The sequence below is a fragment of the Lethenteron reissneri genome, chromosome 57, assembly GCF_015708825.2.
Source record: "Lethenteron reissneri isolate LAM-NWPU_2019-01 chromosome 57, ASM1570882v1, whole genome shotgun sequence".
Classification (NCBI taxonomy): domain Eukaryota; kingdom Metazoa; phylum Chordata; class Hyperoartia; order Petromyzontiformes; family Petromyzontidae; genus Lethenteron; species Lethenteron reissneri.
In genome coordinates this window covers 4,774,560-4,846,648 of record NC_083835.1, presented here as the reverse complement: position 1 = coordinate 4,846,648, position 72,089 = coordinate 4,774,560, and the positions used below count along the sequence as shown (strand labels likewise).

The following is a 72,089-nucleotide window of genomic DNA, read 5'->3' as shown; positions in this document are numbered from 1 at the left end:
CACATACACACACACCACCACACACACTATACATACACACCACACACACACCACACATGCACACACTCCAACCACACATTCCAACACGCAAACACAACGCACACCACACACATAACGCACACCACACACACACACCAACCACACAAAACATGCAAGCACACAACGCACGCCACACCACATATGCACGCAGCCCCCACACAATCCCCAACGCACCTTGCTTGCACAGAGGCATTGTTTGACAGCAGGGGATATAAACACCGCGAACCCAAAAAAACTAGTACGATTTATGAACCAATATATTCGCTTTTTTAAATACCACCTAACGTTAGTGGTCGTAGCGCAGCCTGTGCAATGCAGCCTCCCATACAAACACTAAGAAATAATTGACACGAAATTGCAACGTTATATTATCGATCTATATCTATGCCGTGCTATGAGACATGCAATGCTATACGCAAACGCGGTTGCATTGTCTAATCCGTTGCCCTGTGCATGCATTGCGATGCGGATTCAATAGAAGCCCCACAACACGTGGAGCGAGAAACGACCACGTGTCTTCTCAATCGCTCCGCCCCCCACTACCCCCCCACCACTACCCCCCACCAGCCCCCACTACCGATCCCACCAGCCCAAACACCACCCCCTATACCACCCCCCCCCACCACCAGCCCTCCCCACCACCCCCCACCACCACCCCCCACCACCAGCCCTCCCCACCACCCCCCCACCACCCCCCCACCAACCCACCACCCCCCTACCCCAACCACCACCCCCCACCACCCCCACCATCACCACCCCCCCACCACCCCCACCACCCCCCCACCAACCCACCACCCCCCTACCCCAACCACCACCCTCCCACCACCCCAACCACCACCACCCCCCCACTACCCCAACCACCACCACCCCCCCACTACTCCAACCACCACCACCCCCACCACCCCAACCACCCCCACCACCACCACCCCCCACCACCCCTCCACCAATCCCACTACCCCAACCACCACCACCACCCCCCACCACCCCCCCACCAATCCCACTACCCCAACCACCACCACCACCCCCCCACCACCCCCACCACCCTTACCACCACCACCCCCCCCACCCCCCCCCCACCACCACCCCACCACCACCCCCACCCCCCCCCACCACCACCCCCCCACCACCACCCCCCACCACCCCAACCACCACCCCCCCACCAACCCCACCACCCCAACCACCCCCCCACCACCACCACCCCCCCCCACCACCACCACCCCCCCACCACCACCCCCCACCACCCCCACCACCACCCCACCACCAACCCCACCACCCCAACCATCACCCCCCCACCACCCCCACCACCCCAACCACCACCCCCCCACCACCCCCACCACCACCACCCCACCCCCCACCACCCCCCTCACCACCCCCCTCACCACCACCCCCCCCCACCACCACCCCCCACCACCACCCCCACCACCACCCCCCACCACCCCCACCACCACCCCACCACCACCCCCCCACCACCCCCACCACCACCACCCCCACCACCACCACCACCCCCCTCACCATCACCCCCACCCCCACAACCTCCACCCCCCTCCTACCAACTCCACCCCCCACCACCCCCCCACCACCACCACCCCCCAACCACCAATACCACCCCCACCACCACCCCCCCCAATCACTCCCACCTACACTACCCCCCCCACTCCCCCACCACTCCCACCACCCGCCCGCCCCTGACGTGACGTCACCCGCAACGTCAGCCAATCGGTGCAGCCGCGCTCGACGGGTGACGTCACCGACAAGATGGCTGCGCCCAGGGGGTAAAAACAAACACGCGCACACTCACACACACGTGCGTGTGTTCTTGCTGTGTTCTTGCTGTTACCCAAACAGCTTCTATTTGGCAAGAATAGAGAGAGAGGAGTAAGGGGGGGGGGGGGCTAAACGGAGATGTGGACCAGCGTGGTCAAGATCGGCCTCTGTTGAGGAGGAGGAGACTCGTGAAGGACGCTGCCTAGAGCTGTTGGAGGCAGTTGCCCTCCAAGCAACAGCGGAGGGCGGAGGAGCGACGCTCACAGTAACGAGCGGATGAAGTTCAAGTTCATAACAATCGGATAAAGTTCAAGTCCATAGTGTAGATGCTTGCCCCGAGCTCTCATACTCTAATGGTGCATTGTCTTTGAGTTGTGCGCCTTTTGGCGTCATCTGGTCCAACACCATGTGAGACTAGGCTCTAAGGAAAGCTGTCTCGGGTGTGGACCAATCAACTTCAAGGACAGTGCATACATTGTCAGAGTTGTGTTTTTGTTTGTATTATGACTGCAGGTATTGTGGTCTATGCAAACATGACTCCTTGTAAAAAGGTGTCAGTTTTGTTGCCAGATAGAAGGGTAAAAAAACAATTATCATTTCATTTATTAGGTATAGCCGTGTGAGCCATTCGGCTCTTGAATCGGGTGCACCTGCAACAAACAAAAAAACTTGATCAAGAAAACATCTTAACATGAACAAGAAAACATCTTAATATGCAACCTGTTGGCACAGTAGAGGGCACAGCTGGGTGCATCTGCCGGTCATCTGAGTAGGTCAACGCACGGAAACCACCCGGGTCTGTCCCCTGATCTCCTTGGCAGCAAGCGAGAGCCTTCGACATTCTAGATTTGAAGTTTTCGTGACTGCAAAAATCCATACTCTTTGGCGGTTTTATTCGGTAAAGTCACGTAGGTAAAAAATAATAAAATAAATGGAGCCTCAAAGTGCACCTAGCCTGGCACAGGCACCGTTGTGACGTCGCCACCACTTAGTGACGAATTTCGGATTTTTTTTTTGTCGTCTTCGTATTTTGGCTGCGCAGATTTAGTGCCATGTGGTGAATTTATAAAAGCATTGACGCCAAGTGTATTTTATTTAATTTGTAATGTAATCTAGATAATTATAGCGTTGTAGTCGGCCGTTGTAAACGCGGTTACCCAGTTAACATGGTTACCGAAGCACACGCCAAGGTTGTTGGCATGTTGGCTGGGTAAAGTGAGAAGGTTAAACGGAAGTGGGACGAATGATTTACAATGTAGGCTGCGCGTAACGCTGTACAGAGGAATTGAGTTTTCAGCTCCATACGGCGTTACAGCCGTTTCAATACGGGCAAACAAAAATATATTGTGTCTATTTCTTTGTGTTTCTCCCTCGTGATGGGACTTGGTAGGATGAAGGTTGACATAAGGTCCGAATTTGTAGTAATATAATAAGGTTGGCACTGATAAGGGGTTGACAGGTATGGCACAAGTCTTCGGTTAATAGCCACTTTGAAGCAAAGGCCACTTTGCTTTAAGTGAGGCATCTGGAAACGGCCAACAAAAGAAAGCAGAATAATAGGGCTTTTCCCCTTTTTTATGGCAACAAAACTCAAACCTTTTTACAAGGAATTATGTGTGTATTAACCACAATACTTGTGGCCAAAATGCAAACAAAAAACACCAATAACACTGGTCAACAAAAAAAAATTCTGGCCTGGACTTTTGCAACTGTTTTAGACTAATTTCAGGGTGCTGATTCCAAATCTGATCTCAGATTTGCTCTATCACATCATTTTTATGCTATCGGCATACCCCATTTTCATTGATTTTACCCGAAATTAACTCTGTCGCTTATGATTGCAAGTTGTTGCGAGTCAGTGACTGCTTTAGTGATAAAATATGGTGCTGTATTTTTATGATAGTGTGTTTATAATATCATTTTATGGAGATATCCACATTTATTTAATATTTTTCTTCTGCAGTTTTCATTGAAAATGCAATATTTGATATCTCAAAAACCTGATGTGATGCCAGATTTGGAATCAGCACCCCAAAATTACCTTAAAACCGTTGGAATACCTTATGCCAGAAAAAGTGTGTTGACCAGTGTAATATATGCATTGTCCTTGAAACTGATTGGTCCACACCAGAGACATCTTTCTTTTGAGCCTCGTCTCAATTGGTGCTAGACCAGAGGACGCCAAAAGGTGTACAGCTCAAAGACAAGGCCACTATCAAAGTAATGAGGGCTCGGGGTCAGCATCTACATCATTAGACCTCCTTTGTCAGTGTAGTAGGTTCAAAGAGACTTGGACGACGTAGTCGGAGGCACACTTATTTATTAACCGTTCCACTCTATACAGGCCAAGGTATACAACACTCGAAGGGGTATCGGCCCCTTCACCTGTCTAACAGGGAGATCTCACAATCTCTATTCCGGCTAGTCTACTCCCAGGTCCTCCACTACAGAGCTAGGGGAGGCGAGCTGACCCAGCTCTGGCCAAGCTGGGATCACAGCACCCTTAGTCACCAGACCGGCTCTTACAAGAGCATCGGCTCTGGGCTCTCGGGGCCACGCCACTGGCTTGCCCTGGTCGGTCCTGAGAAGGACAGCGATCCAGGGGAGTCCCAGGGCCTATCTAGCCGGTCTTCCTTCTTCACTGGTTAAAGCTAAACACTGAACCCCGAGCCCACCGGCTCACCGCCTTATATAGCAACTCCCCCCTCGAGGGGTGGGGCCGTGGGGGATCACAGCGCCGTCACAGCCCCCCAGGCTAAACGATGCGGACGTGGATGTAAGCATCCTTCCGCGTGCGGGCATAACCACCCCCCTTGTGTGTTTGTTCGCCCTCCCGTAACACCTCTACACCAATACCAGGGCGTGACTTATCGAAGATAAACGCAACTGTGCTGTGCCTCTTAACTAATTGCACGTGCGTATGTGTACAGGCTCTCGTGACAATCCACTGCTGGATGAAAGGCCCTTGGCAACACCGTGTGGATCGTGGGGATTCTTTGACCGTACTTCTCCACGCCGGTCAGTGCGCGTTGGTGTAGCGCATCGCGGAACACACACGTGGGGACCCATTCAGTCCATTACTGTTCAACAAATATTCTGTATCCTGATTTGAAGCTTTCGTGACTGCAGGAATCCATACACAAGCATCCCACCTGATGACGGACGCTTGTGTTGCGCCCGAAACGTCGTGATTTATTTTATTTTATACCTACGTGACTTTACCGAAAGAACCAAATGGTATAAATATTCTGTATCTCGGTGAATTGTGGTTTTGTCTTGTTGTTTACAGGCACTGCCGTTTGTTCTTAGAGTTTTCTCGTTTTAGCATTATTTTATGTTAATACCCAAGACAGTAAACACATAAATTGGGTCGTGCGGGATTTAACGATTCCATTTGTTATTTGCTGCACCAGACGCTATTCCCACTGTGGTGATGAGGCACAACCATGCTGTGATCATTCTTGCAGTGTGCAATTAGTAGCCGCCATTAATTTTGCATGATTTCGTTTTTTTACAACCCGCCCCTCTCTTTTCAGTCTTCCGCTGTTAAGAAGTCTTCCCCGTGGGAGTTGTTTGACCATACTTCCCCTCGCTGGTAAGTGCGATTTCGTGAAGGGTGGGGGCGGGGGAGGTAGATGGGACCAGGACCGAATCGTAGCAAGCACTCGCCACTGATGTTAGCCGTTGCCCGGCGTGCTAAACACTGCACCACCACTCCACCAGCTGGAAATTTGAACGGGAAACAATATTATATCTTCTTGGTTCTGTCGGTAAAGTCACGTAGAAGGGAAATAATAAAATAATAAAAATAAAACATAATAAAATAATTCTCACGATGTTTCGGCCACAACGCAAGCAGCTGTCCTCAGGTGAAACCAGGTCTGTCGAGGCGACAGCGTCTGAATGAAAAAAGTATTATACTAATATTATACTCATTGGTTCTGTCGGTAAAGTCATGTATGTCGAAATAAAATAACATTTAAATGAATCACAAATCAAATACAATTTTAATAGATCACGAAGTTTCTAACGCAACACAAGCGCTCATAATCAGGTGGAAATGGGGCAAACCACACAGCGAGGGAACACACAGAGAGACATCACACACAGAGCACTCGGAGAACGTCAAACTGCACGGAGGCAAACAACAACAAGAAGATGGGAGACGAGAACTCAACAAACCTTAGAAACATCACGTGATGCAAACCAGTCCGCCAACAACACAGACACTAACCTGGTTGACCACGTACACCATTTTAGTCACGTAGAAGGGAAGTAATAAAATAATAATAAGAAAACATAATAAAATAATTATTATTTAAGACTTTAATTAATTACTAATTGCTTTATTTTATTACTTCCCTTCTACGTGACTTTACCGAAAGAACCAAGAAGATGAATCCCTGCAGTCACGAAAGCTTGAAATCGAAATTTCACGTACAACATTGTTTATGAGTTCGGCTCGGTGCTATGATGCGCACCTTTAATATGACAACTTTGTGGTAGGGTTGCTGGATCAAGTAGAGATGGAGCGTGCGTAAGACACTCACCTGCATCTGTGGATATTATTACCAGTCATGCGTGAATTTTCTCTCGACCACCCCTACACCAGGGGCGGTTTCTTCATTAGGACGATTGGGCGACGCACCACCAATGTCATTCAACCACAGAGTCACGCTAGCCGTCACTGTGCCTCTGGATATAGTCCAATCAGCGTCATGTCACGTTCTGTGGAGTACCGCCTCTTTTTGGGCGATTTCACTCCGGCTGAGAATCGCCCAGAGTGGTCCCATAGACTTACATTCAAAGATGTTTTTTTTTCGAACGGGGGGCGCTGCAATGCATTCTCTATGGCTTCCGGGAGGGCTTGCACTAACGTGCTTACGTCATCATACGTAAGCACGTTGCATCCAACAATATTATTTGTCGCCACCTAGTGGAATCTTTAATAAAAGAAACTTGAATGGATTGTATTAATAGTGAGTATAGAAACAAACAAGATGTATTGTAAGAGTCACTTTATTTTTCATTAATATTAAAGAAGTGAAGTTGCCTTTACATGCTTAAGCTGTTAATTTATCCTTTGCATGGGTGGACCTTATCCTTATCAATCATCCAGACATTTGCCCCCCCTGAGAGATTTTGCAGGAGCCGCCACTGCCCTACACCATGCGGGTGTTGGAGGTTATTGAGCCTCACTTCACCACGCTGGTCTGTGCGGTTTGACACAGAAGTTGATTTTGTTTGCACTGCCCTCTACTGCCCACCACGTAGCCTCAAAGCCCACCTATGACAACCTGTTGTGCGTGATGGACGTCCACCCATGCACTGTACAGGCTCGAACCTGCTGAGCTTCTTTGATTTGACAAGATTGAGCACGCTCCGGGTGATTTTTGTTCTTTCGCAAGAATATTCCTCCGTGGTCGCTTAACCGAATAACCTCCCGGTAAATAGTTGTGACTCAACAAAACAACAACAAAAAGGCTCAGTCCCTTTTACACGCACCTTTACATCATCCGCACCTAGTTAACACAACAAAGGCTCATTCCTAACAGCGTGCTCCAGCCGCGCCGAACCTCACAAAAATAATATTCAGGGCCTACCTTAGCTCCTACCACCCTCAACCAGTATACATACAAATACTGTTTTCTTGGAATTTCTCTCACTTGATACAGCTATCGTGCTGTGACGGTTCCACCTGAAGACGGAAGCTTGTGTTGCCTCCGAAACGTCGTGATTTTTATTTTATTATTATTTTATTAATTTTTATTTTTTACCTACGTGACTTTACCGAAAAAAAACCTAAGAATATGAATACTTGCAGTCACGAAAGCTTCAAATCTAGAATCAAGAGACGCTGTCCAGGATAAACTCATCATCATATTCACAAGCATGTAGCCTTTCCAAGGACGGGTTTATTGCAGTAAATCTGAAATATTCAAGCGAAAAGCAGAAAGTTAAGTCATATTCAGTGCATCCATTAGTGTGCAATTTGTAAGGCCGGTAACATTTAATTTCACGGTTATTATATCCCTTCACCATTGGAACCTCATTTGCCAGTAAAAAATATGATAATTGTTTTTTTACCCTTCTATCTGGCAACAAAACTGACACCTTTTTTTACAAGGAGTCATGTTTGCGTAGACCACAATACCTGCAGTCGTAATGCAAACAAATAACATAACTCTGATAATATATGCACAAAAGGCGTCATCTGGTCCAACACCATGTGAGACTAGGCTCTAAGGAAAGCTGTCTCGGGTGTGGACCAATCAACTTCAAGGACAGTGAATATATTATCAGAGTTATGTTTTTTGTTTGCATTATGGCTACAGGTATTGTGGTCTATGCAAACATGACTCCTTGTAAAAAAAGGTGTCAGTTTTGTTGCCAGATAGAAGGGTAAAAAAACAATTATATTATATCCCTTGTTCATCATGACGTTCTTTTTCCTTCTATGGCTTTTTAATGAGGGTTATAAGTTCTCGATGAGGATGGAGGAGGGGCCTCCCACCCCCCACCCCCCCGCGGAGTGACGTCACCCGCTCGTGATTATTAACGATAGCGTTACGGAGTTAGTGTGACATCAGGGTTCTGGATTTTATATCTATTAAGATGACGATTATTGTGATCAGTACCATGGTTATTCTTTGGTTCTTTCGGTAAAGTCACGTATAAAGATAAAATAATCAATTAAATTAAATACTAGCATACGACGTTTCGATTGCAACGCAAGCAATCATCATCAGGTATAAATGAAAAAGAAACACAAATCTAGTATACTTAGAAATGTAATGTAATACAACAGAGAGTCGGATAACATAACAGTCAACACCCTGCCTGGTTGATTACGTTCTTCCTGAGAATGCTACATTTGAGAGAGAGATAAAACACAGAACCAGAGACATATAGACAGACATATAAGCAGACAGATATCTGTGATGTCTGTCTATATGTCTCTGGTTCTGTGTTTAATCTCTCTCTCAAATGTAGCATTCTCAGGAAGAACGTAATCAACCAGGTAGGGTGTTGACTGTTATGTTATCCGACTCTCTGTTGTATTACATTACATTTCTAAGTATACTAGATTTGTGTTTCTATTTAATTTATACCTGATGATGATTGCTTGTGTTGCAATCGAAACGTCGTATGCTAGTATTTAATTTAATTTATTATTTTATCTTTATACGTCACTTTACCGAAAGAACCAAAGAATAATTCCTGCAGTCACGAAAGCTCCAAATTAAGTTAGTACCATGGTTGACAAGCCCCCTCCCCCCTGGTGCACGAAATGCCATTTGGGAGCCCTTCCTCTGTTCACCTTCCGTACCCCCCTATTTGTATCCCTTGAGCCTGGGCCCTCCCTCCAGTCCGTGGACGCTGGTGCAGTTGCACCGCCTGCACAAATCCGTTGGCTGTGCCGCTGGGTCTCACGTGGGTGTCCGTTGCCGTGCCGTACAGATCGGAGCAAATGGATCGTGCCAGGGCCTTCCATCCAGATGGATCGGACGCTCAGGATTCTGTGTGGCTCATGTTTTACGGCGAGCGTGAACGAAGGAAAATAAACAAGCTGCCCGCTGACGAGAGGTACGATTTCACATTTTCTGGCATGAAATTAAAAGCCGGCCGTGCGCAGAAATAAATGCAGTAATCTATGTTAAAACATGACCAATAAAAGAGCAGATTTGTCAAACTCACTTCCTTGTCTTTAGCCACAACACGACATCACGTGACATCTGTGTGTGTTAACAAAGTGAAGTCAAATTCTTTCTCGTCATCCAGGCTTTGAGCTCGTACAACTTCCAATTGTGATTCGAGTCCTCTTGTCATTGTGGCACCTGGCCAGGCACAGCGAGGCAAATCGGCGTTACTTTACAATTGTGTGTCACATTTTTTAGATGTTACAGTCTGCATTACATCTGACTTGAGAATAAAATAAAACCAATGTTTAGTTTAACCTCCAAAGGTATTCGGGTGATCCGGCAGCGCCCCCGAGCCTCCTTCCTTTCACCTTCACGTCAAACCTGTCCAAGTGCTTCGGCAGAGCCGTAACGGTCACCGATATCTTGTCACAGGGGCCAATTTCTGCTCGGACCGCCGGCCATGGGCTTCAACGCCGCCTTCATGGGCCTCATCGCCAACAGCTACTGGCGGCGGCTGCTGCGCGTCAAGCGAGCGGCGTTTGCGAGCAGTTTCCCCCTGTCCTTCCTGCCCTTCCTGACGACCACCGTCGCGTACACCAGCCTGGTGTCAGCGCCCATCCTCCGAGGTGTCGTTTCGTGCGCACACTCGCGGCACGTGCCTCACCGGATTCCTCCAGGATGAGATGTTACGATTCCGATGTAATCGATGCTTAGATTCGACCGTTAAAGGTCACTTCTTACGCTCGCGACGCGCGCGTAGAATTGTGCTCGTGAAAATAAATTTACACTACACATATTTGGACCATCTTATTTGACAGGCACTATTCTTTAGTTACCGTACAGTTTACTGATAGACAGCCAGTTTTGTTTTATCATGTTTAGCTTCTTTTTTAAATCCTTTATATTTTAAGTTCGCTTGCTTGCTTGCGTGCTTGCGTGCTTGCGTGCTTGCGTGCTTGCTTGCTTGCTTACGATCGTGCAAATCTTTCGGTCGTTTTTTAACCCACTTCCCGTGATCCAATCGAGCTGACATTTTCCACACAGACTCGTTGTGCGTGACAATTAATTTTCGTGAAAATTTTTTTCCAAAATTTTACACTGTTTAATGCTGGCAGATAATCATCTGACCCATAGGTGGCAGCCATCTCAAGCCAGAGGATTTAGAGTGAAAAACTTTGTTTTTACGGGTTAATTTTTTCACACACTGGTTTCCTGCTTTAAGTTTGACCCACCCAGCAACATAGCAGGAGGATGTTTCTTCCTGACCTGCTTTTTTGCTTTTACCATCTACATAACAAAGGCTCAGTCCCATTAGCAGCAGCCGCACCTTAACAACTCTGGCACCTCCCAGCTCAACCAGTCTACACAACAAAGGCTCATTCCTAACAGCAGCCTCAGCCGCACCAACCTCACCATAATAATAAAAAAACTTCGATCCAGGGGCCTACCTTGGCTCCTCCCACCTCAACCAGTATATATACAAGGTCGGGTCTCTTGGAATTTCTCTTTACTTGATACAGCTATCGTGCTGTGACGGTTCCACCTGAAGACGGAAGCTTGTGTTGCCTCCGAAACGTCGTGATTTTTATTTTTTTATTTTACTCTTATTAATTTTAATTTTTACCTACGTGACTTTACCGAAAAAAACCTAAGAGTATGAATCCTTGCAGTCACGAAAGCTTCAAATCTAAAATAAATGAGCTTTAAACGTAAGAATGGCACGAGTTCCAGGTGTACCGATTACGACGACTTTGACCGTTTGCTCGTTCGCGCCGTGGATCTTGCGTGGATGGTGCCGTGCAGCCATACGTAGAACTTATTTCGCACCGCACGCAGCCAACCGTGTTAACCCGGCGGTGCCGTGCCATGCCGTGCCGTCAGGTGAGACTTCCTCCACGAGCGCGGCGGTGGCGAGGGGCGCCCTCGTTGGCTTCGTGGTGTCCTGGAGTCTTCCCCGTGCTGCTGACCATCCCTCCCAACTACCGGCTCGCAGTGCAGTAAGTGAAGCCAAAAGGCACCAAAGGGGACACACGCAGCTTTGTCCACGTGCAGCAGAGGTCGCAATCGGGTACCCGATACCCGTACCCTACCCGATACCTGGCTACCCGTACCCGGCCGGGTATGGGTACCAGTTTGCGACCCTGGTGCGGCCGGGTATGGGTAGGCCGTGAGTCACTGGTGAGTCACCGTTTGTCACTCATTTCCCAACGTCTTGTCTATTCTCACAATTCAAGCTCCTAGAATCAACCCATCCGCGCCTGCAACATGGCTTCATCTCAGAGGTCGCAATCGGGTACCCGTACCCTACCCGATACCCGGCCGGGTACGGGTAGCCGGGTATCGGGTAGGGTACAGGTACGGGTACCCGTTTGCGACCCTGGTGCGGCCGGGTACGGGTCAGGAATCAAAACCCGTTTGCGACCTCTGACGTGCAGCCCTTTTTGGTCAGGCCGCGAAGTTTGTAACAGTGATGTCACGCAAGACAATGATGTCATGCTGTAATGCAATGACGTAATACCTACGTCATTTGACTTCCCGTAACACCGTGCTTACCCGTGCAAACTCACATTTCTCGGCCACGGTTCGTAAAATGGTATACAAATAACAAACCACACACACACACTTGCGTAAAGAAAATTTTACGTATCACAGGGAAACTACCCACTTTTATTCAGCGCATCAAATTTGATTACTTCTGGGGTCAAAATAATTTATTTTCCACTTTTGATTGCAAAGAAAAGTGTGTGCATTGAAAAACTAAATTTTTTTTTTTTACCAAATTTACTCGCGTTGTTTTGTTGTCAACTTGTTCACCTCGCCACTGCCGGACACCTGTGAAAAATGTACCCGTAAAAACTAAGTTTTTCACTGTAAATCCTTTATATGCGTGCCATCGGTTTGATTTTATTATTCATTTCTGTTTTTCTTGAGTAAGAGTTTCATTTTTATCACATTGGTATTTTAAATTAAATATGAAAAAAAAAATTCCTAAAAGGTGGAAAATTTTGGAAACATTTTTTCACGAAAATAAATTGTCACGCACAACGAGTCTGTGTGCAAAATGTCAGCTCGATTGGATCACGGGAAGTGGGTTAAAAAACGACCAAAAGATTTGCACGGCCGTAAGCGCGCAAGCAAGCAAGCAAGTGAACTTAATATAAAGGATTTAAAAAATTAACCCGTAAAAACAAAGTTTTTCACTGTAAATCCTTTATATGCGTGGCTTCGGTTTTATTTTATTATTCATTTCTGTTTTTCTTGAGTAAGAGTTTCATTTTTATCACATTGGTATTTTAAATTAAATATGAAAAAAAAATTCCTAAAAAGTGAAAAATGTTGGAAAAAATGTTTCACGAAAATAAATTGTCACGCACAACGAGTCTGTGTGCAAAATGTCAGCTCGATTGGATTACGGGAAGTGGGTTAAAAAACGACCGGAAGATTTGCACGGTCGTAAGCGCGCAAGCAAGCAAGCAAGTGAACTTAATATAAAGGATTTAAAAAGAGCCTCGCGGCTCGTCGGATTTTACCCAGGATAAATACAAAAAAAACCCTTCCAATCCCGATTCGTTCTCGCCCTCCCGGCGGCGGCAGGCACCGAACAATCGAGCTTCCGCCTCAAGGCCGGCAGCTGTCGTTCCTGTGGCGGGTCTCCAAGGCCGTGCGCGGGCCCCACCTCTCCTTCGCACTCTTCCAAGCGGCGTGCTGCAGCTTCATGGCGTACACGCAGGCCCGCACCGCACGCCTGCACGTGCCGGACGACTTCCCGTGACGTCACGTGGCGTGGCCCCATCTCCCAAACGTACATGTTCGGTTCGTTGTTGTTGTTGTGAAAGCACCGAAGCCTGGAAGGGGATCTTTCGGCACTTGGCCGTGTATAGGTGGGGCTGGGTGGAGAGGGGGCGGGTAGGGAGGGGCTGGGTGGGGAGGGTGGGGCTGGGTGGGGAGGGTGGGGAGGGGCTGGTCACCCCGTGGTGCCCTTATAAAACTCAATGTTTAACCTACTCACGTCGGCTTGTGCCCGCCCTCACAGTCGGCCATATTTGCGGAATACACCACGCCGCCGTTGACCCTGGTCATTGACCGAGCAACCCAACGTTCCTACCAGCTCCCTCCCGCAGGGATGTGTTTCACCGCAGAGAACTGTAGCGACACTACCGCACTCGAGAATTGCTGGGCGCCAAACTGTGCCATGCGCCCTCCCAGCATGGCCGTGTGGAAGGCTCGGGACGTCTTCCGACCTGAAAACGTACCGATAAAGTTTTTTTTACATCGGAACGGCAAAGGGTTAACCTTTCTTAGCACTCGGTTTGAAGGTTTTAATTTACGTTACCTCTCCGATCCTTGTCACAGCAAATAACGCTGTGGTGAACTAGCCAAATCTGCTGTTGACGTCAAACTTGTAACAGCAACAAATGATCTCCAGCCTGCTTCCAGTGGCAAGTGTCACCTATGTTATGAACTTCTTTCACACCGTAGGTAGCCAACGGTGCTAATGAGAGGTCATGCATTACACCATTGCTTTACAAGGATGCCAGATCGCCAGTGGGATATCGTTGTACATGCCCAACACACTGGCGACAGCTTGCAAAACTCCGTGTCGTTGACCCGAAAAATTACGAGCCGTGAAATCAACAAAATCTGAAAGGTATCTCAATTTTTATTTTATTTTTTACACCAAGTCACCTTTTGTGTTTAGCACTGTCGGTACTCGCCACGTCCCTCTGTGGTTTCACAAACGCGTTTGCACTTTAGTCGTTTGGGCTGCAGCATTCACAGGTTGCAAGGCGGGACGCAACGATGACAGACAAAGCTACGGCGTGCCGCACCGTTAAGGGGTTAATTCGGCCCAACATCTGAATGTAACTTCACGCTCCCTGCTCTCCGACGTACAACGTAACAGTGAAAGAAAATAAAGCGTGCAACGGAATATAATATTAAACCAATACGTAAAGAAGTTGGGAGTGGGGGGGGGGGATTTGAGCGAGACCTGTGAAAATAAGTTCGAAATAAAAATGTGCATGGAGCGGAGAATTCCAGTTTTTTTTTCTTCTCTTAGTCGCTTGACGTCAAAATTATTTTTCAAGTGAGCATATTAAACAGGTAAGATTCGCAGGGGGTTTGTTTAGCATTTCAAGTCAAGCGGTAGGTAACTCTGTTCATTGCTGAACACATGCTCACGGCACCGATAACAACACAAGGTTCTAAATAAAAAAAACGAAGTGCCCTTAATCCACATTTTGGCCCTTTAACGGATCCTTACAAAAATTCAAACCACCTTCATTTTGCTTCGACAGCCATCTGGCCCGTGTCTTTCACACGTTAGTGGCTTAATTCGGAATAGTCTGGCGCACCCGGCTGGGATTGTGCGACGGAGCTCAAATAATGTGCACGCTCTTCTGCCGTACGGCAGAGAAGTTACGAGCCTCACCGCGGAGCAATACTTCTTTATCGTATAATTGTGGATGGAAACGGGGAAATAACCAACGGGGACGTTAAATTTCGATTTCAAGCTTTCGTGACTGCAGGGATTCATCTTCTTGGTTCTTTCGGTAAAGTCACGTAGAAGGGAAATAATAAAATACAAATAAGAGAATACATATTTTATTTTTATTATTTTATTATTTCCCTTCTACGTGACTTTACCGAAAGAACCAAGAAAACGGGGACGTTTTCACAAAGATGAGAACAACACTCGCCATTGTCAACTAAACCATTTCGCAGTTTCATGGCGATTCAATTAAGTGGATTGCCGCCAATAATGTGGCCCAAACATCAACCGACCTTCGAATTTTGCCGAGCTTCCTCGACTATTCTCAGGAGTCTTAAGTGCAAATTTTGTTTCACGGGGGGGGGGGGGGTCTATTACCTTGTCATCCTCCGCTTTTGAGTGTAACGCCGCGTAAAAAGCTTCGCCAGCGCGGAGCGGGCAAAATAACAAACGGTAACGTTGCAACCCAGAGATGATGGCTTCTTCGCGAGCCTCCCTTTTAAAACCGCGATCCCTTTTTTCAAGTTAACGTCCACGGCCGTTTCGCTTGCGCATGCAACGACCGGCGCATACATCGGAAGTGGCGAACACCGAGTCCCGGCAACGACTGCAAACGCATTTTTTTTTACAAAACGCCCAATTACTTGTGAGCAGTCAGAACTCCCGATGCGGTTTCGGGTTGCGCCGCGTTTGCCGTTCGGCACGACGTCCCCAACGCCTCGCTCCGCATGCCACGAGAAAGTCTCTGGGAAGCAGAGGTCACAAACGGGTTTTGATTCCTTACCCGTACCCGGCCGCACCAGGGTCGCAAACGGGTACCCGTACCCGGCTGGGTACGGGTAGCCGGGTATCGGGTAGGGTACGGGTACCCGGTTGCGACCTCTGCTGGGAAGGGAACCGGCTGCGAGGGCTGTAAAGCACAACGGCCAATAGCTGCGCTGTCGATCCAACGCCCAGGTTATTTACACTGCGCAACACTCCCCTCCCCCCCCTCCTCCCTCGTATCTTAACCCGGGCTGTTCCTCTTATCAGGTCATGACCTCAAAGACATTCAGAAAGGACGGATGCAGAAAACTCCTACAGCGGGGGAAGACCTTTCAAGGCAGACGAGAACACATACGTGCAATTGTTTCGTGCCTTTTGCTTTGGTGCCATTTGTTTAATTTTTATTTTGCTCAGTAGTAGGGGTTTTCATTTGCTTGATAGTGGCTGTGTTTAGGACTTGGTCGTTATATATAATTAATGTACAGCGTTATGGGCTGCAATTAACGTGGACTACGCCAAACTAAATTCAGGTATTATCTCGGCATATGGGATGTAAACACTGCTATAGGGGTTACAGCGACACCACAGAGGGCGAAGTTGGGGGAAAACACGAAGTTATCGTCATCACCATGGCTGTGAACGACACGAGGGTGCCGAGTGGCGGTGCGAGACGGGTTGGAGGCCAATGGGTGGTACCGTTCTGCAGATCACACACGGCCTACGGGCATTCTGCAGATCGTACGATGCCACGGCCTACGGGTGTTCTGCAGATCGTACGATGCCACGGCCTATGGGCGTTCTGCAGATCGTACGATACTGCAGTCTACAGGCAGATCACTGACATGAGGGCATAAATCTGGAAGTTATAAATACAAGTATAAAATATAACAAGTGCTGGAGACTTTTTAACGAGTGGATGTACCAGGTACTGTCCAGGTAACGTTTCTAAGAGTGGGCAGATATGAGTATATATATATATATTTACGTAACGGGCGTCTGCGGCATAAAAATAATGACAACCTCAGGCAGAGTTGCACCTTTGTTAAGTTTCATCTTGGGCAATGGAATGCGGCGGGTGAGAATGAGAGAGGCGCGTACGGATAGCAACAGAAGCTAGTCATTGAAAAATCCCTTTGACTCCCGGGTGGCAAAGCACTGCACTCCCTACTGCGTGGATCTCGGAGGTAATTCCATGATATCCGCTTGCACGGACCACAAATCAAGAGTGGCACTGCTCTGCGAAGGTTTTCTCATCGTGAGACAACACCGATATCACACAATCAGGACGGAACTGGGTGGGTGTGGGTTGAGGGGGAAAGACAACAAACTTTGAAAATACACTTCCGCTATCCCAGCGCGTCCTGGCGTTCAGCCGGAGGACGCCCTCTTGGGCCGAGTGGGAACCCCAAGCGACGGGGGCACGGGTCAAGAGGGAAGCTACTTCTTCGAGAAGTAAATGCGGTCGGAGATGCCGGCGGGCAGGTGTGTGATGGCCTGCACGCGGGTCCACCAGTAGGCGTCCATCGGGGTGTAGCGCGTGAGCGGGAAGTACGATGTGAGCGCATCCTGGATGTCGTCGATGACGGGAGACACGTCCGTCGATCCGCCGCCGGTGTACGACAGCATGATGGTGACCTGCGGCGGTGGCGACATAGCCGACACGGTGACATAGCCGACACGGTGACATAGCCGACACGGTGACATAGCCGGCACGGTGACATAGCCGACACGGTGACATAGCCGACACGGTGACATAGCCGGCACGGTGACATAGCCGGCACGGTGACATAGCCGGCACGGTGACATAGCCGACACGGTGACATAGCCGACACGGTGACATAGCCGACACGGTGATATAGCCGACACGGTGACATAGCCGGCACGGTGACATAGCCGACACGGTGACATAGCCGGCACTGTGACATAGCCGACACGGTGACATAGCCGACACGGTGACATAGCCGGCACGGTGACATAGCCGATACGACGACATAGCCGACACGGTGACATAGCCGACACGACATAGCCGACACGACGACACTGCCAACAGACGGTGACATCCGAGCGCAAGTATCGACGAGGCTCGATTATTATTGCGACTCCCCGCTCTACGGGGCGTCTGGCAAAAACAATGCACGAGCTACCGCGTGTACAGAATTCTCTGGCACGTGTCGCGGTCGGGCGCTTGCAAGATGCGACCGCGTCTGTCCAGTGCTTGCCGAGCCTCATTGGCTTGCGGTTGCCGAACGAATACATTTGTCAGAATCAGAATATTTATTTATACTTGAAGCCTTCTCACGAGCTAAAAATCTATTTTTCAAAGATGTCCAGTAGGGGTAGGTAAAAACGTTACAAACACTCATTACACACGCATTGTTTGCCACAAATGAGCTGCAATACCTTGCGGAGCTCGTCAAGTAACACGCGAACCCCTGTCATTCTCGCAGCTGCAGCGGCGGCGGCTTTTGGCGAGCCATCTAACAAAGATGGTCACCGCATCGCGCGCTTTCAGATGCGCTTCCTGCGGACGTCTGGAACGCCCTTCCGATATTAGGAAGCCACTGGAGCTATGCACTTTTCAATCTTCGAGATTGAAAATCCATTGCTTTAGAACTGCTTTTTGTGTTTAGTTGGTTGTCCTTTCCTCGCACCTCAGATTTGCACAGTTGGCTATGTACGGTGCAAAAGAAGTTCATACAGCGCAACAGCGGAAACCACGCAGTGACGGAAGTTGGCAATAATAAAGGCCTTAACCCATTCCGATGACGTAGCGCCGTTTTTTGTACTCACGATAGAGATAGCTGGTGCCAAACTGCCGCATAGCCTTGTGGGAGCCTCGGTACCGATAAAGTTACTTTATTTTAGTTCTTACTTCAGGTTCCGTTCCGATGACGTACCGAACACAGCGTTTTTTTTAAAAACAGCGGCGCTACGCCTCTCCAAATAAAATCAACGCCGAGTCGCTCGCGCGTTCCGAGATTCAGCGGTTTAACGGAACAACCCCGCCCACCCCCTGCAACTTGCAGGACGTCTCAGAAGGGCAACGGGTTTAATTACGATCGCACCTCGCCCGCAAAGAAGGCAACACGACGCACAAGCGCGACGGCGACCGAAACATCGGCGGCGATCAAACGTCGTCGCGACTCACCTGGCGGTCAAAGTACTCGCGCGTGTAATCGCTCTGCACTTGCGGCGGCATCTTGGCCCACATGCCGTCGGCGATCTCCTTGACACGGTCCTCGCCGTACAGCGCCGTCGCCGCGATGAAGTTGCCCGGCTCCACGACGGACACCTTGACGCCCCAGCGCATCATCTCGTAGCGCAGGCAGTCGGAGAACGCCTCGATGCCGAACTTGGTGATGCAGTACGGGGAGCGCGCCGTGTTGCCCATGCGGCCCATCATGCTGGAGATGTTCACCACCCGCCCTGCGCGCGACCCAAAGCGACGGGCGTTAAGCCGGGGTCTCCACCGGAGGGAGAGCTCCCTATAGAGGGAATTTTCATAATCAACGTTTTTGGGTTTAGATCGCGTTATTTATAAATGTGTCGTAACCCTCCACCACCCGACACGGCCAATCAGTAAAAAAGTGTCACGTTGACAAAAGACAAATAGTTCACTGCTTTAGCCCACCGGTGTATTGAAGCGTGAAACCACAACATTTACAATTTGAGTACGACGTTTCGCTGGTAATTGCATCCAGCATCATCGGGCAATTCGCCAGAATGGTGAGGCTCTCCTCTGTCTCCCGTTCTTATATAGATCAGCAGCAGCAGGGTGACGTCATCATTAACTCGCTTCAACACACCGGTGGGCTAAAGCAGTGAACTATTTGTCTTTTGTCAACGTGACACTTTTTTACTGATTGGCCGTGTCGGGTGGTGGAGGGTTACGACACATTTATAAATAACGCGATCTAAACCCAAAAACATTGATTATGAATAATATTGGTCGCGAAAGCCTACGTGTTAAAGAGGGCATTTTGTCTGTATGTTGAACTTCTTTCGCACCTTACGTACGCCAAGCGTGGTAATCGGAGGTGCGGGGGAAGGACAACATTTTGACCTACTCTTCCGTGCTGACCAGGTGTGGGATTACTACTCTTTGACACACTTAATAGTCAGAACCCAGGATCTCAGCGGTATTAGCTCAGCGGTCTGACCCCTGAGTGACCTGGGCTCTTTGACATCCTTGTCGTCAGAGGTGGCTGCTTGGATCCGAACCCAGGATTTCAGCAGTGTCAGCTCAGCACTCTGACCCCCAAGACACCTGGTGACATGCTTGTAGCTTTAGTATGTTCATAATGTGTTTTGCTCGTCAATAAAGATAAAGATCCCCCATATAGCCTTAACAGACTGTAGGGACAAGTGCTGTTAGCGAGCACCTATGAGGGCCGCAACGGTACACGAGGGGGTGGGTGGCCAGAACCACGCCCGACCGCCTTTGTCTCCCTAGTGGTGATGTTTACACACCGCACCAGGTACTCATTTGAGGCTGAGTCTACCTAGGGGAGGCCCAGGACCGGTTCAGATAATCGTCACTGGTGTTGGCCGTGAGCGGGAATCGAACGCGGGTGGCCGGGTTTATAGCGCAGCGTAGCGCTAACCGCTACACTATCGCTCCCCATTGCTCGTCAATGACCACACACACACACACACTTGTCTACCGTACAAAAGTACTGGAAGTACAATATTCCCTCATTATTCGCGAGGGATATGTTCCGGAGATGCTTGTGAATAGCAGATTTTACGGATAAAGATATTGGCCTAAGAAAACCTTTTTTACGACTCTTTTGAATGAATTACCTTAAATACATAAATAAGTTATTAAATATGTGGAAACTATCCTAATAACACATCTCTCTATCTCATCGCTTCACCTCATTGCTTCACCTCATCGCTTCACCTCTCTCTTGATGCAGTCGTGTAGAGTTGCGGGCGCGATTCACGGACAGCCAAAATCGCGGACAGCGAGTCCGTGAATAACGAGGGAATACCGTGTGCACAAGTAACAACAAGTGTAACCCGTAAAAACAAAGTTTTTCACTATAAATCCTCTATATGCGTGTTCAATGGGCCACAACCCAGCCCACATTGGTCTTTGAAACGGGCGGCTAGAGTCCTCTCGTCCTCTGGCTTGGGATGGCTGCCACCTATGGGTCAGATGATTGTCTGGCAGCATTAAACAATTGGTAATTAAATATATATAAAAATTTCCCTAAACAGTGTAAAATTTTGGGAAAATTTTTTCACAAAAATGCATTGTCACGCACAACGAGTCTGTGTGCAAAATGTCAGCTCGATTGGATCACGGGAAGTGGGTTAAAAAAACGACCGAAAGATTTGCACGGTCCTAAGCAAGCAAGCAAACTTAATATAAAGGATTTTTAAAAAATAGACACTTTCCGGTTTAAGGAGCGACCGAATAAAATTGTGGCGCCGGACCATGGGAGAATTACCGCGAGCTCGCCGGATGAGCGGCAGGCACGCCTTGGTGGTGCGCACGATGCCCCACAGGTTCACCTCCGCCACGTTCTTGTAGGTCTCCATGGGCGTCCACTCGATCTCTCCAAACGTCGAGATCCCCGCGTTGTTCACCACGCCCCACAGGCCTAGGCGGAAAACGAGACGGGGGCAGGGGAGGGTTGAGACTTGTTGTTGCCAGTTGACTTTGTATCACAGTCAGTTGACTTTGCATCACAGTCAGTTGACTAGGCATCAGTCAGTTGACTTGGCCACACAGTCAGTTGACTTTGCCACAGAGTTCATACTCACAGCAGAGGCTTTTGGCCAAGCCATTTCAGATGAGCTTCTGCGGCCGTCTGGAACGCTCTTCCCTTCCCATACTGGAAGCCACTGAAGCTATGCACTTTGAAATCTATATTGAAAATTAATTTCTTTAGAACTGCGTTTTGTGTTTAGTTTGTTGTCCTTCCCCCGCCCCTCAGATTAAACACGGTTGGCTACGTACGGTGCGAAGGAAGTTCAACATGCACACATACAGTCAAGTGTATGAGTGTGCGGATAGACTGGAGTTTTGGGGTGGCATGCGACCAGGTATCGTGGATGTGTTGTTCCACATGCAGAAATATTTTAGGGGTCGCTGACCTACACAGAACCAGCTAAAATTAAGCCTCAAGCATAAGCCAACTGGTTGAAAGACTCAGACAGCGCGAGGCTTGGGCTTGAGCCAGTTCAAATGATCACGATTTGGGGCGAGGGGGGAGAAGTTAATTGTAAAAATTTAATTCAACACTCTTTATCAGTGAAATAGTTTTTTCCGCCCTTGTGGTGCACATAATAATAAGTAGCGCGGACATCGTAACGACGCATCGACTTGCAAGCCGGGTCGCTGGCCCGCGCGGCCTATCGGTGAGATGTTCACTCCCTCGCCTGGTATACAGGAGGTCGCGAGTTCGATCCGGACCCTGACGCCAGTATATTTGGAGTTTGCACGCTCTCCCCGTGGTCGCGTGGATTTTTTTTCCGGGTCCTCCGGCTTTTTCCCTCCACATTTAGAATCAACGTCACGCATTTGAGAGTAATTCGGCTGCCGTAAATGTCCACGTGCTGAGCCACTTCGTTGAGCTTTCATTTCTGATGGCCAGGTCCGCTTCTTGAAAAAGAGCTGCATAGCTCAGCGGGCCTTAACTGAATTTAGATTTAAAGCTTTCGTGACTGCAGGGATTCATATTCTTGGTTCTTTTGGTAAAGTCACGTAGAAGAGAAATAATAAAATAATATACATATAAAAAAAAATGTATCACGACGTTTCCACTGCAACACAAGCAATCATCATCAGGTGTGAAATCCACAGCAAGAAAATGTTCTTTACCAGTTAAGGCCCGTAGAAGGGAAATAAAATAATATTATTTTATTGCTGTGGATTTCACACCTGATGACGATTGCTTGTGTTGCAGTCAAAACGCCGTGAGAATTTTTATTGTTTTATATTTATATTATTTTATTATTTCCCTTCTACGGGCCTTAACTGGTAAAATAAATCAAACTCTCCGTGCCACTCTCTCACCGTCTTCAGGGTCGGGTAGGCTGCTCCTGATGAATTCGACGGCCTTCGCGACCTCGTCGTCACTCGCCACATTCATCTGCACGACCTTTAGCCTCTCCGACTTCATCGCCTCCAGCTGCTTGGCGCCATCGCCTCCCTTGTCCTGGTGGAGAACGGTAACGGTTTCAAACGGGATCGGGGCAATGCAACAATTCGCCGATTAAAGTATCGAAATTGATTACACTGGTCAACACACTTTTTCTGGCGTAAGGTATTCCAACTGGTTTAAGGTAATTTTGAGGTGCTGATTCCAAATCTGGCATCAGTTTTTGTCCATCACAGGTTTTTGAGATATCAAATATTACATTTTCAATAAAAACTTCAGAAGAAAAATATTAAATAAATGTGGATATCTACATAAAATGATATTATAAACACACTATCCTAAAAATACAGCACCATATTTTAACACTAAAGCAGTCACTGACTCGCAACAACTTGCAATCATAAGTGACAGAGTTAATTTCGGGTAAAATCAATGAAAACTGGGGTATGCCGATAGTATAAAAATGAGATGTGATAGAGCAAATCTGAGATCAGATTTGGAATCCGCACCCTGAAACAGCTGCAAAGGTCCAGGCCAGAAATAAATGTTATTTTTTTGTTGACCAGTGTTATTATTCTTTATGGATTCGTACGTGCTGTGTGGAGTGGGTTTCCGTGACCCCTGCAGCCACTGGAGGTGGTGTATACTTCACAATAATGATTCCTAAACTAAACAAAAAACATTTATTTACCAGGTCCACTGACCTGTACAGATCTTTTTCAGAAGTAACCTGGCCACAAATGATAGCCCAATGAAGTAGCTTATCGCGTGGAAATTTATAGCAGCCAAATACTCTAAACGCACGTTGATTTTAATGTGGAAAGCCGGAGGGCCTGGAAAAAAATCAACACGACCACGGGGAAAACACGCAAACTCCAAATATACAGCTGTCAGGGTCGGGATTGAACCCACGACTTCCTGTATACCAGGCGAGGTAGTTAACATCTCCTAGCCACCATGATGATGATGAGAGAGACACGACAACTCCAAATATACAGCAGCAGGCGTCAGGGTCGGGATTGAACCCACGACTTCCTGTATACCAGGCGAGGTAGTTAACATCTCCTAGCCACCATGATGATGATGATGAGAGAGAGAGACACGCAAACTCCAAATATACAGCAGCAGGCGTCAGGGTTGGGATTGAACCCACGACTTCCTGTATACCAGGCGAGGTAGTTAACATCTCCTAGCCACCATGATGATGATGAGAGAGAGAGACACGCAAACTCAAAATATACAGCAGCAGGTGTCAGGGTCAGGATTGAACCCACGACTTCCTGTATACCAGGCGAGGTAGTTAACATCTCATAGCCACCGTGATGATGATGAGAGAGAGAGACACGCAAACTCCAAATATACAGCTGTCAGGGTCGGGATTGAACCGACGACTTCCTGTATACCAGGCGAGGTAGTTAACATCTCGCCAGCATAGAATTTTAGAACAGCACCACGACCCTGAAATGTGACAATTCATCTCATTATGGTGGGGTGGGGGGTGGAGTGAATCTATATTATTCACCTGGCAGTAGACATATTTAAAAAAAAAGGTGCTGTACATGTACGTAGTCATGAAAGTCAAGTTGACTTCACTAACAATTAAAAAAAGAAAAGCGACAGTTATCTGATGGCATGCTTTCAATTCATTCCAAAGGATCCAAAACCAGTTTGGAAAGGCTTATTCATCTCGTAAGAAAGGAAACCGAGGAGTGGGTAAACTGCATTGCCTTGCACAGTTCTGGGTTGGCTGGGCTCAAAACAATTTAAAAAAACCCACTGCAACGTCACTGTGACTTGCACCTTCAGGAGGCATCCGGCGAAGATTTTGAAGCCCTTTGAGTGGAGGTGCTGCGCGAGTGACAGTCCAAAGCCGGAGTCGCATCCCGTCACCAGCACAGACTTGTCCCGGATCTGTATCACACACACACGCACGCACACGCACGTAAGAAATATATTTATCTATATAAATGCACTCGTGTAATTCTGTAACGCTTCCAAAAATTCACTTTGGTTTGGCCATGTTTGTTTGTTGTAGTACGGAGTTTAGACCAATGGCTTTAATTTAATTTGTCTTGTGGTTGTTGTTTGACTTGCATCCCACTGGGATTTTTGCACACAGCGTTGGTGTACGGTGCTTTTTCTGGAAGACTTTGCAGTTTTTTCCTGGATTTTTCTGTTTGCGCATAGTCACTTTAAGATGTTTTCTTGTTCATGGTTTTGTTTGTTGCGGTTCCACCCGATTTAAGAGCCGAATGGCTCACAGGGCTATACCATCTTCTTGGTTCTTTCGGTAAAGTCACGTAGAAGGGAAATAATAAAATAATAAAAATAAAACATAATAAAATAATTCTCACGACGTTTTACCAAATAAGTGAAAACTGAAACTGAAAAACGCGTCCTCCGACGTATTTAATTAGCAATAAAAATGGAGGCCTTCACACAAGGTGTGCAAACACAAGGTGAGTGTGCAAACACAAGGTGAGTTTGCAAACACAAGGTGAGTTTGCAAACACATTTCTTGAGAACTTTAAAAAAACCTTGTGTTTGCACACACATTTTTCTAGAACCCCCGCACGCCCCCGCACCTCTGATTAGCACGGATGGCTACGTACGGTGCTAAATAAGCTCAACGTACGTACAAGACGCACGTGGCAGTAGGCCCCGATGAGACAACGGGTCTCGGATGGTGGTTCTGCCGGGAGGGGCGTGCGTTTACCCCGCGATCAAAGTGGCCGGTCTCCTCTAAAGTCGCCGAGAAGCAACACAGCCTCATCCCAAAGTTTAATCCACATTGGAATCATGTTTACCAGCGACACCGTGACCCCCATGTGACGGAAAGACGGACACGTCTAAAATGCATGAACGCTTTCAACCCTCACTGGAAAGTGCAAAAACACAGAATTAGTCGTACAGAGTAAATCCAGTCCAGGCAACTCCCCATAGTCCATTACAAACGCGTTCTATTTAAATGCAAATTAGGCCAATGTACACTGCAAGCACCTGACGGTTAATAAAAACTGTGATAGAGAATTGTACCGTGGTGGATCGTGAGGACTGTAGTTGAGAAACACTGCGAAAAACTGCACAGACAGGTACTGTTATCATAGCAACTATCAAGGTCAGCAGGACACGGGCAGTGGTGAGGTGGTAGCAAGTCCTGTGCACATCCGACCGCCTCCGTCTGCCTCAGCGATGATGCTCAGGTGCTGTAGGGGCCCGGGACACGTGCAGAGATCACACGCCAGCGATGGTGTGTGTGCATCGTGGCAAAGAAAACTTACTTAACCCGGGGTCGCTGTCTGTATAGGGGGTGCATTTTGGTGCCTCGAAGTGCACCCCCCCCCCCCCTATACAGACACATCACTTATTTTCCATTCAACTACCATATGTACTACATGCCACGTCGTCGAGATCCAAAACGTACGTATACGCCAGAGGTCGCAACCGGGTACCCGATACCCGTACCCTACCTGATACCCGGCTACCCGTACCCGGCTGGGTACGGGTAGCTGGGTATCGGGTAGGGTACGGGTACCCGTTTGCGACCCTGGTGCGGCCGGGTACGGGTAAGCAATCAAAACCGGTTTGCGACCTCTGGTATACACCTTCTCATTGCGAGGCGGCAGAGGGCAGAGCATTAAAAAAATGCTGCACTGTACTTCTATGTTCCCCAGCATTCCGCAAGCCGCAACTGACCAACGCGCCCAAGTCCGTGTAAACTCTTTGCCACGACTCTACAATGGCACGGGGGAGAAAAGACCCTCATCCAACAGCGGATTCACGATACACACATTTAAAGTGTAGGCCCATTTTTCGATTTAAAGCTTTCGTGACTGCAGGGAGTAATCTTCTTGGTTCTTTCGGTAAAGTCACGTAGAATGGAAATAATAAAATAATAAATAATAAAACATAATAAAATAATTCTCACGACGTTTCGGCCACAACGCAAGTAGCAGTCCTCAGGTGGAGAACAGGTCTGTCGAGGAGACAGAGTCTTCAGACTGTCTCCGCAATGTGGCCCGAATCGTCGTGAGAATTATTTTATTATGTTTTTTTTTCCCATTCTACGTGACTTTACCGAAAGAACCAAGAAGATGTAGGCCCATTTGTTCACGTTTGACTTGCCGCGGCAGGGCGCGCGTGCCGACGCAGCCGTCTGGAACGCTCCACCAAGGTTAGGACGGAGAGCCGCAGGGAAACCCGTACAGTATTAAGAGGGCCGCCCCCCCATTGCTCGCTTGGCCTCATTCACGGTCCTTGGCTATAAATAGTCTCCAGCGATGACGGCAGCCGGCCGAGGCAAAACGTAAGCAGGCATTTTCTTGCTCGGATGGGGAAGAGGCGAGGGGGGAGGAAGGTGCCAAATGTCACGGCTTGTGGACGTCATTTTGAACCTGAATGACCCAACTTTGATCTTGAAACTGGTGGTGGGGGGCAACACACACGCATAGCTCTGTTCGTCATTCCTCGCTGCTGGATGAGGGCCCCCGCCGCCCCCTTCCCACACCGCGAGGGCAGTGCGGACGGGTGGTTTATTTGAGCACACTTCGCCATGTTTGGTCGGTTGCGGGTTGGTCAAAGCGTGGAGCAACAGCAGTACAAACATTTCGATTTCTGCACTGCCCTTTGGCTTGGTGGGGGGGACAGAGAAAGGGAAAATAAACAGTTGTGTTCTGCATGATGCCCGACGTTTCAGTTCCAGAAGGAGCCCAGCACATGCGGCTAAACGTCGGGACATATTGTCCAACAACACATGGTACACGTACTCTTTGTTTTTTTATAAATAAAATAAATGAAAACAACTAAATTAAATCATGACGTTTCGGGCGCAACACAAGCGTCCTTCAGGCTTGTGTTGCGCCATAAACGTCGTGATTTAATTTAGTTGTTTTCATTTATTTGATTAGATTTTTTACCTACGTGACTTTACCGAAAAAACCAAAGAGTATGAATCCTTGCAGTCACGAAAGCTTCAAATCTAGAACACATGGTACGACCAGAAAACACATTTCCGGGTAAGCGAGACTCCTCTTATCCGGGGCGATGGTCTAGACACACAATCCTATTATCGGCGTTAAAATGCACTCCCCGTTGTCTGTGCACGTATGGGATAAGCTCATGTCCAACTCAAGGTGTGACACAGCCAAATTGTGCCCTTGGAGCAATAACCACAACGGTGTTAGACTCGCCCACACGGTACACAATGTACGCACACCTGACTGGCAGTCTAGCATTTATGTCCCTATGGGAGCAGAGGTGAAGGACCCGGACACTTAAAAGCTGTAAAACATCACCTGGTGTCTGCAATCTAGACCAAACGGTGTACCACGCTCTTTGCAAAAGGCGATATTGCTGCCCTGTGGAGATCAATTCCTCAATCACCCTGCAAGCCCTTTATCATTAATTCTAGATTTGAAGCTTTCGCGACTGCAAGTATTCATATTCTTAGGTTTTTTTCGGTAAAGTCACGTAGGTAAAAAATCAAAATTAATAAAAGTCAAATAAAAATCACGACGTTTCGCAGGCATCCCACGTTCCAGCCACTCTTATACCCCTTTCACCCTGGCCCATCCAAACCAAACCAGCGAGTAGCCTCCCCGGCATGTATGGTTTTTCCACCGACTACTCGTCTTTCCAAGCCAGAACCAATCCGTGATGTCGCTGGCCTCATGAGGAGACATCTGGATCTGGCTCGAAGCCAAGCAGGGCCAGGGGGCGGAGCTAACGACTCGAGGGGAAATAATAAAATAATATAAATATTTAAAATTTTATCACGACATTTCGACTGCAACACAAGCAATCATCATCAGGTGCGAAAACCACAGCAATTTGAAAATTTGAAAAAGTGGCGGAAACGTGAGAATTTTTATTGTTTTATTTTTATTTTAAACAGGACCCTGCGGGGTGGGCTGGTAGGAATAATACTTAGTACCGGTACAGAGATATCGACCGGGTATAGAGGAGTTAAAGAAAAAATTACTGTATTCTAGTGTAACGTTAATTAAAAGTGTTTGTTTTGACAAGAAACGCTGTGAGATTTAAAGACTCGTAGTCTTTCAATTCCAACACCACCCTCAACACCACCCCTCCCACGGACGGACGGACGGACGGACGGACGGACGGACACATTAATCTATTGGTGGTCTGGTCCACTTCGTTCCTACCAGTATTATTTCCCTTCTACGTGACTTTATATTTTATTATTTCCCTTCTACGTGACTTTACCGAAAGAACCAAGAATATGTGTTGATTTTCGATTTAAAGCTTTCGTGAAGAAATCCACAGCAAGAAAATGTTCTTGCTGTGGATTTCACACCTGATGACGATTGCTCGTGTAACGTTAGTCGGTACACTGCGTGGACACAGCATCAGCGCGCCGTCTACGTGTGACTCGTACATGTTTATTGCAAGCGGCACCAGCAGCTCGGCTCGGCTTCCACGGTGGAAAACGATCTGGCACCTTCCGAGCCGGCACAGCCCAGAAGCAGTTCGCGTTGTGCAGTGTAAAAAGAAGCGAAAGAAGCAAGTCTACCGCGTAGTCTTCTTGGTTCTTTCGGTAAAGTCACGTAGAAGGGAAGTAATAAAATAATAAAAATAAAACATAATAAAATAATATAATAATATTATTTTATTTTATTATGTTTTATTTTTATTATAATATAATAATATAATATTATTTTATTTTATTATGTTTTATTTTTATTATTTTATTACTTCCCTTCTACGTGACTTTACCGAAAGAACCAAGTAGATGAATCCCTGCAGTCACGAAAGCTTTAAATCGAAATCTACCGCGTAGATTTGAGCGGTTGTGCTAGTTTACACAACAAAGGCTCATTCATTCTAACAGCGTGCTTCAGCCGCACCGAACCTCACAAAAATAATATCCAGGGCCTACCTTGACTCCTTCCATCCTCAACCAGTATATATACAAATACTGTTTTCTTGGAATTTCTCTCACTTGATACAGCTATCGTGCTGTGACGGTTCCACCTGAAGACGGAAGCTTGTGTTGCCTCCGAAACGTCGTGATTTTTATTTTATTTTTTATTTTACTTTTATTAATTGTAATTTTTTACCTACGTGACTTTACCGAAAAAACCTAAGAATATTAATCCTTGCAGTCACGAAAGCTTCAAATCTAGAATGTGCTGTAAAGGTCTGGCGATGCATGTTTTTGTTGTTGATCAGATCGAAACGCCCGTTGCTCAAGGCTTGATGTCCTACCGTTGCATTCCCAGCACGTAGAAGTGGATAGTTCCTGAAAATGCTTCCGAACACGTAGCATGAACCGTCGGATGCACGCATTAAAAAACACGTTGGCGAGCCTCCCTTAAAGCCCCCCCCCCCCCCCCCACGAACGCTCAAATCTTTAGGTTAAACATTCTGGAAAATCTTTAACGGCCGGGTTAACCATTCACTCGCGACAGATTCCGGCCTCAAGAGAATTGCGGTGACGGGGCAAGACAAATTTAACGGGAGCTCAATTCGCAAGCGGCAATGCTGAGTGGATGGTGGAAAATGTTGGCAGAGGGAAATGAGGTGTGGCTGGTATGCAAGGAAACTATTGGCAGTGGGCAAGACCACTGCTAAGGGAGAGTTCACCAAATTCTACCATTTCATATCCCAACACTTTCCACCCACGATGAACCCCAGCTCAGGTCTCACACACCTCTTCTTAGCTTGACCCACTTTTAAGATAATGCATGGGCATAATATGACTTTGAAACCCCCCCCGCCCAACTCCTACGCATTTCCCATGAATATGCTAAATTCCTCTTCATATGCACATTCTTTTTGTTAAGGCGCTCTTCCACCTCCAACGCAGCTTATATATAAGCTCCTAGCTTGGTAGCGTCTCATTCTTCACCTGAAGACGGCTGCTTGCGTTGTAGCCGAAACGTCGTGAGAATTATTTTATTTTATTATGTTTTATTTTTATTATTTTATTACTTCCCTTCGACGTGACTTTACCGAAAGAACCAAGAAGATGAATCCCTGCAGTCACGAAAGCTTTAAATCGAAACCACTTTTAAGATTCAAGAATGACCTTAACTTTTAAACAGTTCGGATTTGCACAGTGATAAACTAGTTGGAGAATTTTACTTTTTATTGAAAAAGTCATTTTTTATGCTTTCGGTTCCATGTACACAGACTGTAAAAACCAACCATGAAATATTGAATTTCTCACTCCTAAAAAAAGCTATTCGTGAAGACCTATAACAACACTATTTTCACAAAGGCCTTTCCAAGCCTCATTGGCCATACTTCATCACAACGCTGATCCATGCGGGTTGATCTGATGGGGGGGGGGGGAGCAGATGGCTTCAAACATCATCCACCACTGCTGTTAAGCGTGGCCGGAATTGAACTCGTGCGCTAACCACTGTCCCACCATCCCCCCACAATACTTTGAGAGCGATACACAGTAATGTATTCAATAACTTTAAATGAATGATGAGTGTCCATTGTTGCGTGCCAGTAGTGTAGAATTGGGGTTAACATTTCCTTTAATTGCCATGCCACTTTTGGCAATGTATTGCCGAGAGCCTGGATCATTAACGCCACGGATCCATCAGTATCGGTTGCTGAGATTTGTAATCAAAGTGCCAACAGATGTGGAGGAGTGAATTGTACATTGTGTGTGTGTGTGTCACAGACAAGGCCAACGGGGCTGCTAGGGTGAGAGTTAATCTGGGTTCAACTCAGCCTAGACAATGTCACATCTCTCAACGTGGTTTGAAAGTAAAATTAAAATCACGACGTTTCGGAGGCAACACTTGCCTCCGAAACGTCGTGATTTTTATTTTTATTTTACTTTTATTAATTTTAATTGTTTTACCTACGTGACTTTACCGAAAAAACCTAACAATATAGTAAGCTTCCTCCTATATACTCTCTTGCAAACTCACCGCAAACACTTTGCATCGTGTATAAAAAAAAGTTAAACAATGTTCGACCGTTGAAAATAAATAAAATATATTTTTTTGGACTCGACTATAGTGGACTTTCATTTTCTTATCAGCTATGTGGTTGTACACTCTTGCCTGAAGGGCCTCCTGACACGCTATTCAACTCCAATTCCAGCCACTGTCTGGCATCAACCCAAGGTCAAATCGCTTCCAGTCCCATTATTAAAGGGCCAAAAGAATTTCGCGGAAAATAATTACAATTATCTCAAATTGTAAGTGTGTGTGGGGGTGGAGTGGGGTAGGATTTTGTGTGTTACGTTTACACAAAATGACTTGCTAAGATGAATTGCCAGTGTTATGCCAACACGGGCAACCCACACATGTGTGCCACTGAAAACATTCACAAGTTTAACACGGAGCCGGCTTTCGTGACAAATATCATCCACAATACAGGGGTGTTAGATCACGTAAATATTAATGTGGTTAATACCGCACTGAAAAGTACAATAAACACTTGAACTTTACATTTCACTTAAAAGTCCGAATGAAGAAACGAACCACACCAATTGTACATCAAGTTTGGGATAAAGATCCCATTTCAGTTATCCACAGTAGTTAATTATAGAGTATTATATCATGCCATACAATTGTCATGCTTAAGCATGTTGCGAGATGTGCGGTTATACTCCACACAATGTTATTCCTGAACTAGCAGTAGAAATTCCACGTTCGTGTGACGGGGGCACGTACATCCACACTTGTACAATAAAACGAATGGCTTTAATGTGTACAGCTATAATCATTGTGTTGCCACCTTACTGATGATGATGATAGGGGGTACTGTAATGATGAATGTGATGATAGTGATGATGATATCGGTTTGACCTTCACCAATTCACATTATCTTATCTCACTAAGTTAAGCATGAGGCTCTGCAACTTAAACTATTTGTACTGCAAACTTCACGATCAACGTACTGTATTCTACAATCATGATTAAAATACTAAAGACAATTCCAACAGCTGTTACATCTAATTCAAGCCGGGGAAAAAATAGCAATTATAACTAAATAAGATTATCTTCTTGGTTCTTTCGGTAAAGTCACGTAGAAGGGAAATAATAAATTAATAAAAATAAAACAATAAAAGAATTATTTTTATTAAATAAAACATAATAAAAGAATTTCGATTTAAAGCTTTCGTGACTGCAGGGATTCATCTTCTTTATTATTATGTTTTCTTTATTATATGATTTTATTATGTTTTCTTTTTATTATTTTATTACTTCCCTTCTACGTGACTTTACCGAAAGAACCAAGAAGATGAATCCCTGCAGTCACGAAAGAAGCTTTAAATCGAAATGTAATAAGATTAGTCATTCCATAAAAGCGACTTTAAAAAGGATGCACTTCTGTACGTCGTGTTGTTATCACGTAAGAAGCATTATAATTTACGGTATGAATATTACACATTACCCAACATCAGTACCCAATGAACTGCATTTAAATAGCCGTACGTTTAAGTTGCAATAGTACAAGATGCTAGACCAATTAAAGTTTAAAAAGAGACACAAAACCGACCGCCTTTGTCTCTCCCAGTTCATAACCACGTTCGTTTGAGGCTTTAGGTTCAGCCGACCTAAAGGTGATGATGCCCAGACCAAGTTTCAATTCAACTATAAACATATACTCACAAGTGTGCCATTATAAACACGTACATCATCATCACATAACACACAAACACGAATTAGCGAGCACCTATTAAGGCCACGACTGCACACGTGGCGTGGCTCGGACAGTACGCGCCCGACCGCCTTTGTCTCCCCGCACCAAAGCACTGCAATGTTACTGTACAACGTTGAAGAGGCCGAGTGGACCTAGACGTGGCCCAGGGTTGTTTTTGTTGTGTGAACCGAGCGCGCTAACCATTGCACCACCGCTCGCCGCCACCACCATCACCAATGTTAATCGATACACAGACGCTGTGGCATTAATCTCAACGTTGTTTACAAGACGAACATCACAACAACAACAAACGCAGGCTGTTGTTGCTGCTGTTGTTGTTGTTTACCTTCTTAGCCGGAATGTTGGGACGAATGTTCCTCCAAAACTTGGCCAGAGCGAGGATTTTATCTGCCGCCATTTTAAACCGGGTGTTGCCGTGAATTTATAATTATTTTACAATTATTTTCTCTTTCTTTTCAAACAAACGTAAACTTATTTTAATATATAGCGACACTATTGTTTAGCTTCGTTAATGTTAAGATTTTGCTGCCGTTGCTATAAACGCGCGCCTCTGCGCTGTACGTGCAGTGTGCGCGACGCTATAATGGCTCGGGCGACACCCACCGACGTTTCGCCCCACCCCCCTCCTCAATGCGGTGACGGTGATTGGCTGGGAGAGGGAGCGGTGGCGCAGCGGTTAGCGCCGCTGCTGCGATTACGAACCTCCCCCCCGCTCTCACGGCGGCCGACATCGGTGACGATTATCTGGCCTGCTCCTAGGTCCACTCAGCCTCAAACGAGTACTCCGTCTGGTGTGTAATAAACATCGCCACTGGGGGAGACAAAGGCGGCCGGGCGTGGTGCTGGCCACCCACCCCCTCGTGTGCCACAGTGCCGGCCTTCATAGGTGCTCGCTAACAGCACTTGCCCCTATAGTCTGCCAAGGCTACACGGGGGAGCTTTGTCTTTGATTGGGTGGAGGGAGCGGTGGTGCAGTGGTTAGCGCGCTGCTGTGCTTTTACGGACCCCCCGGCGATCCGAGTTCGATTCTCGCTCACGACCAACACCAGAGGCCCAGGACCAGAACCCGTGCTGGGCCTCCCCTTAGGTTGACTCGGCCTGAAATTAGTTACCTGTTGCGGTGTTGTGTAGTAAACATCGCCACTGTGGGGGGGGGGGGGAGAGACAAAGACGGCCGGGCGTGGTGCTGGCCGTGCCCGCCTTCATAGGTGCTGCTACTCGCTCACAGAAACTTTCCCCCGGTTAGCTACGTACGGTGCGAAAGAAGTTCAACGTACGTACATAGACTCACACAGAGACCCATAGACTCACACAGAGACACAGACTCACACAGAGACCCATAGACTCACACAGAGACCCATAGACTCACACAGAGACACAGACTCAGAGACCCACAGACTCACACAGAAACCCATAGACTCACACAGAGACCCATAGACTAACACAGAGACCCAGACTCGCGCAGAGAACCACACAGAGACCCATAGACTCACACAGAGACCCATAGACTCACACAGAGACACAGACTCGCGCAGAGAACCACACAGAGACCCATAGACTCACACAGAGACACAGACTCAGAGACCCACAGACTCACACAGAAACCCATAGACTCACACAGAGACCCATAGACTCACACAGAGACCCAGACTCGCGCAGAGAACCACACAGAGACCCATAGACTCACACAGAGACCCATAGACTCACACAGAGACCCAGACTCGCGCAGAGAACCACACAGAGACCCATAGACTCACACAGAGACCCATAGACTCACACAGAGACACAGACTCGCGCAGAGAACCACACAGAGACCCATAGACTCACACAGAGACCCATAGACTCACACAGAGACCCATAGACTCACACAGAGACCCACAGACTCACGCAGAGACCCAGACTCGCGCAGAGAACCACACAGAGACCCATAGACTCACACAGAGACCCATAGACTCACACAGAGACCCATAGACTCACACAGAGACCCATAGACTCACACAGAGACCCACAGACTCACGCAGAGAACCACACAGAGACCCATAGACTCACACAGAGACCCATAGACTCACGCAGAGACCCACAGACTCACGCAGAGAACCACACAGAGACCCATAGACTCACACAGAGACCCACAGACTCACGCAGAGACCCACAGACTCACGCAGAGAACCACACAGAGACCCATAGACTCACACAGAGACCCATAGACTCACACAGAGACCCACAGACTCACGCAGAGAACCACACAGAGACCCATAGACTCACACAGAGACCCACAGACTCACGCAGAGAACCACACAGAGACCCATAGACTCACACAGAGACCCAGACTCGCGCAGAGAACCACACAGAGACCCATAGACTCACACAGAGACCCACAGACTCACGCAGAGACCCACAGACTCACGCAGAGAACCACACAGAGACCCATAGACTCACACAGAGACCCATAGACTCACACAGAGACTCACACAGAGACCCATAGACTCACGCAGAGACCCACAGACTCACGCAGAGAACCACACAGAGACCCATAGACTCACACAGAGACCCACAGACTCACGCAGAGACCCACAGACTCACGCAGAGAACCACACAGAGACCCATAGACTCACACAGAGACCCATAGACTCACACAGAGACTCACACAGAGACCCATAGACTCACACAGAGAACCACACAGAGACCCATAGACTCACACAGAGACCCATAGACTCACAGAGACCCATAGACTCACACAGAGACCCATAGACTCACACAGAACCACAGACTCAGAGACCCACAGACTCACACAGAGACCCATAGACTCACACAGAGACCCATAGACTCACAGAGACCCATATACTCACACAGAGACCCATAGACTCACACAGATAACCCATAGACTCACACAGAGACCCATAGATTGACTCACACAGAGACCCGTAGACTCACACAGAGACCCGTAGACTCACACACAGACCCATAGATTGACTCACACAGAGACCCATAGACTCAGAGACCCACAGACTCACACAGAGACCCACAGACTCACACCACACAGAGACCTATAGACTCACACACACAGACCCATAGATTGACTCACACAAAGACCCATAGTTTGTCCTTCCCGACACACCTCCGAGTAGCACGGTTGGCCACGTACGGTGCGAAAGAAGTTCAACGTACAGTATAGAGAGAGGGGGGGGGGGTTAAATATTTTAATATTTGGTGGTGACTGAATATGCACAATGATGCCACGTGGGACGTGAAGTGTGCGGACGTCCCAAGGTCTCCCTCTCTCTCTCTGCCCACGTGGTGGCGATGGGGTTCAGACCAGTTCACGCTGCTGCTGCTGCAGCCACGGAAAGCACGACTACGATAACTAGTGCCTTACTACCATAACTACCATAACCACTGCCTTAGTACCATAACTACTATAACTAGTGCCTTACTACCATAACTACTGCCTTACTACCATAACTACCATAACTACCATAACTAGTTCCTTACTACCACGACTACCATAACCACTGCCTTACTACCATAACTAGTGCCTTACTACCACGACTACCATAACTACTGCCTTACTACCATAACTAGTGCCTTACTACCACGACTACCATAACCACTGCCTTACTACCATAACTAGTGCCTTACTACCACGACTACCATAACCACTGCCTTACTACCATAACTAGTGCCTTACTACCACGACTACCATAACCACTGCCTTACTACAATAACTACTGCCTTACTACCACTACCATAACCACTGCCTTACTACCATAACTAGTGCCTTACTACCACGACTACCATAACCACTGCCTTACTACCATAACTAGTGCCTTACTACCACTACTACTATAACTACTGCCTTACTACCACTACTACTATAACTACTGCCTTACTACCACTACTACCATAACTAGTGCCTTACTACCACGACTACTATAACTACTGCCTTACTACCAATACTACCATAACTAGTGCCTTACTACCACTACTACTATAACTACTGCCTTACTACCACTACTACTATAACTACTGCCTTACTACCACTACTACTATAACTACTGCCTTACTACCACTACTACCATAACTAGTGCCTTACTACCAATACTACCATAACTAGTGCCTTACTACCAATACTACCATAACTACTGCCTTACTACCACTACTACTATAACTAGTGCCTTACTACCACGACTACTATAACTACTGCCTTACTACCACTACTACCATAACTAGTGCCTTACTACCACGACTACTATAACTAGTGCCTTACTACCACTACTACCATAACTAGTGCCTTACTACCACGACTACCATAACCACTGCCTTACTACCATAACTAGTGCCTTACTACCACTACTACCATAACTAGTGCCTTACTACCACTACTACTATAACTAGTGCCTTACTACCACTACTACCATAACTAGTGCCTTACTACCATAACTAGTGCCTTACTACCACTACTACTATAACTAGTGCCTTACTACCATAACTACTGCCTTACTACCACTACTACCATAACTAGTGCCTTACTACCACTACTACCATAACTAGTGCCTTACTACCATAACTACTGCCTTACTACCACTACTACCATAACTAGTGCCTTACTACCACGACTACCATAACCACTGCCTTACTACCATAACTACTGCCTTACTACCACGACTACTATAACTACTGCCTTACTACCACTACTACTATAACTAGTGCCTTACTACCACGACTACCATAACCACTGCCTTACTACCATAACTAGTGCCTTACTACCACGACTACCATAACCACTGCCTTACTACCATAACTAGTGCCTTACTACCACGACTACCATAACCACTGCCTTACTACCATAACTAGGGCCTTACTACAACTACTGCCTTACTATCATAACTACTATAACCACTGCCTTACTACCATAACTAGTACCTTACTACCAGGACTACCATAACCACTGCCTTGCTACCACGACTACCATAACTACTGCCTTACTACCATAACTACCATAACCACTGCCTTACTACCACTACTACCATAACTAGTACCTTACTACCACGACTACCATAACCACTGCCTTGCTACCACGACTACCATAACTACTGCCTTACTACCATAACTACCATAACCACTGCCTTACTACCACTACTACCATAACTAGTACCTTACTACCACTACTACCATAACCACTGCCTTACTACCACTACTGCCATAACTAGTGCCTTACTACCACTAGTACCATAACCACTGCCTTACTACCACTACTACCATAACCACTGCCTTACTACCACTACTACCATAACTAGTGCCTTACTACCACTAGTACCATAACCACTGCCTTACTACCACTACTACCATAACCACTGCCTTACTACCACGACTACCATAACTACTGCCTTACTACCACTACTACCATAACCACTGCCTTACTACCACTACTACCATAACTAGTGTCTTACTACTACTACTACCATAACTAGTGCCTTACTACCACCACTACTATAACTACCATAACTAGTGTCTTACTACCACTACTACCATAACCACTGCCTTGCTACCACGACTACCATAACTAGTGCCTTACTACCACTACTGCCATAACTAGTGCCTTACTACCATAACTACCATAACTAGGGCCTTACTACAACTACTGCCTTACTATCATAACTACTATAACCACTGCCTTACTACCATAACTAGTACCTTACTACCACGACTACCATAACCACTGCCTTGCTACCACGACTACCATAACTACTGCCTTACTACCATAACTACAATAACCACTGCCTTACTACCACTACTACTATAACTAGTGCCTTACTACCATAACTAGTGCCTTACTACCATAACTACTATAACTAGTGCCTTACTACCACTACCATAACTAGTGCCTTACTACCATAACTACCATAACTACTGCCTTACTACCATAACTAGTGCCTTACTACCACGACTACCATAACCACTGCCTTGCTACCATAACCACTGCCTTACTACCATAACCACTGCCTTAGTACCACCACTACTATAACTACTGCCTTACTACCACGACTACCATAACCACTGCCTTACTACCATAACCACTGCCTTACTACCACAACTACCATAACCACTGCCTTACTACCATAACCACTGCCTTACTACCACGACTACCATAACTACTGCCTTACTACCATAACCACTGCCTTACTACCATAACTAGTGCCTTACTACCACTACTACTATAACTACTGCCTTACTACCACTACCATAACCACTGCCTTACTACCATAACTAGTGCCTTACTACCACTACTACTATAACTACTGCCTTACTACCACGACTACTATAACTACTGCCTTACTACCACTACCATAACCACTGCCTTACTACCATAACTAGTGCCTTACTACCACGACTACCATAACCACTGCCTTGCTACCATAACTAGTGCCTTACTACCACGACTACCATAACCACTGCTTTAGTACCACGACTACCATAACTAGTGCCTTACTACCATAACTAGTGCCTTACTACCACTACTACTATAACTAGTGCCTGACTACAATAACTACTGCCTTACTACCACGACTACTATAACCATTGCCTTACTACCATACACCAAGGCCGTAGCCATGGAGTCAACATTGGGGGGGGGGACCAAATCTTCCAGGGGGTCTGCCCCCCCCCACCCCCCCAGAAAAAAAATCTAAATTTGAAAACGAATTTCCTGCCTAAAATATTAAAAAATTCACGAACACATAGGATGGACTTTTTTTTTACAATGTCTAATAGTGGATTGTATTACATTGCTCTGTTTTTTATGTTTTTTTCTTTTCTTGTTTCATTGTATGCAATGGCAGAGATTAGGGATTTATAAAGTACAACCATAATCACAATCATATAAACAGAAATCTATTTTATAGCAATAAATAGTGTGAGATGTGTGTGTCCCCAAATATATTATAATTACGGCCTTGCCATACACAGTCGTTCCACTGCTGGATGAAGGCCTCCCTTAAGCATATTTCTGAGTTCGAACCGGTTAATGCTAACCCACGCATATGACTATCGTTATAATCTTCATTAGCCATCATCAAATCTTGCTACTGGATGAAACCCTTAAGGCTATGTGGGGGGGTCGAACCGGTCCATGCTAACCCTTCACAATAGAACTGCTGTATCTTCTTGGTTCTTTCGGTAAAGTCACGTAGAATGGAATACAATAATAAAAATAAAACATAATAAAACAATTCTCACGACGTTTCGGCCACAACGCAAGCAGCCGTTGTGGCCGAAACGTCGTGAGAATTGTTTTATTATGTTTTATTTTCATTACTTTATTACTTCCCTTCTACGTGACTTTACCGAAAGAACCAAGAAGATGAATGCCTGCAGTCACGAAAGCTTTAAATCGAAATTTAACTGCTGTATCGTTCTTTGTCAGCTATGATCAATCCACTGCTGGATGAAGGCCTCCCTTAAGCCTATTTCTGAGTTCGAACCGGTTAATGCTAACCCACGCATAGGACTATCGTTATAATCTTCATTAGCCATCATCAATCTTGCTACTGGATGAAACCCTTAAGGCTATGTGGGGGGTCGAACCGGTCCATGCTAACCCTGCACAAAGAACTGCTGTATCGTTCTTTGTCAGCTATGATGAATCTGCTGCTGGATGAAGGCCTTCTTCAAATCAGTGTCCGGGTTCAAACCAGTTCAGGCTAAACCACAAAGAACTGCGATATTGTTATCTTTGTCAGCCATGATAAATCCACTGTTGGATGAAGCCCTCCCTTTAATCTATGTCTAAGTTCGGACTGGTTCATGCTTACCCTGCACAAAGAACTGCTGTATCGTTCAAGTAAAAACGCCAATGCGCTGACCTTGCATTTACATGATAACAATTACTGAGATTCATCAACAGCCATGATCAATCCACTGCTGGATGAAGGTTCATCTTCAAGCCGATACGATCCATCCCTCACAGCGAATACAAATGCGTAACTTTATAATCAATCGTTAAATTCTGTAACGCGATGAACGCTTGTGCCAAACTGACCGGATTTATTGAAGGGGTTTTTGTTTTTTTATTTCCCCCAAAGCTTTGGAAAACACAAGCCGGCCAGGGTACAAAGACAAAGATCCCCCGTGTAGCCTTGACAGACTGTTGGGGCAAGTGCTGCTAGCGAGTAGCACCTATGAAGGCCAGCACGGCACACGAAGGGGGGGGTGGGTGGCCAGCACCACGCCCGGCCGCCTTTGTCTCCCCCGGTGGCGATGTTTACTACACACCGCACCCAGGTACTCATTTGAGGCCGAGTCGACCTAGAGGTTGACACGAACCCTGGTCAATTGCATAAGAAGCGAGTGGATGGAAGAACAAAAGCACGGATACCACCCTAAACACAATGCCTAAAGGACCCTTTGGTGACCCTAATGCAAAACCAGAGTTGGGGTTGTTGCCAGTGACCTTTGACCCACGGACTAATAAGTACGGCATCAATTCATATTTGAAGACACCAATTAAATATAACGAGGAACAAACTGTGGACTCCTACTCTTCACTTAGCAGCATCCCCCACGCAATCCCGACGCGGGGAGAGTGTTGCGCAGATGTCAATTAAGTTTCACATGTCCCCGGAATTGGCGGTGATGCAAAAGGGGATGGCACACATTTGTGACACTCAAGGTTAAGGGCAAAGTCCACTTTGGCAAAGTTTTAACTCTTTAACACTTTTAACTCGTTGGGTAGTTTGTCATTTTTGCCCATTAGTTCACTAATGGGCAGTAATCTAATCACAATTGTGTTTTTTTTCAAACTTTCTTACCCGTGTTGGCCTCGAAAAGTAATTCCACGAAATCATCCCTTTACAGAAAATGTTTCGTCTCCGTATACGAGCTCAATCTGCATGTGATTATTAACTTTCGACCCTTTGTACAGCCCACTCCTGGATGAAGGCCCCCGACCCCCCCTCCGTTCCGTTGTTCCACGGGAGTTGTTTGACGATACTCTGGGACTGCTCAGTCCGGCTCTGCGAAGCCGAGTCGCCCAACGCCGGCTCAGGCTTCGCTCGCTGCCCACGTTAAGATGCGTGTTGAAGAACGGTCAACCGAGCCCGCCACTCCGTGCCGACCGTCAAGAATGATCCGAGAATTTTCATGCGAACCGATGCAAGAGAGAGACGTGGTCAAGCGGTGATGCGCGTGAGCCACTCGTTTGCTGAAGTTCACGGTTAGAGACCCGGTGGTTGCCTCCCCCACGCGCCCCCCGGGGTTAACACTGCGACAGGGCACCCTGTTTTCTGGAAAAAGAAAGCAGCGTGTGTGCGCGCTACGGAACCGAGATCCACATTTGATCAATTTACACTCGCGCATCGCTTAATTTGGAGAAAGAAAACTAAATACGACTGTCTTCTTGGTTCTTTCGGTAAAGTCACGTAGAAGGGAAGTAATAAATAATAAAATAAAACATAATTAAATAATTCTCACGACGTTTCGGCTACAACGCAAGCAGCCGTCTTCAGGTGAAGAATGAAACACTGCCAAGCTTGGAGCGTATATATAAGCTGGGTTGGAGGTGGAAGAAGAGTGCCTTATATATAAGCTCCAAGCTTGGCAGTGTTTCATTCTTCACCTGAAGACGGCTGCTTGCGTTGTAGCCGAAACGTCGTAAGAATTATTTTATTATGTTTTATTTTTATTATTTTATTACTTCCCTTCTACGTGACTTTACCGAAAGAACCAAGAAGATGAATCCCTGCAGTCACGAAAGCTTTAAATCGAAATTTAAATACGACTGCCGGACTAATGCCCGATTGTGGTGGTCACACCACGTGCTGTGCAGGAACTGCCGCCACTGGTTGGGCCCTCTCATCGCCACACATTGACGCGTGGCATGGGAACGGTTGAGAATAGATGTGATGCAATGCACTTTGAATTGCCAACGCATTTACGATATACATTTTATTTTATTTTACTAGGTAAGGCCCACTGAGCTAGATTGATCTTTTTCAGAAGCGACCTGGCCACAAGTGATACGCTCAACGAAGTGGCTTATCATGTGTAAATTTATAGCAGCCAAATATTGTAAAACGCAAGTTTGAGTCCAAATGTGGAGAGAAAACCTGGAGAACCCGGAAAAAAATCGACGCAACCACGGGGAGAACATGCAAACTCCAAATATACATTTGGATTTAAAGCTGTCGTGACATGCAGGGATTCATCTTCTTGGTTCTTTCGGTAAAGTCACGTAGAAGGGAAGTAATAAAATAATAAAAATAAAACATGATAAAATAATTCTCACGACGTTTCTTCACCTGAGGACGGCTGCTTGCGTTGTAGCCGAAACGTCGTGAGAATTATTTTTTTTTTTTTATTATTTTATTACTTCCAAATATACAGTCGTGAGGGTTGGGATCGAACCCACAAGGAGGTGACAGAGTTAACATCTCGCCACCACGGCGTCCTTATAAACGCACCCTGTGAACAAAAGCCCTTAAAAAATAAAATAGCTGCAATATGAACACATCTCACACACACACGCACGCATTTCACGGTACCGGCTTCCGTTTTATTACGATGAAAAATAAAAAGTGCTATGTTATTTCCATTAAAAGCAATGACATAGGTGAGATATGGCCAAACACGAGTGCTTTTCCATAACCTCCAACTCAAATACCGCGCGTTCGGTCGGCATGTAATAATTTTTCACCGCGATCCGGCTTCACGGCAATGTCTAACGAAAAACTGAAATCTGTGAAACTAAATTAATGTGGACGTTATTCAATAAAAGCCAACCATAACTTAAGACATCTTGTGTAATGAGCTTTCTGCATAGAACTCACGATGCTGCATAGAACCGATTATGATGATGATTTGAGAATTAGCAATTAAATGTGTGGACCGGAATGCAGGCAAAATTGTTTTTCTCTTTCAGAATATATTTAAAAATAAAGCTAACGTTTGGCTGACGTGACCTCTGCATACTTGTTGACCATTGTTTGAAAACATGTATACATTGTTGCAATCAGCGTAGCGGAGATGTCGACACTTTTTAAATTTCCAACCCTCGCTTACCCATATTTTTAAAAAATGAAATTGCAAAAAAAACACCACGACTACAAAATAAACCCCATGAGAAATCAATTCCTTGGTTTCAAACACAACAGTTGAAGATTATTTTAACAACTCAAATGACGAGACATGGCAACTTTGGAATTGCTTTAAAGTATTCTTTGGTTCTTTCGGTAAAGTCACGTATAAAGAAAAAATAATAAATAAATAAATGACATATTATTTAATTTATTATTTTTTCTTTATACGTAAATAATAGCATTTTATTTAATTTATTATTTTTTCTTTATATGTGACTTTACCGAAAGAACCAAAGATTAATTCCTGCAGTCACGAAAGCTCCAAAGTTAAGATTGCTTTAAAGTAGTTGTTTCTATTTATGATAGGTGTAACTATTCAACCCCTTGGTGAAATTATGAAAAGTCACCATCAGGATCACAATTCAAGATCGATGATTTTTCGATTTAAAGCTTTCGTGACTGTAGGGATTCATATTCTTGGTTCTTTCGGTAAAGTAATATTATAATATTACGTAGAAGGGAAATAATATTATATTATAATACGTAGCAGGGAAAATAATATATTATATTATAATATTATAATATAATATATTATTTCCCTGCTACGTATAATATTATTTCCCTGCTAATAATATTATATTATAATATTATTTCCCTGCTAATAATATTATATTATTATATTATAATATTATTTCCCTGCTACATGACTTTACCGAAAGAACCGAGAATATCGCTTATTTTCTTTTACAATGCGGGGAATGTTAGTGGACGCCACTTGGCTGCCAGATATTTCGTGAACCCATTACATGAAATTACGAATTGTTACACCTTCAGCATTAATATAGGACGAACATCTTGAGTATTTTAGATTTTTTAAAGATATCGTGAGTCTAGATGTACTGGCCTGATCTCTTCCAACTATGTGGGCCCCGTGTGGAAGTGGTGGCTGATTCATTAAAGACAGAACTTTGATTGCAGTGGCTTAAGTTTAACAGCAACCCCCCCATACCCCTTATCCTCTTATAATGTTCAACACAGGTACAGGCATCCCGCGAATTACGAAATTTCGCGTTCGCGCAACTGACGAAACTACGGACACTTTTCGATGAGCGGAATCGAATTTTCCGTGTCGAAGAAATTTCACCGCGGCACGCGCTGCGAGATCACCAAACACGAACCATCCGGGAGGCTGCGTCGTCCGTCCGCGACAGCGTCACGATCTCCCTGCAGTGCAAGAGGAACGCCTCCATATCACCTTGCCAGTCATTTCAACGTGCAGATCTTTCAGCGAGTTCCGTGAAAAAGGTGAATTATTTTGCTTTCAGATGCATTGTTATTCGATCGCTTTAATATGTCCTTAATTATTGTCATTTAAATCCTTTATATTAAATTCGCTTGCTTGCTTGCGCGCTTACGACCGTGCAAATCTTTCGGTCGTTTTTTAACCCACTTCCCGTGATCCAATCGAGCTGACATTTTCCACACAGACTCGTTGTGCGTGACAATTAATTTTCGTGAAAAAAAATTGCAACATTTTACACTTTTTAGGAAAAAAAAAAAATTATATTTAATTACCAATTGCTTAATGCTGCCAGGCAATCATCTGACCCATAGGTGGCAGCCATCTCAAGCCAGAGGACGAGAGGACTCTAGCCGCCACGCATATAAAGGATTTATAGTGAAAAACTTTGTTTTTACGGGTTAATTTTTTTGTGTTGTGATATAGGTAGATGTTTTTTAGGCTTGGAGTAGAGCTGGAATGACTGTCCGAAACACATCCCTTTTTAAAATAAAAAAAATGGGAAAGCCATTTCTGATTGACGCAATTTCGTTTTGCGTTTGTTTTTTGAAGAACGCATCCCTTTCGTAAATAGGGATACCTGGAAAGAGAACAGCAATGTCTAAAAACCCCTAATTTGCTGGGTCCCTCCTGCAATCCACATCTGTCCGTACCAGAATAGTCGTTACCTATTGTAATATTTCAGAGGGCCGATTACGACACTATCTGCTACGTCGCAACTCTTACCTCCACATATATACTCCGTGACCAATTACCTGCCCAACACCACCGTGCAAGTATCTATGCACGGTGCAACTGTCGTTATCCGTAGACAAACACAAATCCGACCTTTTCACGTATCCATTTGTACCTCTATGTACAATGAGTCAAATTTGCGACGACACGCGATGCACCGCATTTCAATGCTTGGGGTATTTCAAATATTGAATCGCAACGTGCCGACGGTCATCGTGTTGGACTTATCTATCGCCCAAAAAGTTGTACGGTACGGGCGATAGCAGCCGAGTATTTCAGATAGCAGACACTTCTGTTGCAGCGCGTACACGTCATGGGTAAACACTGCGCGAGCAAAAGAGATTAGATAATATTGAGGGGGGGGGGGCAACGGTGGGTTCTCCGTTTAAACATTACCTTTGGCTCCCCACCAAAATGAAATTCAGAGAAAGGCTGCCCAGAGACAAAAGGTTATTTAGCCACTGCAAAAATAAACAATCAAAACGCAGCCAAATATGAACATACGAGCGCATTCAGCGTCGCGTCCCGTAATTGTTAAGAACGAACCACGCAGCGCTCAAGAACCTCTTCCGAATCCGCATTTCTAAAAAATGCTTCCGACACCGATGGTGGAATAATCATCAACGGTTGTTACGTTTAGATGAAAACCCGAGGATTGCGAATGATCGAACAGTCACCCAAAGCGTCATCTCCGAGGAGTGCATTACACATCTAGTAAACGCGCCACACTGTGTACAAAAAACATGTACACCAAGCAGAAGCAGCGACGGCAAGAAAGCAAAGGTAGTCTTTGTTATACCTGTTGCAATGAGTCCCTCGTGATAGTTTTTGTTACGAGATGCTATAATAAAAGATAAAGGTGCACCCTGCAATGACTTGCTCGTGCCACTGCTGGCAGAAGGGACTCCACAATGAGACCCCCCTCTCTGGAGGGTATCTTAGTCTACTCTTCCACACCGGCTAAACTTCTTGGAATGGGCCAGAGCACCGGCACCTTTACCCTCCGCCGCGCGAGACTTGCCCGATCGACCTACGTTGGACCCATTTGTGCTGCGGTCGAGACGAGGGGTGGCGCACCGACCGTGAATTCTGCCCACCCTGAACGCCCGTCTACGTACGAAGCGATGGAATGTTCCGGCCCGTGCTATTATACACCTACTGTTGTCATTGATGATTAATTGTAAACGTATCGCGATGACCTGCGGGAAAATTAGCTCGGATTGTGCTCGTGTCCAATGCAGCAAGAACAACAAAAAATGGGAGCCAGGTGTGACATTCCCTCTGGGAACACGTGGTTACGTGAAAATACCATAAACAAAACTGATGCTACATACTCTTCGTTTTTTCGGTAAAGTCACGTAGGTAAAAAAAAAATGTAATAAAATTAATAATAAAAATGACGACGTTTCGGAGGCAACACAAGTCTCCGTCATCAGGTGGGACCGTCACAGCCAGATTTGCTTGATACAGCCTTGTGTTGCCTCCGAAACGTCGTGATTTTAATTATTACATTTTTATTAATTTTAATTTCAATTGTTTTACCTACGTGACTTTACCGAAAAAACTAAGAGTATGAATCCTTGCAGTCACGAAAGCTTCAAATCTAAAACTGTTGCTGCCAAGCGAAGAACATTTTCTCAGCCTTCAAGTTTTTTTTTGTAGTTTTTTTTTTTTGCCAGGTAAGGCCCACTCAGCTATATAGCTCTTTTTTTTTAGAAGCGACCTGGCCACATATGACAGCTTATCACGTGGGATTTTACAGCAGCCAAATACCCCCAGATGCATGTTCCTAAATTTGGAGGGAAAAACCGAAGAACCCGGAGAAAAATCAACGCGACCACAGGGAGACACGCAAACTCCAAATATACAGCAGGCGTCGGGGTAGGGATCGAACCCACGACCTCCTGTATACCAGGCGAGGTAGTTAACATCTCCTAGCCACCGTGGCATCAGGGTCCAGGGATCGAACCCACAACGTCCTGTATACCAGGCGAGGTAGTTAACATCTCCTAGCCACCGTGGCGCCCTATGCCGAGTGATATCAGTCCTGAGGCACCCACCCACAACTTCATGAACCCGCGCTGACCCGCGTGGAGACGCAAGGTCAAACAGCAATGACCGACATGGCATGGGGGATGCCTTCATTCAGCAGTGGCTTGACATGGATATATTATTAGTATTACTATTTATATAGGACAATTTTAGCAATTGACAAATCGGCATCTTTTGGACGTGCCTACTAAAATGTCCGGAATGCCCCTTTGTGTGTACCGATGGATTTAACTTTTACATCTTTGACTTGCCAAATGTTTCCATTCATCAAGTGAAATTTGCCAGCCACTCCTAAAACTATGCATACATCTACTATATAAACACATGTCGATGAGCCGTGTATTTTCATGCCACGCGTATGAAAATACACAAAACGGAGTCTCCAATAAGCTAAACATTGGGTCCGTACGTTATTCGCATTCTCTAAAACTGTGACCTTCATGTTCTATATAGTATATATATGCGAGCCTCTTCATATACACTGCACATATATTACACAATGCAAATACTGCATATATATACAAACTGAACATATATACACACATACGTGCAATTCTATATAGAGCCCTGTATGTAATGCCATACAAGCCTTTATATTAAGAGTGACCCATCATCCAAAGGGTTTGCTTCAGTCCTGGGTTCAATTACAATTGTAATTGTCATTCACCACAATGTCGCCGTGAATTCGCCGAACAGTGTTAGAGTTTTTTTTTCGTAATTTACGATTTTACCCCAGGTCTGTCTGGTCGGCTTGCTCGTGAGCAACACAAAAAAAAAATTCCTTCACGATAATTTTGTTTTCATCGCGAATAATTGTGGCACGAGCGAGGGGGGGGGGGGGTTGGCTCCTTTGCATCGATTCGTAAAAGTAGGGAGGGAGCATTGGAGTTCAAAACGATTATTTCTTGTAAATAAAAATATAACCCAATGCTTCACGTCAATGCTGATGAATTGCACAGCAAACTTCTGAGGGTGGTCGGAACTGCGGCTTAAGATGCGTCCGTTGGAGGGGGGGGGGACATCGGTTTCACGAGCAAAACCCAGGGTTTGCGACGCTTCATAAAGGGGGGGGGGGGGGCGGGGGGAAAAACAGGGTCGTTAAAAAATAGTGGCATTGATTAGGAGAGGTGGGTTTTTTGGCATTATCGGCACTTGGTTTTCGCAACTCTCTCGATGCCTTTTCTCGAGTTTCTTTGACGAATCCACATCGTTCTCTCCGTGTAGTCTTCTGTGTTGCAAATTCTGCAACAAATGCCCCGCTCACGTATCTGCCGCCACTTCAGTGACAAATATTTGTTTTTATTGTGAAGAGCGCCTGGCAACCTCCTGTTTGTAACTTCTGAATGAGCCACACGGCAAAGCGCCAATTGACGAGGAGTTGTCAATGCTCGTCGTACGCACGGAAGGCAGGCGAATGCGGAGAAATTAAATTATCTAATTTCTAGGCACGTAACGATTCACTCAACCGGTCAAAATCAGTCCTTGCGCTCGTCATTCGCGCGCCGAATCGTGAGTGCAACAATTGATAATTTTTTGATGTGTCCAAATGAGCTACATTTTCATGGTAGTTTATGAGAATGCAACCGAGGCGGAACAAATGAGACAAAAATTAATCGATTATTGAATCGAACCGCGGGCCCCCCCCCCCCGACACACGCCCTGAAAAAGCGTTGAATCGTGCAAGAAGCTGGCGTGCGAACCGCTACGCGCCCGTTGTTAAGAGACCGCTGCTCAGCATTTCGAAAGCCGTGTCATGATTACGGAGACACGACAAAAGGCATAATTGACACGTACACAGTTGCTCAGAAACTGATGCTGGCTGATGCAAGCCACCCCGGGAGGGGAGGGGGCATGCTTGTGAAACCGATCGGGACAACCAGAGGGCATTTTCCCGCAAGGACGCAGAGGCTCTGGTGACAACGAAGAGGGCAGCATTGCGTGGGACCGCCCTGGATCACCCTCGCCGGTAGGAACGCGCCGACGGTGAGGTCTAGGAAAGGAGGGTGGATGAGGAATTTCGCACGATGGGATTTCACCTGCGGAACACCTCCGTATTGCGAAAACTTGAGTTGTCCCTGCAACACATGAATGCAGTCGGTCACCATCGGTCAGCAGGAATGTTACGGCTTAGAAATGTTCCGTCGACGACACTTGCGGTACTGAACGCTGGCGTGCACAGGGGTGGAATGATTCGGCGGGCATCTGCAGTTTAACACGTAGGCTTTCGCGACCAATGTTATTCATAATCAACGTTTTTGGGTTTAGATCGCGTTTATTTATAAATGTGTCGTAACCCTCCACCACCCGACACGGCCAATCAGTAAAAATGTGTCACGTTGACAAAGACAAATAGTTCACTGCTTTAGCCCACCGGTGTGTTGAAGCCACAACATTTACAATTTGAGTACGACGTTTCGCTGGTAATTGCAACCAGCATCATCGGGCAATTCGCAATTTGTCACGATTCGATTCAAGAATTTATTCTTTAAACATTATGGTGGATGGTAGCGCCCATCGTGGTTGCAAGAGGTGATTGAGAAGCCATTAAATACAAAATATATCAATCGAAAAATTGATTCTTAACGCATGCCAATCGATCCAAGCACCGAAAGCAATATAATTAGATTATATTGATGTACCATACCACCCCCTTCGGTCGTAATTGAATATTATCGGCATACATTGCATGGTTTTAGTGTCTTCATTACGGTAAGGCATTAGCACAGCCAATCCATGCCAGTGTGATCAGAATTGTGTAAAAACCAACACGAAATGCCAAAAAAATTAAAGGTAAATCTCCATTAAACAACCAGGGGGGGGGGGTTACAAAAACATTATATTTAAATTGGCTAGGGTCAAGCCATGCAAGAGAAATGTACGGCTGATGTTAAACACGCACAGTATTATTTGCGGTTAAAGCTATCCCGTTTTATTCGAGCACTCTGTTGAATACGGGCAATTTCAACAAAATCACACAGAAACAGCACAGGCGACAAACGGCAGCCGCCTATCTCGATCGTCCGGTGCCTATTTACAGGAAATTTCGCACGGCAAAAAGAAAAAACACCCGTCTAAAGTGGCGGAGACAGCAAGGTTATAAATTGGTAATGTGGCACCGCGCGGGAAATGTTTAACCATTCCAGAGAAAACCTTCCACGTTGTTTTACAGACGTCACAGCGAAACTCCTTCACTGAACGAATGAAGCAGCCAGAGCTAAAATTGTTTCATCATGCAGGTCAGAACTCTAAAATTAGTTTGGAAAAAGCACGTGTGCACATAGATTATTTGACACTTTCCACCACGTGTCCCGTCGTCACGAGTTTGTAACTAGCAGGATGTAAGTAGACGGTGGCTGTTATGGAAAACACACACATTTATCTACAGTAAAACCTTGGATTGCCAGTAACTTGGTCTGCGAGTGTTTTGCAAGACGAGAAAATTTTTAAAATAAATATTAATTTGATAAACGAGCGAGGTCTTGCAATACGAGCAGTACGTGTATACGCTTTGTCTGCCGAGCGTCACGTGATCACAACTGATACTATACGAGTGCTTTGGATTACAAACACGTGTCCGGAACGAATTATGCTCGCAATCCAAGGTTTTACTGTACAGTACTCTCGATTATCAAAATCGCGGGTAATACAAAAATATGCATTTTCCACAGATCCCTTTGCCAAAAACCACATTTGCCCGCGCTGAAGACTCGGGCCCACTAAATGGACAGCAGAGCCACACCAATCAACATCAATCAAACTCTGCCACCCACTGTTGTAAAGATATGGCAACTACTGTACTGTTCAGTTTAAGCACGTCACTTGTAATAAACATGTCCATGAATCACTGAGACCTCCTTTTGGCGTCATCTGGTCCAACATCAATGGAGACTAGGCTCTAAGAAAAGCTGTCTCGGGTGTGGACCAATCAACTTCAAGGACAGTGCATATCATTATCATTATCAGAGTTGTTTCTTTTTGTTTGCATTTTGACTGCTTGTGTTGTGGTTATTGCAAACATGATGCCTTGTATAAAGGTGTCAGTTTTTGTACCAGTTGAAAGGGTAAAAACCTATTACTATGTCCATGAATAACAATGTATAACTATTTTCAGATTATTCATTTGGGCTTAAGGGGAAATCCACGAGTTATTATTAATTTACGTCAAAATCTAAGGTGCGCGGTTAATCAGCCGATCGGATAAACCGCACGTGGACAATCGAGTCGACTATATTTAAATAGTCCTTTTTGATCTGGTCTGTGTGTCCCAAATTTTTTGGGCCAACAATTTTTTTCAACTTTGCCTGTTTTTAATAGAAGGGTAAATTCCCTGCTGCTAGTAATGCAAATGTATCCTACTCTTTCTTTCTCACTGGATCATCTTCAAGCAAGTTATTGCCTCCCGCTAAGAATGGACAGGCAGACGGGCAGAGCTAATGTGTAAACGCGACAAAGCATGGTTATAAAGCGTTGACATGAACGACGCAATGCGATAACACAAATCAAAGCGGACGCCACCGTAATACATGACGGGGCGTGCGATGCACACTCAATAAAATGAAGTCATGGGAACAAGCAACGCAAAATCGAGCTCGCACACACACGTCACAGTTGCATTATGGGACATGACATGCCTTAACACGAGATGCAGTGTAAATGTGAAATACAGAAATAAGGATGCAGTTCTCAATTTGGAAATAATTGTAAAAAAAAATAGCAACTCATTGCAATCGTCTTCTTGGTTCTTTCGGTAAAGTCACGTAGAAGGGAAATAATAAAATAATACAAATAAAACATAATAAAATAATTCTCATGACGTTTCGGCTACAACGCAAGCAGCCGTCCTCAGGTGGCTGCTTGCGTTGTGGCCGAAACGTCGTGAGAATTATTTTATGTTTTCTTTTTATTATTTTATTATTTCCCTTCTACGTGACTTTACCGAAAGAACCAAGATGAATCCCTGCAGTCACGAAAGCTTTAAATCGAAATTCATTGCAATCGGTCAAAATCTGAGACCCATGTCTGCTGCACCTCCAAGTTTGTTTCATGAATGAAACCTGCAAAACCACACAATTGAGAGGATGAATTTAAATGAATGCATTCTCCCAAAGAAATTACCCAACTCACAACCATAATTAAAGCCGAGTGTTATTATTTTTTATTTCAAATAATTTTCAGTTGCGGTGAAAGATATGATATGTGACAAATTCCATCCAATCACAGACCTCTCTTAAAACAGGAAGCTATTGTGAAAACACACACGTAAATCACAGTACCCCAACACCAGGAGGCCACACCACTCGGCAACGAGTCGAAATGAGCACCGGCTCGTGAAATGCATTCCTGCAGAGGGAGCTGGTAGGAACGTTGGGTTGCTCGATCAATGGCCAGGGTCAACAGCGGCGTGGTGTATTCCGCAAATATGCCCGACTGTGAGGGCGGGCACAAGCCGGCGTGAGTAGGTTAAACGTTAAGTTTTATAAGGGCACCACGGGGTGACCAGCCCCTCCCCACCCAGCCCCACCCCTCCCTCCCACCCAGCCCCACCCTCCCCAGCCCCACCCCTCCCTCCCACCCAGCCCCACCCTCCCCAGCCCCTCCCCACCCAGCCCCTCCCCACCCAGCCCCTCCCCTCTCCACCCAGCCCCACCCCTCCCATTTTTGGATGCACGACGGGCGGACAAAATAATCCCCTGTGGGCTGGTGTAACCAGGAGGTTCCAACCAGTATCAAACAGCATGTACCGTCATTCATTAGTGCCGCTGCGTTGAGCGCTTGGCATACGAACGTTGCTTTACAATTTAGTTTCGCGCAGTGAAGAAAACACAAAAGCTATCGATGCCAAATATTTGGAGGTGCGAAAAGATAAGTGGTAGCTTTTTATTCGAGATCAAGATCATTGTGGTTGGCCTCATACTTGCCGTGCCCATTAAGGTACAGAAAATATGCACGGCATACTTCCACAAATAAATGAAATTGTGTTTAGTTTTTCATTGCAAGAAGGACTAAATAAAGCGGACCAGAAGTGAGGCTCCAAAACTAGAGTTTGTTGATCTCTGCCCTGAACATTGTCTGTGCAATCTACTGGCTGGAGACCCCCGATCCAATCTTTTGCAAGGAGCACAAATTTCATCTCTCATTGAGAATCCCTCCAAGTTTGAGCAAAAGAAAAAAGCCACAAGATATGAAAAAATCATGCACGTGCATGGATTAAGCGACGCTTTCTAACACGCGTTTTCTCTTCGGAAATATGTATCAGTACAGAAGCTGGTGGTAGCCGTCAGATCGAAATGAGTTCGCTGCATGTTTGCAATTCGTCATTTTTTCCCGTGGTTTGTGTCTCCACGTTTTGGCCAATGCTTTTAACAAATTTCACCAGTTAAATTTCGATTTAAAGCTTTCGTGACTGCAGGGATTCATCTTCTTGGTTCTTTCGGTAAAGTCACGTAGAAGGGAAATAATAAAATAATAATTATTTCCCTTCTACGTGACTTTACCGAAAGAACCAAGAAGATAAATTTCACCAGTGTTCAACAGGGCCTGAGTAGCAGCACAACACAACTTTACGCTGCAGGTAGGTGGATTCTATTTCCGACTTGCAGAGCCTCCCCCCCTGTCAAACGGATGGACGCAATGACAAAGGAAATGCAGGTGATGCTTTGAGAATCTTAGTTGGAAAAGCGTTAAAAAAAACATTCCAAACCAAAGGCAGCGAGGCGATTAACAATAAAATTCTGCACACCTTCCCACGATGCAGAAACGCAGAAACTCCGCTCGGTTGCCGCGATCACGAATTTCGTTGCTTTTAGTTGCTTGGCAATTAAGCCACGATAGGCCAGGCCATGCATCATCTCTACACAACAAAAAGGCTCAGTCCCTTTTACACGCACCTTTACATCATCCGCACCTAGTTTACACAACAAAGGCTCATTCCTAACAGCGTGCTTCAGCCGCACCGAACCTCACAACAATAATATTCAGGGCCTACCTTGACTCCTCCCACCCTCAACTAGTATATATACAAGGACTGTTTTCTTGGAATTTCTCTCACTTGATACAGCAATCGTGCTGTGACGGTTCCACCTGAAGACGGAAGCTTGTGTTGCCTCCGAAACGTCGTGATTTTTATTTTATTTTTTATTTTACTTTTATTAATTTTAATTTTTTACCTACGTGACTTTACCGAAAAAACCTAAGAATATGAATAGGAGAACTTCCCGTTCGCTCGCAGCTGGAGGCCCCACGCGTGAGGCTTAAGGCCCAATCCACTGCAGCAGCCTCATCTGTTGTTGACTAGCTCATGGAAGTCTTCCCAGGCTCTGCGAGAGAGTGCACAGTTACACGGGGGTTTCAGCACCGCTGGCAACAGCAGCAAACAGCTGCAGAAATAATGTTTACGGCTTAGATGATGATAAAAATCCATTAAAAAAATTCAGCTCGAGGTCTTGTGTACACAAACCAAGGCTGCGCGCATTCCGGAATGTCCGACACAAATTTTAAGTTTTGTAAAGGAGGATTTAAAAAAAAATCAAAATCATGGTCGCTGTTACAGCACTGATGATATTACTGTGACATTTCTCACACACACAAACTCAACGCATCGTTCTTTTAAACTGTGTTGGTTAACCTAATGGCCATCATTATGAAAGTACAACATTTTGACCAAAGTCCCACGAGGTTAAAATTAATTATTGCAATGCCAACGCAGTGACATCACTAATGCATGTGATTTTAAAGCTTTTTGTCATTAAAACTTCAAGCTCGTTTCAGGCTGTCCGAGACACACAGCCCAGGTGGTGTGTAACCACAACAGCCATTTGTTTTTTGGGTTGCGTTTCCCTTTAAAGGTTCTACTAAAACTCAAAAATTCCCTTTAACCGGAATACAAAGATTCTATACAATATCATCATAAGCAATCTTCCACTGTGAAGCTTGCATTTGAGTACCATAATTCATTCCCCCGCATTGCAGCGCAGGGATGCCTATTTGAGGCCACCATTCAACACGGTAACAGATGCAGTCGCCGAAGATCAACCCAACGTGTGAAAAGGTGGAGAAATGCAAGCCGTGTGTTCAACACAACGCGAAAAGAAAACAAGCGGGAGTATGACACAATGCGGGGAGCGCCACCTACCCACCACCCCCAACGCGCACGAGGATCCAAAGCCAAACACGACAGACGCGCAACGAGCCCTTTGAAAGCGTTCAAAGCGATAGGCCTAAAATCAAGGACGCACTTGAACGCAAAGTGCAGGCAGGTGAATGCAGTTTGTTGAGAAACGCCGATGATACGGCTTCGCGGCCAATATTGTCTGCACGGTTGATTCCCAGAATCTGCACTTGCAAAATAATGAAACGGCGCAAACCGTCACACTTGTGTCAGCGGTGAGTGCACCTATCACGCACTGCGGGATCTATTCCTGAAGTGACATTCACACACTGCAGGTTGATGACCAAAAGCAGCAAGCCACTTAATCCTTCCAACAAAATAATCTCATTTTGTCCGTCACACATTGAAGAACGTTTCAGCGACTTTCAACCAAGTCCCTGTTACCAGGCAATGCTTGGCACTTAAAAGTGCCCGAGGGTTTAAGACCCACAGTGGCAAAAAAGAAATGCGTAGAACGCAGCCAGCCACATGGGCTAAATAAATATGAAAAATGCACGATTCATTAAAATGGATGAGCTGTGCATGACTTTACACATTTTCAACTAATTGCAGTAACTGCTTTTAAATCGCTTGTTTCATGTTCCAGGTATTGTGGCCATGGTGGCGAGATGTTAACGACCTCGCCTGGTGTACAACAAGTCGTGGGTTGTATCCCGCCCCCTGACGCCTGTATATTTGGAGTTTGCATGTTCTCTCTCCCCGTGGTGGCAGTGGATTTTTCTCCGGGTCATCCGGTTTTTTCCCTCCACACTTAGAAACATCACGCGCTTTTTTAGTATTAGGCTGCTATAAATGGATAAGCCATTTCATTGGGCTATCATTTGTGGTGGCCAGGTCGCTTATAAAAAGTGTGACAAAGCTCTGTGGGGGCCTGACCCTGGTAAAATAAAAAGTTTAGTTTCAGGGTTTGAATATCAGGGCTTGAATGGCAGCACGGCAGGAAAGCATAAGCAATTCCTCAATGTGCCTCTTCCTCATTTCAAGAAAGCTCTCCGGCTGTCTTGCGCGAGTGAGATTTTAATTGAACAGGAGGATGAAACTCGGTGTACAACACACAAGACATCAGAGATGAAACACACATGTCCATCCACCGTCCTCATTACTCACGGACCCTTATCCATCGCATTAAATACTCGTACGTACGTTATTAAGTCCATTTTGCAACGACAAAAATAATCCACATTGAGCAATTAAAACGTCTTTATTCCAATGGTACAACAGCATTTGTATTGAATTACCCTATGCACTGATTTAAGTAAATACATTTGAAAGTCACAAATCCAATTTTACATTTCAATAAGCAAAAAGGATAAATGTTTCAATATCTCTGAATGCTCATGTTTGGGTTCCAGTGTTGGAACACACGCCAAATCACACATTTTAACATATAAAACACTGGGGCAGTGCTGATGCACCAGAGTGCTATGTTTGAATAGTGTTCGCCCGAACAGAGAACGGTAACCAACTGAGGTTTCATGTGAAGTATTGGCAAACAAAGTTGATAAACTGTGTTTCAGTGTACGAATGTGACAGCGCATTAGTAATAATAGTATCGTGATTTGATGAGAAAAAAAAAACAATCACACGATACTTATTTACACAACACGGATAAAAAAAAAAAACAATTTAGCCAACAGTTTCTCTGTAGGGAGCAGCAGTGCTTCATCGTTCCAAATGACTCCAAACATTTTCCAAATGACTCCAACGCTCAGCTTCGCATCTGGGCAGAATAAAAACCAATTTGCAACATAGAGTAATTATTTCAATAAGTTTGGCAGCGAATGCGGCGAGTTTCAAGCAGCGACGAAAGCGAACGCCATGTGCCGCAGAAGACACCACCCCACATGCGACAGAATTAAATTCCGCTAACTGCGTTGCCGCTTGCCAAACCCGCCACACGCCTCCGCTGAGACGCTCAGATTTCATCGCCCTTTTGAAAATGGTCCCCCCCACCCCTCTCCGCTGCGTCGGCAGCTGCCCCGTTTAACCATCGACTGCGACCACGCTGGCTTGCACGGCGCGGCGCTATCCGGGGGACTCACTTTATGCTGTCCGTGTGAGTCTTGTACTCCATGATGGTGTTCGGAGGCAGGTTCAGCACGCGTCTCAGAGTGTCTCGTATTCGCGATGTCGTTCCCTGGTCGCTCGCAGTCTTGTTCCAGATGGAAATAATGTCCTCCTGCGGGGAATATTCCAAGGCGAAAATGCGTTCAGTCAGTGTCCTGCAAAAAGGATCCTTTGACCATATACACTTTTGGCTAAATGTGCAATTTACAAGCTGTACCCAGGGCCTGCCTAACATTGGGAGGCAACAATTGTACTATTTTTACAGAGCCAGTGGATAAGTGTGCTCTCTGTGCGCTGGCACCAGGCTGAGCCCAAGTACATGTGTCTCACGAGCAGCCAGATGTGGCTTTGCCAGGGGTCAGCGACCAAAACGTAATTTTTTTTCTCATTCGGTAAAAACACACAATACTTAAAAAACCGCAATGCATGCGAATACGAGACGGTGGTAATGGAGCGGCAGGTCGCTGACCCCTGGCCATGGTAAACTGGACTTCCATCGTCAGGAGTCGGCAACCAAAATTAAAAGCGTCGTTGATTTCGAATCCCAGGAGCCGCACTGCAGTTTCGTTTCTTAAAGAGCCACCGCATGCGGCTCCGGAGCCGAAGGTTGCCGACTTCCTGGGCTAAACCAATCTCATGCGGTCCCCCAGACTCTTCCCTGGGATGTTCCTGGGCTGACACAGCCGGTTCCCATCGATTGCAGACAAGTGATAAATAAGCGCCTCTTTTAAACACCGCAAAAAAAAATCAGCAGTGTCTGGCCGACTCAATGGGCCTGTGTTGTAAGCGATGATTCGGCAATTCTGAAACGCCGGGTTCAAACACCAGAAAATGTGTCATTTCACGTGCATCCAATTTGCTTCACGCTGTCCAGTCGCGCAAATCAATGTAGAGGAGGAGGGGTGGGTGGACCTGGAATCGTATGGAGACAACAGCACCGCAGATCTCCTCGCCGACCATGAACTGCTCCCCCAGCATGGCCAGAATGAGGTTTTCCCAGCAGCGTGACGCCAGCCCCTTCCGTAACCGCACGATCCACTTGCCCCCGCTCTTGTTCGCATCGTCCTAGTTCAAGTCAAAACAATAACAAATTGAAAAGATAAACATTCCCCGTGCAGGCTTCAACAAACTGTTGGGGCAAGTGCTGTTAGCGAGCACCTATGAAGGCCGGCACGATGCACGAGGGGGTGGGTGGCCAGCCAGCACCACACCCGGCCGCCTTTGTCTTCCCAGTGGCAGATGTTTACACACCGCACCAGGCACTCATTGAGGCCGAGTGGACCTTAGGGAGGTCAAGGACCGGTTTAGATAATTGGTGTTGGCCGTGAGCGAGAATCGAACTCGGGTCGCCGGGTTTGTAGCGCACCCCACTAACCAGTACACGACCACTCCCCAACTACCAAACAAGATTATGCATGCATGTATGTTGAATTTCTTTCGCACCGTACACAGCCAACCGTATTAATCCAAGAAAGTGCGGGGGAAGGACAACAAACTAAACACAAAAAGCAGTTCTAAAGAAATGAGTTTTCAATGTGGATGTAAAAGTGGCTTCCTTATAGGAGCGTTCCAGACGGCCGCAGAAGCACACCCAAATGAATGAGGTCTTTGAGAAAAGCCTCGAGGAATACTTAAGGCTCAATCAAGGAGGGCACTGCTTAAGAGTTTGGCAAATTTCTTAGAAAACATGATTCCATACGAAACACCCAAACGATGGACAACCGGGTCTGTAATCTGCTTGTCGTACTGCCCCCTGCTGGAGTGTTTCAAGTACAGGACTGCCATTCTCAACTACCCTCAAACGCAATCGTCTTTGATTTTAAATATTCTTCCAATCATTTCCATGCGGTCTCTATAAATTGATCACCCTGCACGGTTTATAAACATGCCGTTTAGACTATTTATTGCTGGTATAAATGTACAAATGATAAGCCACTTCATTGAGCCATCATTCGTGATCAGGTCGCTTTTGAAAAATAAGTTAACTCCTCAGTGGGCTTTGCCTGGGAGGATGGGGATGGTTTAGTTGCATGCGTTTGGGCGATTTTGTTTACCTTTCTTGTACTTTTCACTATCGTGTTTTTGTATCGTTTGTTGTTGTGAACGTTCTTACCCCGTGCCCCAACTACTGGACATCTGTAGAAAAAAAATAAAGAGCTGTATCGCTCAATCGGATTCCTGCGGGATCAATATTCTGATTCTGATTCTATTGGTGCTCCGCTGGATGCTGTTGCTGGGGCTCTTTGCTGGTGCCGGGACTTGGTTTATTCGTCCTGGACTGTGTCTGTGCCTCGGTTTTGCTCTCCCCTCTCGTCTCGCGCGATTGCCTGACCGCCCGCACCCACAATCCCATCTACCCGAATGTTATTTTTGTGAGTGTGTGTCTTGAAACGCTATTGCATTTAGATGCTATGTAAATTGTGGTAATTTTGAGTATAACTGTTAATGCAGGCTACTCCAAATGTAGTACAATTCCATTACTTCAAATTGTTGTCATTACAATTGAATTAACACATTTTGAACATATTTGCTGCATGTTGTTTAGATGAGGTATTTGCACTTACACGAGCCATTTCATTTAATTAAACGCATTTTCATTTTTTCTTTTCTCTTCTGATGTATTTTTTATGTATTCTTAAATTTCATTTGCAATCCCACTCAAGGTCTCGCTTGCAAAAGATGCTTGCAACTGAATGGGTTTCCCAACTGGTTAGAACGTAAATTTAACCAGAGATTTTTTTTTTTAAATCACAAAATTCAAGACCCTAATCTCTTTGCTACCCACAATGCCAACCGACAGCCCATGATCAAGCCACCCAGAATGTGCCCGAGCTCGTCAGATCTCGGATCAGAGTTTAGCCTGAACAGCACCTGGAAGGGAGGGGGCAACCACCACGTTACAGCAGGTGTTAAAACTAAACTCTTTTAATTTTACCAGCTAAGTTTCACTGACCTATATTAGCTCTTTTTCAGAATGTCGATCTGGCCACAAATCATAGTCCAACCGACATGGCTTATCATGTGGAAATATATAGCAGCCAAATACTCTTAAACGCATATTTAATAATGTGGAGGGATAAATGGGAGGACCCGGAGAAAAATCCACGCGACCACGGGGAGAACACGCAAACTCCAAATATACAGCAGCAGGCGTCGGGGTCGAACACGAACCCACGACCTCCTGTATACCAGACGAGGTAATTAACATCTCGCCACCACGGCACCCAGGATACCGTGGGTGTTAGTGTGTCGCAGGGCTACACATAGTGGACATCAGCAGTACAGAAACAAATCCTGTTGCTATGCTGTTCTTATGCCCTCCCTGCCTTTGTGAACCACCAATGACTAACACAAATTATTTGTCAAATAGCAACCACGACCCGCACAGTGTGAGGGAGGGGCCGTCAGTCAGCAGCGGGCTGATAAAAACGGCTGTTGCATGTACGTATTCAGTATTAATCGAGGAAACCCTTAAACCTTGACACGTAGACATGTGCATACACGCACAGTTGCAAACACTCTACACTGACCCTCTAAGGGTATGTATATTAAATAGACTCTCGATTATCTGCGTGCGGTTAAATTTTGATTTAAAGCTTTCGTGACTGCAGGGATTCATCTTCTTGATTCTTTCGGTAAAGTCACGTAGAAGGGAAGTAATAAAAATAAAACATAATAAAATAATTCTCACGACGCTTGCGTTGTGGCCGAAACGTCGTGAGAATTATTTAATTATGTTTTATTTTTATAATTTTATTACTTCCCTTCTACGTGACTTTACCGAAAGAACCAAGAAGATATCTGCATGCGGTTTATCCGATTTGCGGATGAACCACTCACCTGAGATTTTTTATATAAGTTAATAACAAATTGATGTTTCCCTTTAGTCCAAATTAATAATCTAAAAACAGTTGTACATTGTTATTCTTGGAAATGTTTATTACAAGTCAGGTGATTCATTAGAACAAACATTTGCTCTGGTTAATCTGAATTCCCAGTGATCGCCTCTACAGTACAGTGGTTGTATATCTTGACAACTGTGGGTGGAGATTGGTTTTGATTGGCATGGCTCTGCTATACACTTAGTGGGCCAAGACTTCTGCGTGGGACGATAACTCATTGAAGCAGAAATCTTTTTAGGATTTTTCAAACACGTTTAAGTGTCTTTTTGTATGGACTTTTGTAATAAAACAAGATCAATACATTGTTTACTACTGCTTTTTGTTCATTAACAGCATTTTCTTAACTTAAAACATAATTTACACCTATATTTGTGGTTTTTGCAATAAAGATTCGCGGAAAATGGATAATTTTGGACTTTTTGACATGTAGGCCTTCGTGACCAATATTATTAACAATAAAGGTTTTTGGGTTAGATCGCATTATTTATAAATTTGTCGCAAACCTCCACCACCCGACACGGCCAATCAGTAAAAAAATGTATGGAGGGCTTCACTAATCTGGCAAATTGCCCGATGATGCTGGATGTAATTACCAGCGAAACGTCGCACTCAAAAAATTGTAAATGTTGTGGATTCACTCTTCCAACACACAGGCGGTGGGCTAAAGTAGTGAACTATTTGTCATTTGTCAACGTGACACTTTTTTTACTGATTGGCCGTGTCGGGTGATGGAGGGTTGCGACACATTTCTAAATAACGCGATCTCACCCAAAAACCTTCATTATGAATATTTTTGGACTATCCGCAATATTGAAATATCCGCGGCCGTTTTCCCCGTCATTAGCGTGGATAATCGAGAGACTACCGTACATGCTGACACCACACCTGGTGGCATTTTGCAAGCACACATAGCAAGGTAAAAAATTAAGGTTCCCTCACACACCTCCCACATTGGCTTGATGCCCTCTTTGAACAGATGGAAATCGCTGTGCCCTGTCAGGTCACTGGGACGCACGATGTGGCTGTAAAACCTCCAGAACATCTCCACCTGCGCATACGCACGCAGACACAAACACAAACGGCACGGACATAACAAACGCTGTCTCGCCGTTGTCACACCGATGCATTGAGCAGCATTAATGCAGACGTAATGACACAGCCCTCAATTGGGAATGATGTGAACTCTTGCAGTGGGCAGTGTTACGACACCCTGTATCAAAGAAAATTGCCAAAGACGCATTTAAATCAGATCTCATTATCCTCATTACACCCCAACTGTGATTTTTTTTTACATTCTCAGCACAGAAATATATAATGAAAAAAATACACACATTTTAAAACACAATGTGTTGTTTCGTGTAGTCTTTGGTGACCAGGCTAATTCGATCAACTCCCTACACTTGAGAACCGGGGAGGTGAGAGTTCAGTACTCCGACCTCTGTACCACACAGGCACCACCGTTCACCGAATCTTAAGTAGTCATGATTGGATGCCAGACACACGGCCAATAAACTATGCTTTAGACTGCTGTGATTTATTCACAAGGGCAGTAAAGCACCCTACAGGGCTTAAGGACAATGACTTCGTTAAGCAGAAGTCGAAAACTCACAATCCACAAAACATGCTTCACCATGTTTGTGCTCTCTCTATGCATCTCTGTGATATCTGTCTGCTTATATGTCTGTCTATACGTTTCTGGTTCCGTGTTTTATCTCTCTCTCAAATGTTAACATTCTCAGGAAGAACGTAATCAACCAGATAGGGTGTTGACTGTTATGTCATCCGACTCTCTGTTGTATTACATTACATTTCTAAGTATACTAGATTTGTGTTTCTATTTAATTTATACCTGATGATGATTGCTTGTGTTGCAATCGAAACGTCGTATGCTAGTATTTAATTTATTATTTTATCTTTATACGTGACTTTACCGAAAGAACCAAAAAATAATTCCCCATGAAGCTTTCCACGGATATCATATAAAATCCTGAAGTTCACCGGCAATGTCAGACCAGGCAGACGTCCCTAACCGAGCTGGTGGCGAGAGCTAGTAGTCATCCTCGCCGATACTCGATACGTGAAATCACTGACGAATCTGCGCCTGCTACTGTCAATGAGACTTGGGACAAACCCATATGCAGAGATTACCGTGTCTCAATGAAACAGAACGCGGCTGTCAAAAGCGAACCGACTGACGGATGCTATACCGACGCTACACTCTGCCGGTACACCGGGTGCGGGGCGTAGGTGCAAAGAAACGTGCGCGGGCTCACGGAAGCAAAGGTGCCGATGTGCTTGATGTTCTGCTCGTAGTTCTGGGTGGAGGCCTGCCGACCGGGGGTCCGCCGAGAAAACCACAGCGAGTAGTTGTACTGCAGCGGGTGCTCCCCGGGCCCCGGCACCGTGACCTGCGGCAGTCGGGCACACGCGAACTGGTCCCATGAGGACACGCAACGTCACATCAACACAGCCAAGCGGCGTACGTCTGTACCACGGCGACCCGCATTAACACGAGTGAATCGCCTATCTACACCCCTAGTTGATTCACTCTTCCTATAATCCACAGGGTGCAAAGTACAGGCTCGCGCGGGACCAGAAACGGCCCGTTTGTCGAGGCTCCAACTCGAACGCGATCGCCAGCGACACGCGAAGGCCGAGCTTGCAACTCGGCGGCGGGATGTTGATCAACGAAGAGGCAACCTTGCTTCCTTGTGTTCACAAACGCGACAATGCTCTTGCAATTGCCATGTCAGATTCGTGGGCACAACGGCGTGTTTACGAATGCGACATCAATCTCGTCATGTGCTGCCATTTAGCTACTAACACCTTTGTTTGGATGTTTATTATCCCAATCCACAAACCAAGTGACTGCGCTGATAATTAATGCAGGTAACTATAAAGACCCTGCAAGGGAGCGCTATAGGAGTGCTTGACCCACAAGCAGAAGGCTCTAAGTTCAAATCCAGGCCGGTATAGTCTCAGCATATGATTCCTCCATAGTCAAAAAAACGAGTACCATTTTGTTGGATATGAATTGTGGCTGTCTTACGAAGAGATTGGTCCTAGCCACAAGAATTAGGAATTTATACCACTCGTTCAGGACTGCCAATATATTGCAATTACTCCCGCGACATTTATTAAATATTTTGAAATGAATAAACATGTATTATCCTTTATCTTTATAAAGAATAATGATTAATGCCAACTAACCCATTACCCAAAATTTCTCTGTCAACTTGACCAATATTGAAAAATGTTTAAGCAGCTCATGGTCAGTCATTTATGTTGTCATTGCATAGCCACATCTTGATTCTGGCCATTTCACTCATTCACAATCATGGCAACAATGTATACAGGTAGCACCATAATCCACATTCTGATGGCAGGGGCCACTTTCTGCATATACCAACGATGGCTAACTTCCGATAAAGTTGTGCTCATTTTACAAAAACAATGTAAAAAATATGCAGAGGCACACTTGTATTTTTATAATCATATTAAGAGCAGCAATCAAATAGGCCCAAAAACTGATGCCTTTACACTCAAGTGGCCCTTGGGTCAGACTTTATTTGATTTTAAGGTGGCATAAATGGTGAGCTTAAGTTGTATTTACACACAATTGTATACGTGCATATAATATTTCTCACAATGGTTTGCTGGGCTATAACATTCTTGGAAGGTAAGAAATGACAAATCAATTCATAGTGAATGTTGTGCTCACAATACGTGCATTCAATCAATGTGTGTTAGAATCGATGCTTCGCAATCTGTATATAAACGCATGTAAAATTTCTTCACGTGACCCTTCCAGCCACTACAAAATTATTAAAACGTAGTAATTTATGTTTTAATTGAATCACAAAAATGTATTGAATCATGAGGGGAGAAACTTGCGAAACCCTTACTCTTAAACCAACATTATGTTTTATTGAACGTTGACTTTAAAAAGTCATTAACAACTTTTCCCCCACAACTGAGGAGTGGCACACAGCACTGGCAATCATTCTGAACGTCAAAAAAACATTTCAAGCCGACTGGCAGCAGCAGTGACTACGAGTTGACAAACTTGTCCGAGACACCATTGGTACCTCATTTGCCAGTAAAAAATATAATTGGGTTTTTACCATTTTATCTGGCAACAAAACTGACATCTTTTTTTTTGTCCGAGAAAATTTGTAATGGTCGTGTACATGGTATAGGTAGAGAGATCATCACAACTATCACCATCTGGCACCACACGTGTTGTTCCTTTTCATGTTCCTGCCACACCTGGCATCCAAAGTCCAAGGACCACAATTTACAGGATCAACAAGACCACCTGGATTTTTGTCATTCTCTTAATCGCAGATCAATGGGTGCCGTTCCATTGTTGGTCTCGATAACCTGCTCTGCTCGTACCCGTACATGCGTCCCACCCATCACACACAACCTCCTCTTGATCATTACAATCTACACTCCTTTCCCATAATGTTCTATCATACCATCTAAGTTGTGTACCATATCTTCCATCAGTCCCACCCATTACTGCTCCGTCTTACCTCGAGAACATTTCCTTGCCAAATTATATTCCTAAATTCTTGTTTTTCTTTCTCTGCCCTGGCATAAAATACCTCAATTCCTCTACATGTACCTATGTTGAAGTGCCAATTGTTTGTTATCTTGCTCAAGTGTAGCTACTCCTACACCAACAAAGACATTACTCGTGCCTCAAAAACAGATGTCCCTTTAAAACACGCTGCCTTACCTCTCCACTGTTTTAAAGCGATACAATCCTGCTAAATCATTAAGAGTCCATTCCCAGGACTGCATTATGGTCCAGTCCCAAAACAGCTGTTCAAAAGTCAAAAAAAATGCAACAACATTGAATTTTCACAATACTTACAAGCCACGGTACCACCTCCATCCTGAAGCAGCACTCGTGAGCTAAATTTAGGAGGTGAATTAACCCCACACCACTTCTGTTTTAGAGCCATCGTTGAACAGGTTTTACCATCCCTGGTAAAGAATAACAACACGTCCACACGTCAAGTAGAAGAACACGTACTTTGTGCCGTGATGCATTTGGCGATTTTTCCTTTTCACTGTTTTTCTGTGTGCTATTTTCTTCATTGTTATCATGGTCTCCGCTATCATCATCTTTAAGCCTGAAAAACACAATACACACGGACAATCAATATCTATCGCAGTGATATTTGATAGTTTAAGCAGGGTTGTTACTATCTTATCGAATTTTCAAACATCAAAATCCCGTTCGAAATGAGTAATGATCGAACCCTTATCACGCAAAATGTTCAAACCGCACAGCATGAAAGAATGTTGATGCCTCACGTGACAACCCATTCCATAAAAAATTGACCCGTAAAAACAAAGTTTTTCACTATAAATCCTTTATATGCGTGGCGGCTAGAGTCCTCTCGTCCTCTAGCTTGAGATGGATGCCACCTATGGGTCAGATGATTGCCTGCTACCATTAAGCAATTGGTAATTAAATCTTTTTTTTTCTTCCTAAAAAGTGTAAAAATTTTGAAAAAAAATTTCACGAAAATTAATTGTCACGCACAAGGAGTCTGTGTGCAAAATGTCAGCTCGATTGGATCACGGGAAGTGGGTTAAAAAACGACCGAAAGATGTGCACGGTCGTAAGCGCGCAAGCAAGCAAGCAAGTGAACTTAATATAAAGGATTTTAAAAAATACGACACTTTTGCCAGTCCACTGCTGAATGAAGATCTCACCATGCCGGGTAGCACGGCAGGGGCAGTTTATCAATGACGACTTTTATCAAAGGGAACATTCGTAATATTCGACTCCTGAGAGCTGATGGGTTGAGCCAATCACAGAATGCAATTTGAACTGGCGAACATCTGACTGCAAGTCAAGCAGCGCTCCAAGCAACGCAACGCACACCAATCCAATAATAGAATTGGGAAATGAACTTCGAGTAAAAATAGCAACCACAGGAGGAAGGATAATTCAAATAGCCGGCAATTATAATACACTTGGAATAAACATTATCTTTGCCGAGGGTTCATACTCTTAGGTTTTTTCGGTAAAGTCACGTAGGTAAAAAATAAATAATAAAAATAATAGAAATAATAGAAAAATATTTCAAATTTTATTTCTATTATTATTTTTATTTATAATTTTATTTCTATTTTTTTTATTTTACCTACGTGACCTTACCGAAAAAAACCTAACAGTATGAATCCTTGCAGTCACACGAAAGCTTCAAATCTAGAATTTGCCGAGGGTGTTTGAAAACCTTCTGCAGAGTAAATTCTAAAACAGCTCACCGAGAAAAATGACAATTTAGACGCATGGCCTGACACGGCGGTTCAGGATCCTACAAAAGATGTTTTTGAAATTGGCCAAATATTGACTTACAAACTGTGCATGTTGCAGTGTTCACGTGCTCACAGACCTTTTGTCAACGCACTGTTTGGATGAGGGCCTCCTCAAGTCAATGCGAGTCGTGGCAGGTTATTTAACCATGGCTTCCCCACGGTGGTCAGTGCAGGTTGGTGGGAGCATAGAATCACAGTACAACAATGTACATCTTGAATCATTGCCTAACTTGATGCAGCAAATCTGGCTGTGACGGTCCCACCTGATGACGGAGACTTGTGTTGCCTCCGAAACGTCGTGATTTTTATTTTATTTTACTTTCATTAATTGTAATGTTTTACCTACGTGACTTTACCGAAAAAAACCTAAGAATATGAATCCTTGCAGTCACGAAAGCTTCAAATCTAGGATTAACAAATCACCAAGGATGCAAACGATCTATCTCCCCAAGATCTCAGACGCTGGGATGGACGGAGCATGACAAGTGCTTAAGATAGACCGACCACCATGCGCACAGAACAGGTGTAATAATAGGCGGTGTGGGTATTTAAACCTAGCCACCCACCCACACCTCCCTTCAACAACACTTACTGACCAGCATGAAGTATGGCCAAATATGGTCCAATGCCCCCTGGGTGTTGGGTGGGACCCTCATACGATAGTGGATTATGAAAAAAACTGGATGTTCACGTGGTTTGCAATTGCACTACTGTACTCACATCTGTACTTAAACCTGTGAACATAAACTGCACTTTAGGTGTCTGTATGTATATACTGTATGTTTAAATTATTTCGCGTCGTACGTAGCCAAACGTGTTAATCGGAGGTACGGGAAGAGGGGTGGGTGGTGAAGGACAACCAACCAAACACAAGAGTAACCTTCTTCTTGGTTCTTTCGGTAAAGTCACGTAGAAGGGAAATAATAAAATAATAAAAGTAACACACAATCAAACAGTACATTTATTTTATTATGTTTTATTTTTTTTATTTTTTTTCCCTTCTACGTGACTTTACCGAAAGAACCAAGAAGATGAATCCCTGCAGTCACGAAAGCTTTAAATCGAAATTTAAGAGTAACCTTGTATTTCTCGGGTTAAACAAGTTGTACATGCCGGAAACATCGCAGCCGGTTTTATATATTTACGGATTTCATGGCCACGTTGTGTAGCACTTCGTAAATCGATTATTGGGTGACGGGGAGATGATTATTTAACCATACTTCACCACCCTAGTAGGTGAGTTTTGGTGAATTAAGTGGGGTGGTAGGTGGTTAAAAATCGCGCGGTTACAATAATGAATTGTGCCAACTACAATGAACCCGTGCCATGGGGTAAGTGGTGAGTGAGTGGTGAGTAATTGATGAGGGAGTGGTGAGTGAGTGGTGAGTGGGTGAGTGAGTGGTGAGTGAGTGGGTGAGTGAGTGAGTGAGTGGGTGAGTAATTGGTGAGTGAGTGGTGAGTGAGTGGTGAGTGAGTGGTGAGTGGGTGAGTGAGTGGTGAGTAATTGATGAGGGAGTGGTGAGTGAGTGGTGAGTAATTGGTGAGTGAGTGGTGAGTGAGTGGTGAGTAGTTGGTGAGTGAGTGGTGAGTGGGTGAGTGAGTGGTAATTGGTGAGTGAGTGGTGAGTGGGTGAGTGAATGGTGAGTAATTGGTGAGTAATTGGTGAGTGAGTGGTGAGTAATTGATGAGTGAGTGGGTGAGTGAGTGGTGAGTAGTTGATGAGTGAGTGGTGAGTGGGTGAGTGAGTGGTGAGTAATTGGTGAGTGAGTGGTGAGTGAGTGGTGAGTAATTGGTGAGTGAGTGGTGAGTGAGTGGTGAGTAATTGGTGAGTGAGTGGTGAGTAATTGATGAGTGAGTGGGTGAGTGAGTGGTGAGTAGTTGATGAGTGAGTGGTGAGTGGGTGAGTGAGTGGTGAGTAATTGGTGAGTGAGTGGTGAGTGAGTGGTGAGTAATTGGTGAGTGGTGAGTAATTGGTGAGTGAGTGGTGAGTAATTGGTGAGTGAGTGGTGAGTGAGTGGTGAGTAATTGGTGAGTGAGTGGTGAGTGAGTGGTGAGTAGTTGGTGAGTGAGTGGTGAGTAATTGATGAGTGAGTGGGTGAGTGAGTGGGTGAGTGGTGAGTAATTGGTGAGCGAGTGGTGAGTAGTTGGTGAGTGAGTGGTGAGTGGGTGAGTGGTGAGTAATTGGTGAGTGAGTGGTGAGTAGTTGGTGAGTGAGTGGTGAGTGGGTGAGTGGTGAGTAATTGGTGAGTGGTGAGTGAGTGGTGAGTAATTGGTGAGTGAGTGGTGAGTAATTGATGAGTGAGTGGTGAGTAATTGGTGAGTGGTGAGTGAGTGGTGAGTGAGTGGGTGAGTAATTGGTGAGTGAGTGGTGAGTGAGTGGTGAGTAATTGGTGAGTGAGTGGTGCCAACTACAATGAACCCGTGCCATGGGATAAGTAGATCATACAAAAGGTATTAATCCAGGCTCAAGGTTGCTGAGCTTACGAGATCAAGAGACGCATTCCGAATCTATTGGTCATAGACGGTCACTGTACACTAATAGACATGATTCAATTACGCAACGTGGAAGTCATACAGTAGAATGTTAGTCGGTCAAAACACACGGTAATCACAAGGCACGTGGAGCTAGGACACTGTGTAACTATACACATTAGATACATGATCATTTGATTGGACTCGTTGGATAGAATGATAAATGTTAGACGGGCTTTGGAGCACATGTCCACCAATGTACTCACTCACACGGGCAAAGTTAGCCTCTCCCTGGAGCAATGTAATTCCAAAGCTATCGTTGGCGTAAGAAGGCCTTTACGAGAAATGGGAAGTTTAATTCCTGACGTTTTAACAACTTTAAAGGTTCAAATAATTAAACGCCTAACATTAAACCGCATCGAAGCCACGACTAGGCCGAGCGCCTTTGACGCCGCCGCGACTATCAACTCACGCGTCAAACTTGTTGTTCATGTCTTCTACACAGCAACA

General features: G+C 45.4%; 2 protein-coding genes and 1 pseudogene across 5 annotated transcripts in view; 1 reads left to right on the top strand and 2 right to left on the bottom strand.

Moving 5' to 3' along the window:
* The first annotated feature begins 1,754 nt into the window (after positions 1-1,754).
* On the top strand, positions 1,755-13,328 carry LOC133357287 (transmembrane protein 126A-like; annotated as a pseudogene).
* A 760-nt stretch (positions 13,329-14,088) lies between these two features.
* On the bottom strand, positions 14,089-34,059 carry BDH1 (3-hydroxybutyrate dehydrogenase 1). The gene is made up of 6 exons (XM_061575140.1): positions 33,796-34,059; positions 24,615-24,725; positions 22,730-22,871; positions 21,159-21,311; positions 18,851-19,128; positions 14,089-17,337 (listed from the first exon to the last, which is right to left on the bottom strand). Exons 1-6 carry the CDS (start codon positions 33,865-33,867, stop codon positions 17,140-17,142), a joined length of 954 nt encoding a protein of 317 aa, XP_061431124.1. The 5' UTR covers positions 33,868-34,059; the 3' UTR covers positions 14,089-17,139.
* Positions 34,060-45,142: 11,083 nt separating this feature from the next.
* EIF4E2 (eukaryotic translation initiation factor 4E family member 2) overlaps positions 45,143-72,089 on the bottom strand; it is a 27,099-nt gene continuing 152 nt past the window's right edge. Inside the window, exons 1-8 of one of the 4 annotated variants that reach the window (XM_061575149.1) lie at positions 72,052-72,089; positions 67,810-67,909; positions 65,039-65,173; positions 63,709-63,813; positions 59,776-59,928; positions 58,839-58,975; positions 50,666-50,704; positions 45,143-45,766 (exon numbers count right to left, since the gene is read on the bottom strand). The exon at positions 72,052-72,089 is cut by the window's right edge and continues 152 nt beyond it. In XM_061575149.1, coding sequence (XP_061431133.1) covers positions 45,706-45,766; positions 50,666-50,704; positions 58,839-58,975; positions 59,776-59,928; positions 63,709-63,813; positions 65,039-65,173; positions 67,810-67,909; positions 72,052-72,071 — 750 coding nt within the window. In that variant the 5' untranslated portion in view covers positions 72,072-72,089 and the 3' untranslated portion in view covers positions 45,143-45,705. Of the gene's footprint in view, positions 45,767-50,665; positions 50,705-57,978; positions 58,517-58,834; positions 58,976-59,775; positions 59,929-63,708; positions 63,814-65,038; positions 65,198-67,809; positions 67,910-72,051 lie in introns of those variants that run through there. The other 3 variants (XM_061575148.1, XM_061575150.1, XM_061575152.1) reach the window with 3 other exon arrangements.

What these genes read in the sequence shown, in the direction of transcription:
- BDH1 (XM_061575140.1), bottom strand. Translation starts at nt 33,867, where the DNA reads ATGGCGGCAGATAAAATCCTCGCTCTGGCCAAGTTTTGGAGGAACATT. An exon ending in TCGCCGGATGCCTCCTGAAG is followed by an intron (nt 22,872 to 24,614) that starts GTGCAAGTCACA and finishes GTTCTCCACCAG; the next exon opens with GACAAGGGAGGCGATGGCGC. An exon ending in GCGAGTACTTTGACCGCCAG is followed by an intron (nt 17,338 to 18,850) that starts GTGAGTCGCGAC and finishes CCACCGCCGCAG; the next exon opens with GTCACCATCATGCTGTCGTA.